Source organism: Rutidosis leptorrhynchoides, chromosome 1 (genome assembly GCF_046630445.1).
Source record: "Rutidosis leptorrhynchoides isolate AG116_Rl617_1_P2 chromosome 1, CSIRO_AGI_Rlap_v1, whole genome shotgun sequence".
In the NCBI taxonomy this organism is placed as follows: Eukaryota; Viridiplantae; Streptophyta; class Magnoliopsida; order Asterales; family Asteraceae; genus Rutidosis; species Rutidosis leptorrhynchoides.
This window is the reverse complement of record NC_092333.1, coordinates 659,225,416-659,297,504: the sequence shown is the minus strand read 5'-3', so window position 1 is coordinate 659,297,504 and position 72,089 is coordinate 659,225,416. Positions and strand designations below refer to the sequence as shown.

Below are 72,089 nucleotides of genomic sequence, written 5' to 3'. Positions count from 1 at the left end.
TCCTATACTTTCTTCCTCTATTCCTACTTCTAAAATATTATGGAAATGCCCCATCCAGTTCTGATTCTTGATATTTTCCTATCTATGTATCTGTCATCCTTCTTTTCAATCTTCCACCAGAAAATCTGTTTACTTCTACTATTGCCTTGGGGGGATACTATTCTTAATTATGCCGTGTCTTTATATTGCTATTCGTATTAATATCCTCGGTTTGTAACTTCTGTGTTGTTATTGGGTTTTATATATTCCTTTATATTTCAATGTCCCTGCTTCTGTCTCCTATAATTATTGACATCCACAGTTAATGCGCTCTCTTATTCGCTGCGATTTATACCCCTTTCTATTTCGGAGCTTCATGCTTTTGTTTACTTTTCGCAAGTAACGGTCCAGAATTCATAGGTATGGAGTTTCGAATTATCATAATATACAAGGTAGAAAGGAAAGGTAGTATCACGATTTGTTTTGTCAAATTACCTGAATCACTGAGAATAGAACTATCAAGAATATATTTTCTTGATATGTTCAGAAGTTAAGCAGAATGAAAGAGTTATGTAATATGGCACATGATGACGTTATAATCTGTGAATCATCCTATTCCATTTAGAAACTCGGCATGACTTACTGTAATATAATCACGTTGATCAAGTGTCATTATATTATACTAACTCATGCATCAGTTCCCAACATTACTTTAATAACATTCATATTTTAAGCTCGAAAGTTTACAGAATATAGAAACTAACAGTTTCTATATGATATAATACTGATAGCACGAAGAGATTAATGATTTCAGATAAGAATAGTTATATAAATATCTCCAGAATATGGAGGATATTTATAATGACAGATACGATAATATCTCGAAATATCTAAGATCAGAGGATGATAGAAACTATTGTCTGCAAAGGTTTAGAGTAAGGAGCAAGATATTCACTAAAGACTTTAGCAGACATTGAATCATCTGAATTCTTTGAAGTCAAACTTATTCTTTGTGATTTGTCCACGGCTTTCTTCATAGTTTCGCATAATCTGCTTTTCGGTACTAAATTTTCTATTGAATGTTTCCAATATAATGATACACAGGAAGCACGAAGAGGTATATAATTTCGAACGAGAATATTTATGAAAATATCCTCAGAAATATCGAAGATATTGATGATGATATTTTGGAATTTCTAAGTTCGATGGTTGATGAAGAAAAATTTTTCGCAAGATTTTAACATGACTTCGGAGCAAGATATTCTATAAAGATTTCAACGGATCCAGAGTTACCTGGATTCTTTGAATATAGGGTATGGTCCTTGTATTTGTTCTTGGTCTCCTTCATGGTTAGCTCAATCCGTTTTCCAGTTCCAACTTTTATGAGCTTTTCCAACATAATATTCTTTATCATCAAACTTCCGATGATTAAGGGCGTTTACGGTTGTCTACAGTTTCTGCTGCTTCATTAAGCTATTTCAACATTCAGAGTATTGATTCGTAAACTGGGTACCTTTTCAAAATTTCAGAATTAAAGATCGTAATTCTAGGAGATAATTGTTATATGTATACATATAACTATTGATGTAGAAATGCTACGAGGTTCGAGATATTGATTGCTGATTTCCCGGTAATTGGTATGGCAATTATTGTTACAGGGTATAGATGAATACAAGATGGGGTTTCAATGAATATAATGATTTTTCGAAAAGTCCAAATTCATTGAAGTTGCTGGTAATTTTACTGCTAATGTGGTGAAATATAAACGGTTCTCCGGTAACGATGACGACAAGCAAACTTATATATCGAGGTCATAATAAAGCTAATTCGAATGGAAGTTGAAATTGATTTGGTGAAGCTGTGATAAAATTGGCTAATTCGAAAAAGAGTTGCAATGTTATTTTCGGTAATAACAATGCCAAAGGAGCTAACACAGACACGTGTTAAACTTTTACTTAGGGTCCAGGAGTTTTCATGTGCATAACTATATGCGTCAATCTTTTCTTCCATAGATGAAGTGCGGTTGGTTTATCTTCTCAGTTGTTTCTTTAATTGAGAGGTTTCAAAAATCATGAAAGATTTGAACGCAGATTGTAATCGTCGAAATTCAAATGAAGTTTAAGATGAATTCAAGTGGCAAACTTGAAGAATTGTTTAGTTTCATATGTTATAATCAATATTTTAATTTATTTTAATTGTCCGATGTCGTTAGTCCATAGTCGATAGTCTACAGTTAACAATATATAATATTCGAATTAATTAATATGTGTCATGACCCGTGTACATGTCTCAGACTCGATCATAACTCAAAGTATATATATTATTGTAGAATCAACCTCAACCCTGTATAGAGAATTCGATCATTACTGCATATAGAGTGTCTATGGTGATTCTAAATAATATATATAGATGCGTCAATATGATATGTCAAAACCTTGTATACGTGTCCCGATACTTAAAGTGCGTAAAATAAATAACAGAATTTAAATAACGATAAATAATGTGCGTAAAGTAAATAACAGAAATTAAATGACGTTAAATAAAATTACGAGAATGTAAATTGCGATAATTAAATTACGATAAATAAATTGCGATAAATAAAATGTAATATGGAATTAACAGTTAGTTAGGAACAGTTAGCTAGGATTTTGTTAGCGTGGTTTCTTAACAAAATTTCATATTGTCAATTAGTCCGTTTCTAATCAATTTTTATTGTGTCCATTATTTCTTCATTATGCCACTTGTTGGATTCTGATAGGTCAAAATCCAAATATGAAATTGGATGAATATGGTTATTCTGTGGTGAACGGATTCGTATATCGGTGGTTGTAAATAGGATAGTAAACGACTATTGAATCAGCTTCGAAGAATGTACAGTGTAACTTATTAATGTGAAATCTGAATATTTCTCGGGTATTACCTACCCGTTAAAAATATTTTCACAATTAACACTTTTTACGAAAGAATTTTAATTACAATCTTTATGAAAACATACATACATATATATTTTCTTCAGATGTAATCATGGATTCATTGAGTTAATATGATATTAAACTCATTTGGTTTACCATTAGAACTAGAATACGTAATCTCTAAAACATTTAGAGATTACTTAATTGCCATGAAGAACACAGATAATTGATGTAGAACGATACGTAGAACGATGATTATACTCGAGGTACAGAATGAGATGTTGAGGCATGGATGGTTGATGATACTGGTGCTGTTACTGATGGTACTGTTGGTGCCGGTGATTTTGCTGAAGCTGGTAAATTTTGCACCATATTTTCCAATGCTACAACTTGGGCGCGAAGCTTGTTGACTTCTTCCATTATTCCGGGATGATTGTCGGTCGAAACGAGCGGATGAATAAGGTTTAGAATTGTGGATGAAATATAATCGTGACGAGCTACCCTGGAAATGAGGCTGAAAATGGTGTTTCAGATAGGTTAGTCGGTAAGTGCTTCAGGTTTTTCGCCAATCGGTGAATTCGGTTGGTGGAAGGGATCGCCTTCTGTGCGTCTCCATTGATTAAGTCGACTACGAACCCATCAGATGAATGAGGGATGGCTGGCTGGTTGTTCCATTCCGGTTACACTGCTTTCGAAGTTCAAGTGGAAATCCATATTGGAATAGCTGTCGGAATAACTATCGGAATAGCTATCGGAATCTGAGGGACTCGAACTGGTTGAGGAATTCATCTCGTACGATCAGATGAAATTTTTTTGATAAGAAATAGATTATAGGATGTATATTAGTACCCTGCAATATATAATTTACATATGCATATAAAATACTAAAATCCCATAAGTTACGGAGGAATCTACTGAAGCTGTTCAGGCAAAGGTAACAATAACAGATACGCTATGACATGAATTTATCTATACACTGTCTATGCAATAGAGGCAGTAAGACATGTCTAGACTAAGAATGATAAGCAGGTAATTTCCTAAGGATGATAAGCAGATGATTTCCGACACGAAATGATAAGCAAAACTTTTGACATGCAGACACGGTCGAAGTCCAGACTCACTAATGCATCCTAACAACTATCAGTTAGACATACTAATGCAAGACCTGGTTCGCTAAGACCACCACTCTGATACCAACTGAAAGGACCCGTTCATATACATTATAAATGATTCACAATAGTTGATTACATTGCGAGGTATTTGACCTCTATATGATACATTTTACAAACATTGCATTCGTTTTTAAAAGACAATCTTTCTTTACATCGAAAATTGACAGGCATGCATACCATTTCATAATATCCACTATCCAACTATAAATTGATTTAATAATAATCTTTGATGAACTCAATGACTCGAATGCAACGTTCTTCAAAATATGCTATGAAAGACTCCAAGTAATATCTTTAAAATGAGCAAATGCACAGCGGAAGATTTCTTTAACACCTGAGAATAAACATGCTTTAAAGTGTCAACCAAAAGGTTGGTGAGTTCATTAGTTTATCATAATCATTTATTTCCATCATTTTAATAGACCACAAGAATTTCATTTCCAGTTCTCATAAATATACGTCTCATGCATAGAGACAAAAATAATCATTCATATGGTGAACACCTGGTAACCGACATTCGCAATATACATATAAAAATATCCCCATCATTCCGGGATCCTCCTTCGGACATGATATAAATTTTGAAGTACTAAAGCATCCGGTACTTTGGATGGGGCTTGTTGAGCCTGATAGATCTATCTTTAGAGTTCGCGTCAATTAGGGTGTTTGTTCCCTAATTCTTAGATTACCAGACTATTTAAAAGGGGGCATATTCGGTTTAATAATCCAACCATAGAATGTAGTTTCGATCGCTTGTGTCTATTTCGTAAAGCATTTATAAAAACAGCGCATGTATTCTCAGCCCAAAAATATAAAGGGTAAAAAGGCAAATGAAACTCACCATAATGTATTTTGTAGTAAAAATACATATAACGACATTGAACAAAAGTAGGGTTGGCCTCGGATTCACGAACCTATAACATTCATATATGTATTAAAAACATATTCTTGTAACCGAATAACTTTATTTATTTTTATTATTGATATAATTGTTATTTTTAATAATTCATATGTTTCATTATTTATTTTTATATCTTTATTTTATATATAGTAATATTAATATAGTTAAGTTAAGTATAATAAATATACCTTTTATAAAAAGATAATTTGTTTATGAATTTGTTAATTTTGATAATACTACGGTTAGTAAAATAATGATATTATATAATTATATTGATAAAAGTGATAATAATAATAATGTTAATAGAATTAATGATATTAATAATGATATTAATACTAAATTGTATTATGATAACAATAGTTATAATAATTTTAACAATTCCTTTAAATCATAATCTTCATGTCAACTTTCTACGCTACTGCCTATAGTTTTGTAATACATTAATTTGTACTAAAATCATTATTTTTACGAGTATTCGTATACCTATAACTAATTCCTATAATTTCTATCTTATCATCTTTTAATATGTGTTTATGTTAATAATATGTTTGGTATCATAATGATAATATTAATACTTTTAATACTTTATGATATTACATAATATTAACTAAAATGATAATAATAATAATAATAATTTTATTAATCACATTAATACTATTTATAGTAATATTCATAATAATACTAATAACAAAGATATTAATAATTATATAATGATATTAACTCTATTAATAATAATTTGAGTTTATACTAATAATTATAACAATAGTCATAACAATAATAATAACTAGTAAAAATAATAACAATAATCATAATAAAAATAATAATAATAATAATAATAATAATAATAATAATAATAATAATAATAATGATAATGGAAAAGAAAATTAAAGTGTATACCATTTCAAAATGCTTTCCTAAAAAGAATGTCTCGAGCAGGGCTCGAACCTGAGACCCCTCGCTAACCCGTCACCTCTCTTAACCATTCCGCCATTTCAGACCTTCTGTTTTAATACACATCGAAATACATATAAACTGTATTATTGTGTTCTTATTTCTCCTTCATCTTCTTCGTAAATTTAACTCGACCAAGACAGTTTAAATCGACCCAACAGTGATTTCGATACTTTAAAACAATCATAAATAATCCAAATCAGGTGGTTGTATTAAAAGAAAATGAGGAAAAAAAATAATAATAATTGTTACAGCAGTCGCGACTTAAAAACCACAACAAAAATCTTGATTTTGAACTAGAAGTCATTTTAGATAATATTTTCAACATGAATTGCGTTTGAAAACGTTTATAGAAACTTATGAAATCATCAATTGGATTTAAATCACAACAGATAACATGAATTCATTCGAAGAACATTTGTTGACTTTTAAAAATCCCAACTTTGACTCTGAAATTCCTTCTTAATACTAAAAATTGGCCATTGAAACTTTCCTGATAGTTTGTATGAATGATTTCCAACTTAACTGCATTTTTAATTTTTAAAGTTTCGTATGAAATCATGCTTTTCATAAAATGGAGTAGTAACAGAGGTTAGCGAACAGAAAAATAAATAAATAATGGTTTTAATTCAGTAAGTATATTTGCTAGTACAATTATAATTGATGAAAGAGTGAATTGTCCTCAGTAATGTAGAATGATCGTTTGTTATATGAGATTAAAAGAATCTGCCATGATTTAATCAGACAAATGGAAGAAACAAAAAAATATATATAAAATTAAAAGCAGATAGTGAGGCTTAACTGGTTTTGGATTGATCCTGTACTTGGATTCGTTTTGATAATAGATTCAGAGACAAGGATAAATTTGATATATATATATATATATATATATATATATATATATATATATATATATATATATATATATATATATATATATATATATATATATATATATATATATATATATATATGATTTGATATAAATATTATAAATTAAATATTATAATTATATTAATAATAATCAATAATACTAATATTAATAGTAATACTATTAATAATATTAATAGGGATAATAATAATAACACAAATATGATGGTTTTAATAAATTTATTAGTAATTAATAATAATGATAATTAAAAAAAATGATAATAATATTATTAGTAATACTAATAATAATAATAATAATAATAATAATAATAATAATAATAATAATAATAATAATAATAGCTATAATAATATTAAGATGATTAGTTAATGATAATAATGAAAGTAGTGATAATAATATTAATATTAACAATTATATTCTTACTTGTAATTATATTTTAATATATTACAATTTATTAATTATTTCATATTTATCATATATTTAATATATTGAATCTTTAATATTTATTAATTATATAAATATATATATATATATATATATATATATATATATATATATATATATATATATATATATATATATATATATTTACCTTATATAGAGCTCATATATGTATTTTACTCATTTAACTCTACTAATTAATTTGTACTTTATTATTTCACATTGTTATATATACACATGTATATATAAATAATAATAATTATAATTTTACTACTAGTTAACAAACCAAATGTATTAATTTCATAACATAAATAGTTAATATTATTAATAGTACTGATATTAATAATAGTAGTGAATGTAATAATATAACAACTAAAATTAAACTTGTAACTATGTTTAATATATTAACCTTATATTTCATTAATTATGTAATACTCATTATATATATATATATATATATATATATATATATATATATATATTACATTTTCAATTCAATTGATTAAATTATATTTTATTAAATATAATTAATACATATACTCTTATGTTTATTTATTTTTTTTTATATCTAAATATGTATATATTTATTTACAGTATTTGTTCGTGAATCGTCAAGAGCAGTCGAAAGGTAATTGATTACATGAATATAGATTTCAAACCTTCGTGACTCAACATTACAGATTTTTCTTATCATGTCGAATTCATATAAAGATTAAGTTTAAATTTGGTCGGAAATTCCCGGGTCATCACAGTATTACACCTTTCCAAGGTGACACCTTTAGCATAACCATGTCACCGATCTAAAACTCTAATGGTTTCCTTCGGACATCGGCGTAGCTCTTTTGGCGACTACGGGCCGTCCTCAATCTCTCCTTGATTTGTACTATCTTCTCAGTCGTTTCGTGTATGATCTCGGGACCAGTTAATTGTCAATCTCCTACTTCATTCCAACAGATAGGAGATCTACACTTCCTTCCATACAGTGCTTCAAATGGTGTAGCTTTAATACTCGCATGATAACTATTATTATACGAGAATTCTGCTAATGGTAGATATTTATCCCATCCGTTTCCAAAATCGATCACACATGCCCTGAGCATGTCTTCAAGAGTCTGAATTGTTCTTTCACTCTGCCCGTCAGTTTGTGGATGATATGCGGTGCTCATATCCAAACGAGTTCCCAGCGCCTCCTGTAGTGATTGCCAAAACTTTGATGTAAATCTACTATCACGATCGGATATAATGGAAATAGGTATTCCATGCCTTGAAACAATTTCCTTTATGTATAATCGTAATAGTTTCTCCATTCCATCCGTTTCCTTTATAGGCAAGAAATGTGCAGATTTGGTAAGACGATCAACTATTACCCAAATGGTGTCATAACCCCAGGCAGTCTTAGGTAACTTCGTGATGAAATCCATGGTAATACCGTCCCATTTCCATTCTGGGATTTCTGGTTGTTGAAGTAACCCTGACGGCTTCTGATGTTCTGCTTTAACTTTGGAACAAGTTAAACATTCCCCAACATATGTTGCAACATCTGTCTTTAAATTAGGCCACCAATAATGCGTCTTAAGATCTTGATACATCTTTCTAACTCCAGGATGTATCGAGTATCTTGTCTTATGTGCCTCGTTCAATATCAACTTCCTTAATCCACCCCACTTTGTTACCCAAATACGGTTTGCAAAATATCGAATTCCGTCTTCCCGTATAACGAGTTGTTTCCCATACTTCTTCATTATTTCATTTCCTATGTTTTCTTTAGTAAGAGCTTCTCGTTGAGCCTCTTTGATTCGTGAGTTGAGATTCATGCGAATTTTTATGTTCATTGCTCGTACTCGAATTGGTTCTCATTCCTTTCTGCTTAGAGCGTTAGCCACCACGTTCGCTTTCCCGGGATGATAGCGAATTTCACAATCATAGTCATTTATCAGCTCGACCCACCTACGTTGCCTCATGTTCAGCTGTTTCTGATCAAAAATATGTTGAAGGCTTTTATGATCAGTAAACACAGTGCATTTAACCCCATATAAATAGTGTCTCCATATCTTCAATGCAAACACTACTGCTCCCAATTCTAAATCATGCGTCGTATAATTCCGCTCGTGAATCTTCAATTGTTGGGATGCGTATGCTATAACTTTCTTCTGTTGCATAAGGACGCAACCAAAACCTTGTCGCGAAGCATCACAATATATCTCAAAATCATCGTTCCCTTCAGGTAATGATAAAATAGGTGCTGTAGTCAACTTCTTCTTTAGTAATTGAAATGCACTCTCCTGCTCAGAAGTCCATTCGTACTTCTTACCTTTTTGAGTTAACGCTGTTAATGGTTTAGCTATTCGGGAAAAATCTTGAATAAACCTTCTATAATAACCGGCTAAACCCAAAAATTGGCGTATCTGCGTTGGTGTCTTAGGAGTCTCCCATTTTTCAATGGCCTCAATTTTAGCTGGATCAACCTGAATTTCTTTGCTACTAACAACGTGACCAAGAAATTGCACTTCTTTCAACCAAAATGCACACTTAGAAAATTTGGCGTATAACTGTTCCTTTCTTAACAATTCTAATACCAACCTTAAATGCTGCTCATGCTCTTGCTCATTTTTAGAATAGATGAGAATATCATCAATGAAAACGATAACAAACTTATCTAGATACGGACTACAAACTCGATTCATGAGGTCCATGAATATAGCTGGTGCATTCGTTAATCCAAACGGCATAACCAAAAATTCGTAATGACCGTAGCGTGTCCGGAAAGCAGTTTTCGGAATATCTTCTTCTTTGACACGTAGTTGATGATAACCCAATCTTAAGTCGATTTTTGAGTACACACATGATCCTTGCAGTTGATCAAATAAGTTGTCAATTCTCGGTAGTGGATACCGATTCTTGAGAGTTAACTTATTTAATTCACGATAATCTATACACATCCTAAAAGATCCATCCTTCTTTTTAACAAATAAAATTGGAGCTCCCCACGGTGAAGTACTTGGTTGTATGAATCCTCGGTCCAGTAATTCTTTTAACTGACTCTGAAGTTCTTTTAACTCGGACGGTGCAAGTCTATATGGAGCACGGGCAACCGGTGCAGCACCTGGTACAAGATCTATTTGAAATTCTACAGACCTGAAAGGAGGTAGTCCCGGTAATTCTTTCGGAAATACATCGGGAAAGTCTCTTACTACATTTACATCGTTAATATTTTTCTCCTTTTCTTCAACTTTCTTTACATGTGCTAGGATGGCATAACATCCCTTTTCTAAACACTTTCGAGCTTTCAAACAGCTAATGAGATTTAGGTTTGGGTTACCTTTATCTCCGTAAATCATTATCATTGATTTATCCTTTCGAGGAATACAAATTGCCTTTTCAGCACACACCACTTCGACTCCTACTTTGGATATCCAGTCCATGCCGATAATTACGTCAAAACTTCCTAATTCTATGGGTATCAAATAAATTTTAAATGTTTCTCCGGCTAAATTTATTTTACAATCACGGCAAATTTTATCGGCTTTAATTAGTTTACCATTAGCTAACTCAATCATGTACTTAGCATCTAGAGGTAATGATGAACAATTCAATTTAGCGTAAAAGTCTCTACACACGTAACTTCTATCGGCACAAGTATCAAGTATAATAGATGCTGATAAGTTATTAATGATAAAAGTACCCATAACAAGCTCCGGGTCTTCACACGCCTCTCTAGCATTAATAATAAATGCTCTTCCACGTGCAGATCCGTTATTCTTCTCTGGATTCGGGCACTGGCTCTTATAATGACCCTGTTTCCTACACCCATAACAAGTAACAGTGGCCGAGGCAGTTCTATTTGCATTGGTGGCAGGAGTCTTGGTGCCATTGGTATTTGTAACAGGAATCCTACAATCTTCAGCAAGATGACCCCTTCGATTACAATTATCGCACACCACATTACAATACCAGAGTGATGTTTGTGGCATCTGTTACATGATGTTTGTGGCATCTGTTACATAAAGGATTTCGTCCTTTGTAACCTGAGCTTGAACCACTACCCACACCTTGCGTGGTTTCTTGTTTCTTGTTGGATTGTTGATTACCTTCTCACTTTCTTTTGTTTTCCGATGTCTTGACATCAGTGTTCTTATCCAGAATAATCTGGTCCATCAACTCGTTTGCCATAGTGATGGCTTTATGAATAGTCTTGGGTTTCGATGCTGTAACATTTGCCTTGACATTTTTAGGCAAACCATCTTTGTACAGTTCTATCTTTCGTTCTTCGGTTGGTACCAATTCGGGACATAGCAAAGCTATGTAACACCCCAGCTTAACATGACCACAATATTGTCCGCTTTGCCCGCAGGCGCACGGCTTTTTCTTGGCGACCACACACGAGAAGCACTTTCCCAGGAGGTCACCCATCCTGGTAGTGCTCTCGTCCGAGCACGCTTAACTACAACGTACTCGCACACCCGCTCTACTTGTGATCCCAAAACGCATTGTGTCATTTAAGCGTGGGTATTACCTTATAATCCCATGATCACTCATGTTCGTGGGCGATGTGGGATTTGCCTAGGGTGTTACATTCACCCCCCCTTAGGGACTCATCGTCCTCGATGAGGTTTGCCCCACCACCCCCAACGGCACACGAGTGGCTCTGATACCATTCTGTAACACCCCAGCTTAACATGACCACAATATTGTCCGCTTTGCCCGCAGGCGCACGGCTTTTTCTTGGCGACCACACACGAGAAGCACTTTCCCAGGAGGTCACCCATCCTGGTAGTGCTCTCGTCCGAGCACGCTTAACTACAATGTACTCGCACACCCGCTTTACTTGTGATCCCAAAACGCCTTGTGTCATTTAAGCGTGGGTATTACCTTATAATCTCATGATCACTCATGTTCGTGGGCGATGTGGGATTTGCCTAGGGTGTTACATGCTAATTTCATGAATCGCTGATTGTAGTTGGTGAGTTCAGTACCAATAACTTTCAGGCTTCGTAATTCAGCTTCCAACTTCCTAACCTCGTTCCTTAGACAATACTCGTTGATTAGCATTGTTTTGAATTCTTCCCAGGGAGTATCATAAGCTACATCTCCTCCTACGGCCTTCACATAGTTTTTCCACCACGTGAGTGCACTATCTTGTAAGGTGCACGATGCATACTTGGTCATGTCCTTCTCAATACAACCACTGATTTTAAACACGGACTCAATCTTTTCGATCCACCGGGTTAAACCGACCGGTCCTTCTGTTCCACTGAATGATGAGGGCTTGCAACCTTGAAAAGTTTTGTAAGTACATCCCACACGAGAATTTGGGTTAACTGCAGCACCTCTCGCAGCCTCAACCCATAACATTCTGTCGTTCACTCGCTGATTGATGAGTTCCTCGATTTCTTGTTCCGTCATTCGGTTCAATCGCGCCATAATCTTCAATAAGAATGAAAAAAATAATTATTCACATGGAATATTATAGATGTAGTATGTATTTACAGTACATCGTAGCTTATTAATAATATGAACCAGTTACTATTATAAAAGCCTTTTCTTCTTATTAGCATTTTATAATTATATCTAGGGTAGTACCTACCCGTTAAAGTTCATACTTAATAGCTTAGTACAGAAATTAATTTCTACCATCCAAATAATACTCAACCATGGAAAATTATTGCATTTCACACTTCACTATTTTACATATGCTTATCTTACATCAAACATTAAACAAACCACACTAGTAATATTATACAAAACGTTATATGATCCCATGGTTTAAAACAACAGCGCATCATTTAACTCAAAACGTTTGTGTTCAAAGAAATCGCTTAAAGGTTATCTTGACTATCTCCCTGCGTTTTGGCTGAGGGGCTGAAGAACTGGATGCTGAGATAGAACTAATAGGAATAGCGGGAATAGGGGTGAAAGTGTCTGGTGGAGTTGGTGCCACAACATCCTCACTAAACTCGGGATTTGGATTTTCCAATTCAGTAGCCTTTCGTTTCTTTCCTCTTTCGAACTTGTCTTTCGTAATTTCCTGTATTTCTTCCTCCTCAGGATCACTTTCCGGTTCCTCTTCAATTGATTCATCTGAAAATTGTGAGTCTTCCCCAAAGGTGTCGTTTTCATCATCGGATAGGTTAATGACTGGAACACCATCTGAAGATTCTGGTTCGGAGTCACTGAATGTGATAACAAGTTCTAAGCCAAACATCTATCACATAACAACTAGCACATTAGTACCACATAATATTTACATATTAATTTTTAACCAACAAGGATAATCGATAGTTTTCTAAATCAAACACGGTCAAAGTCCAGACTCACTATTGCATCCTAACAAACTCGATAAGACACACTAATACAAATTTTCTGGTTCTCTAAGACCAACGCTCTGATACCACATGTCATAACCCGTCCTAAACCATAAAGACAAATATAATAACATATGATTTCATCGCGAGGTATTGACCTCTATATGCGACATTTTTCAAAGAAAACTGCATTCGTTTTTACAATACAAACCATAACTTTTATTAAAAATACAAAGTTTAAACAACATAATAATGATTATCGTTTAGCGATAATCTTAGCCTTACAAACTTTACACGTGATGATAACAACACGATTTCCAACGTATTTTACATTACAACTTCTCTGATATGTAGTTTTATTTTTGACACAAATATGCATACTCAAGATCTTGCTTAAATTCAACATGTTGCAGCGGAAGCTTTTAGTTATCACCTGGGAATAAACATGCTTAAAACGTCAACATAAAGTTGGTGAGATATAGGTTTAATGCCGGCATCGTTATAAATATAGACCACAAGATTTCATATATAAACGTTTTAATAAAAAAATTCTAAGTTGTTGAGCACTTGATAACCATACTTAACATTTAATCAACGTCGCATATTCCCTTTATTATGAAATCTTACTACACCGTACTAAGTGTAGTCACCAAAACGAAGTACTGTGCAACCGTTGAATACTGGTCGTCCAGTCCGGTTGGGGTTGTCAGGCCCGATAGATCTATCAACAGGATTCGCATTTACAATACCGCATGTAAATAGTAGTTACCAAGTTACAGGGAGGTATGCCAGTGGTACAACTCAATGTACAATATATATTTTTAATCACTTGTGTCCATAGCGTAAATCATAAAATGCATGTATTCTCATCCCGAAATATTTAGAGTTTAAAAGTGGGACTATATACTCACTTTTACCTTGAAGGTATTTAACTCAACTTGGTCTCCGATAGATATCACGAACCTAACCATATATATAATATATCAACATATTTTCTTTTCAAGTAATCGTTACATATATATATATATATATATATATATATATATACTTTTAATATTTTCTTAGTCCGTAGTTAGCAGTCCGATGTTAGTGGTCCACAATTAGTTGCTCAATAAAATAAATAAAGACCCCATCGTATTCGTATTGATCAGAATTAATCTCGACCCATGGTACCATGTTGTCAAATGCTGTGTTGCGTACATAAAGTACCGTGTTGTCAAATGACGTGTTGCGTACAATCATGAGGTCTTATGATTAATCTTCTCGTGTTGTTTACGGGTGGTCCTGAATTATATAAAATCAAATCATAAGTAATTATATATAAAATATCATATTAATTAGAAAAGATATGATTAATTTACTTTTTCTCCAAATATTTTCGTAGCTAAACTAGCTTCGGATACCCAATCTTGTTTTAGTCGTAGTTTCTTCATTACAACTCCGTTTTTGTTGGTTCAACTTGCCACTTCCTTGGATCGAGTCAAATTTTAAGAATATGAACTGTAAATACCTTGGTTTACATTCAGAATCACAGTTTATAGTTCAAACTTTGGTGAAACTTATGAAAGTGATTATTTTCCATCATAAAAACAACATTTAATGATCATTTTTTCTAAAAATACTTACACTTTGAGTTAAACCATGAAATTTTTATGTGTTAACATATTCATAAGAAATATCATTTTTCCCGAACATAAACTTCCAATTCAAAATTCAAGATGGTTTTTAATTATTCAACCCAAAACAGCCCCCGGTTGCACTCCGACGACGTAGATTCAGTTTTAAGGTGTTCTTTGTAAAAACAAGTTGTATCTTGTTAAGTTAGCATATTATTATGATATATTACAGGTCTTGAAGTGTTTTAAAAGTCAAGTTAGAAGGATCTATTTAGTTTGCGAACAAGTTTGAAATCATTCAAACTATGTTCTTGTTGTTAAAATTTTACAACACAAAATAAGATAGCTATATAAATATGAATCGAATAAGATTATGAACAAGGTTACTACCTCAAGTTACTTGGACAAAGTTACTGAAAAGATAGGAAATAATCTTAGAATCAAAAGAGTGGTGAAGTGGGATTGAAGATTGGAAGCAACTTAGGACATAAACTTAAAATGAAAGTAATATCTTGTAGTGTTCTTGTTTGATCTTGATATGGTGGTTATTAAGGTGATTCTTGAGAGGATTTTTGCTGGATTTCTTAGGGATGCATGAGGCTTACAAGTGTGTATTCCTAGCTAGAGAAATTATGTAGTAAAAATTGAAAATGGAAGGGGGTATAAATGGTGAAGGTGGCGTGATCATGGGGGAGACAAGAACAAAAATGTAGTTTGTTATTTTGTATATTTAGTCAAGCTAACTTCCAATTCTAATTATCTCTCCTTGAGGGCAGCAATAAGGGCTGATTAGGTGTTGATTAGGATGTTGATTTGATGTGTATATACCAATAGTAAATACGTATAGAAGCTGGGTATGATACGGGTACATATACCCTAGATGTACGTGTAGAAATCTTGAGGAAATGGAACGAGGATTCAAATATAACTATCTTTTGTAAATATACTTATATTGTTTTATGTATAAAAGCCCTTTAAAAGTGATTAAATACATATCTATACGATACTTGTATAAACATTATAAGTTATAAGTATTTATGTCAAAGAACGTTACATATAGTTATCGTTTTGAAAACTTAAGTTAATAGTTTCAAAGTATACTTTTATCTTATTGTTATTAGTACACAATGAGATGTTAAACCATCCTTAGACCATGTTTAATATATATAAATACATATATATACACAAACGTATAATTATCGTATGTTATATAGTTCGTGATATCATCGGTCAAATTGGACGGTCAAACGTTGTGTAAAACTCTTTTCAAAAACATAAGTCTCAACAATTTAGATTGCTTATCATGTTGGTAAGGTTTAATTTATGTAAATATTAATCTCATAAGTATAAAATGATCGGAAAAATCCGGGTCGTTACACTTCATGATTCTTGAAAACACCTCAATCGAGAGGATGAACCAACCGCACTTCATCTATGGAAGAAAAGATTTATGCATATAGTTATGCACTTGAAAAACTCTCGGAACCTGAGTAAACATTTAACATGTAGCTGTGCTAATTCCTTTAACGTTATTATTACCAAAAATAACTTTGCAACTCCTGTTCGAGATAGGCAGTTTTGTCACAGCTGTAATGACCCGGAAATTTCCGATCAAATTTAAACCTTAATCTTTATATGTTCCCGACACGATAAGCAAAATCTGTAATGTTGAGTCTAGAAAGTTTGAAATCTATATTCGGATAATCAGTTACCTTTTGACCAAGCCTGACGATTCACGAACATTTATATGTATATACAATATATACTTATTAATTGATAACGTTAACAAGGTATTAGATATGTAATATTTGGTTTTGATATAAGATTACTATAGTTATCGGTGAGAGTAAAAGATAATAGAATTTTATAAATATCTGAAACCACTTTTGTTAAATTATTAACGAGTCATTTCAATAAGAATAAAGATTTTTAACGCTATCTTAAAAGTTAGAATTTTTTTTGAAACCTTTTGACAAATTGTAAATGTTAATGGTCCGTGATTTTAATAAAAATAAATATTTAAATAAAACGTGTTCATTAAATATATATTTATGTATTTTACGAAATGACTAAATATAATATTTAACTAAATATAAAACGTTTTGAAATTAAATATACTTGGTTAATTAATGAGAGTGTGATTTATATAAGTAAATGACCACAACACTCAAAAGATTAAGTTACACTTTGAGTGGGTTAGTTTTTAATTAATTTAAGTCTTGTTATTGATAAAGGTACATGTCACAAAACGTTTAAATTAAAATAAAATATTTTGACACACATCGAGACTTTGATTTATAGAAGGAAATGACCACAACGCTCAATTTTATAGGTTACATTTTTCATAAAGTAAATCTTTGATAAATAAATCAAATTATTATTAAAGGTACACGTCACGTATCGTAAAAGGCTAGTTTTCTAAACGTACGAAAGTGCGCTCGAAAAACTGAAAGTGGTACATGAGTCGTGAGACCACGACCGTGTCATTTTTGTAAAAATTATATTTTTACCATAACCGTAAATATAATATAATATATAATTAATTGTATGGATTAAATAATAATTTATATATAATATATTAAATAAACATGGTGCCTAAGTGTAATACGTAAAATGAAGTGGCTAAGAATTTTTACACGTTTTATTTATTTATTTATTTATTTATTTCATATGGGATGTAAATGCCACAAATCACGGACACCTTACGTAGTTGGTGAGATAACTTTTCTATAAATATGGAACGTACCCGGTTTTTGATCTTTTCATCTATCTCGATCTCACTCTCTCTAAATATACATATACATACTTACTTATTATTTATTTTTTTTATTATTATTATCATTATTATTATCATTATTATCATTATTATTATTATTATTATTATTATTATTATTATTATTATTATTAGGAGCGATATTATTTGTAATATACATAAAATACTACGACGAGGTCATACGCGTGTTATTTTTCAAAACTGGTTTTCGAGTGAGTCAAGGCTAAGGAGGTTATGGGATATTGATTTGGAGGTTATGGGTATGATTCGAGGGTTTTGCTAGTGAGTCAATTTAGTGTTTATCATCTCCGTTGCGATCTACGTTCTTTCCTGCAATATTGAATCTCAATATTGATACGTGAGCACTCATAACTTAATTTTTATATATTAGTAGTGTATCCTTGACTAGTGCACGAGTATTTAAGATCATGCATGATTGTATATTTAATTTTGTCAAAATATATTTTAGGATAGATTCTGAATTAGATACTCATGCGGTTGAGATAAGGTATATGATATGCATGTTTTTGGAAAGGTGGTGAAAAACTATAAACTTTTCATTTAGATATCGAATGGATTTGACGGATGGATTAGAAGTTATAGTCAACTGAATTTTTGTATTAATTATTAAAAATGATTATTTTTACTATTAGGTTGTCGTTAAAATCATCGTTATTATTATTTGATTATTATTATTATTATTATTATTATTATTATTATTATTATTATTATTATTATTATTATTATGATTATTAACAATTAAAAATAATTAATATTTTTATCAAAAACTATCAAATTATTATTTTGATCGTTGTTATTATTAAAACTATCAATTTATTTTCATTAACATTAAAATTATCATTTTTATTAAAAGTATTATTTTAATGGAAATATTATTATTATTATAAAATATTAACTTATTATTTTAGTATATTTTTATATAAAGTTTTATTAATTAATAAATGAATTATATTTTACTCTAATAAATTTTGTAAAAATATTTAAAAATATAAAATAACGATATTTAAGCATGTGTAAATTTTGGAAATCATTTTGAGTCAAATTCATTTTTTTTAACTATTGCATATTAGTCTCGAGCATTAGGATTGAGGTACACTACGACTTGACCATAATTGTTAAACAGATATTAATCAATATATAAATATATATAATTAATTTAGGTTCGTGGATCCGAGACCAACCTTATACATGTTCAATGATGTTATATGTATTTTTACTACAAAATACAGTATGGTGAGTATATAGTCCCACTTTTAAACTCTAAATATTTCGGAATGAGAATACATGCATTTTATGATTTACGTTATGGACACAAGTGATTAAAAATATATATTCTACGTTGAGTTGTACCACTGGCATACTTCCCTGTAACTTGGTAACTAATATTTACATGAGGTATTGTAAACGCGAATCCTGTTGATAGATCTATCGGGCCTGACAACCCCAACCGGACTGGACGACCAGTATTCAACGGTTGCACAGTACTTCGTTTCGGTGACTACACTTGGTACGGTGTAGTAAGATTTCATAATAAAGGGAATATGCGACGTTGATTAAATGTTAAGTATGGTTATCAAGTGCTCAACAACTTAGAATATTTTTTTTTATTATTATCTTTATCTATATGAAATCTTGTGGTCCATAGTTATAACGCTGCTAGCATCAAACCTATATCTTACCAACTTTATGTTGATGTTTTAAAGCATGTTATTCTCAGGTACGAATTAAGTCTTCCGCTGTGCATTAGCTCATGTAAAGGACATTACTTGGAGTCGATCATCGCAATGGGACCAAATGTTGATGACTTCGTCCAGGAGGATTAGGACGGGTTGTTAAAGTTGGTATCAGAGCGGTGGTCTTAGCGAACCAGGTCTGCATTAGTGTGTCTAACTGATAAGTTGTTAGGATACATTAGCGAGTCTGGACTTCGACCGTGTCTGCATGTCAAAAGTTTTGCTTATCAATTCTAGTCGGAAATTATCTGCTTATCATCCTTAGGAAATTACCTGCTTATCATTCTTAAATCTAGACACGTCTTACTGCATTTAGTGCATCGATAGTGTAAAGACAAAATTCATATCTTAGCATATCTGTTATTGTTACCTTTGTCTGACATCTTTTCAAAGATCCTCCGTAATTTATGGGATTTTGGTATTATATATATACATATGTAAATTATGTATTGAAGAATACCAAATCTAACTCCTACAATCTATTCCATACTAAAAATTCATTTCCCCAACTATACAAGATGGATTTCGCATCCAGTTCGAATTCCTCAGACTCCGACAGCTACGCCAATATGGATTTTCAATCGAGCTCCGAAGGCAGCGTCACCGGAATGGATCAACCAATTTCCCATCATCTATTTTGGATGAATTGGGGATGAGTTCGTAATATACTAAATCACTGGAGACGAGAAGAAGGGGATCGATTCCATCCACCAAATTGTTCACTTGGTGATGAACCTGAAGCACTTACCGGCGAACCTGTTCGAGAATCCATTTTCTCTCTCATCTCTAGAGTATCTCGTCACGATTATATACTATCCCATATTTCGAATCTTATTTATCCGCTCGCTCCAACCGTCAATCATCCCGGTGTAATAACAGAAGTTAACGAACTTCGCGCTCGCGTGACGGCTTTGGAGAACATGGTGCGAAGGTTACAAACACCAGCATCAGCACCAGCAGCATAATCAGTACCACCATCATCAACCGTCGACAATACCCTTATCACCCCAATCACAACCGCGTCATAAACCTCAACATCACAAACTGTACCTCGGATATCAACATCACACGCCTCAATATCACCATCTGTACTTCGAGTATGATCTTCGTTCTACATATCATTCTACCTCATTTGTCTTTGCTCGAAATGACGATTATGTAATCTCTAATGTTTTAGAGACCATGTAATCAAGTACTAACGATAAATCAAATGAGTTTAATATCTTATTGACTCATTACATCCATGATTACATCTGAAGAAAATATATATGCAAGTATATTTTCATAAAGATTGTAATTAAAAATTCTTTCGTACAAACTATTAATGATGAAAATATTTTAACGGGTAGGTAGTACCCGAGGAATATTTAGATTTCACATTAATAAGTTACACTGTACATTCTTCGATTCTGATTCAACGGTCATTTACTATCCTACTTACAACTACCGATATACGTATCCGTTCACCATAAAATAACCATTTCCATTCAACTTTCATAATTGGATTTTGACCTATCAGAATCCAACAAGTGGCATAACGAAGAAAACATTGGAAAAAAAAGTGTTAGAAACAAAAAAATTAACTATGATGAATTTTGTTAAGATTCCACGCTAACTGTTCCTAGCTAACTGTTCCTAGCTAACTGGTTACATTTTATTTATCGCAATTTAATTATCGCAATTTTATTTATCGTCATTTAATTTCTGTTATTTACTTTTACGCACTTTAATCGGGATACATGTACACAATACGTCGGATTAGTTCTGAGATAATATGTTGTACACGGGTCATGATATATATTTATTTATTTTACGCACTTTAAATAACGGGACACGTATACAAGGTTTCGACCTATCATATCGACCCATCTATATATATATTTCGGAACAACCATAGACACTCTATATGTGAATGTTGGAGTTGGCTATAGAGGGTTGAGGTTGATTCCAAAATATATATATGGTTTGAGTTGTGATCAATACTAAGACCGGTACACGGGTCACGATACGTATTAATTAATTCAAATATTATATATTAAATTATATATGAAATTATTGGACTATTGGACAATTGGACTATTGGACTGCTAATTTTGGACAATTAAAATGAATTAAAATATTGATTATAACATATGAAACTAAACAATTCTTCAAGTTTGCCACTTGATTTCGTCTTAAACCTCATTTGAATCTCGACGATTACAATCCGCGTTCAAATCTTCATAATCCTTGAAAATACCTCAATCGAGAAGTTGAACTAACCGCACTTCATCTACTGAAGAAAAGATTTATGCACCTGCAAAACTCTTGAACCCAAAGTCATAGTTTAACCCATAACCGCGTCGGAATTCTTTAGCATTTATTAGCAAAAACAACCTTATGACTCTTATTCAAAGTAGCCAATTTTGTCACAGCTCCAGCAAGCCAACTTCGACTCTTCGTTCAAATCAACCTTATTATAACCTTGATATATACGTTGTCTTTTCGCCATCGTTACTGGAGAATCTTTTATATTCCACCATATTACCATCAGCGTTTAATCATCTAAAAACACAATTCTCCTGAAACTACCTCGGTTTGATAACCGATGACCCAGATCCGTTAACTTTGAAAATGCTGACGAAGCAGCATGTTGTAGATGGTCTTAATAGCCAAACGTTGATGACAAAGAAGGAAGTGTTAGGAACACTCAATAGAAAATTTAGCACTGAAAAGTGGATTATGTGAAACTATGAAGGAAACCGTGAACAAATCACAAAGAATAAGTTTGACTCCAAAGAATCCAAATGATTCAGTGTCTGTTGAAACCGTTAGTAAGAACCCTACTCCTTATTCTAAACCTTTCCAGATGATATTCTTCTTCATCATCTTATCTTAGATATTATAAGATAACATCGTATCTTTCATTATAAATATCCTCAATATTTCTGAAGATATTTTCACAACTATTCTTATCTGAGATCATGTATCTCTCCGTAATATCTGCGTTACAATATAAAAGAAACTGTGTTAGTTTCTAAAATCTGAAACCTCCGAGTTTAAAATACGAATGTTTTGAAGTAGTGTTGGGAACTGAAGCATGAATTAGTATAATATAATGACACTTGATCAACGTCATTATATTACAGTAAGTCATGTTGAGTTTCTAATGGAATGTGATGATTCACAGTACCATTATCATGTGCCATTTACAAGGCTCTTACATTCTATCTAAATTCTAAAAATATCAAGAAAATATTTCTTGATGATTCGGTCTTTTCCAGGGTATTCTGGTAATTTAACAAATCAAAATCGTGCCATTACCATTTCTTTCTTAGAACATTAGCTATGTTCATTTCGAATTTCATACCTACAAATTTTGGATCATTGCTCGCTTGACTCGAGGACGGGAAGAAGAAACGAAGGGACAAAGCCCCAAAATAGAAATTGGAGTATAAATCGCAGCAAATAGGAGAGAGCATTAACTGTGGATGACAATGATTATAGAAGACAGAAGCAGGGACATCGAAGTATAAGGGAAGATATAAAACCCAACAACCACCCAGAAATTACAAACCGTGTATATCAATACGTATTGCAACGTAAAGACACGGGAGAATTAAAAACATTATAATTCCAAGGAAATAACAGAAGTGAATAGATTCTTCTGGTGGCAGATGGAAGAGAAGAATGAAAGATATGAAAGTTAGAAGTATAACAAGAATCAGAACGGGATGAAGCATTAAGGTATGAATTAAAGGAGAAAGGATAGAAGATGTGAGTTATGGAAGTAAGGAAGGGAAGGAGGTGGATTTATAGTGAAATATCCGACAGAGGAATCAAAACAGATTGCCGCATTAAATCAAAGAAGATCCTGATCGCCGAAGAACCAAATCTTAGTACGTAAGATTTTCTTTAAATCCCTTAAATCCCAGAAATCAATAGTAACTATGTCATCGGTTGAAACGAATATATTTATTTACTCATTTCACTCTTTTGTGATAGCTTCACTCGTACGCTTTACATGATTGAATCGTTTTATCTATATCTCTCAATAATGATAAAACTCCATTACTACCCTATATTCGTCATGAAAACATTCCTAATGTTATCTATGACGACCTCTATCAAATTTCGGGGACGAAATTTCTTTAACGGGTAGGTACTGTAATGACCCGGAAATTTCCGATCAAATTTAAACCTTAATCTTTATATGTTCCCGACACGATAAGTAAAATCTGTAATGTTGAGTCTAGAAAGTTTGAAATCTATATTCGGATAATCAGTTACCCTTTGACTAAGCCTGACGATTCACGAACATGTATGTGTATATACAATATATACTTATTAATTGATAACGTTAACAAGGTATTAGATATGTAATATTTGGTTTTGATATAAGATTACTATAGTTATCGGTGAGAGTAAAAGATAATAGAATTTTATAAATATCTGAAACCACTTTTGTCAAATTATTAACGAGTCATTTCAATAAGAATAAAGATTTTTAACGCTATCTTAAAAGTTAGAATTTTTTTGAAACCTTTTGACAAATTGTAAATGTTAACGGTCCTTGATTTTAATAAAAATAAATATTTAAATAAAACGTGTTCATTAAATATATATTTATGTATTTTACGAAATGACTAAATATAATATTTAACTAAATATAAAACGTTTTGAAATTAAATATACTTGGTTAATTAATGAGAGTGTGATTTATATAAGTAAATGACCACAACACTCAAAAGATTAAGTTACACTTTGAGTGGGTTAGTTTTTAATTAATTTAAGTCTAGTTATTGATAAAGGTACATGTCACAAAACGTTTAAATTAAAATAAAATATTTTGACAAACATCGAGACTTTGATTTATAGAAGGAAATGACCACAACGCTCAATTTTATAGGTTACATTTTTCATAAAGTAAATCTTTGATAAATAAATCAAATTATTATTAAAGGTACACGTCACGTAACGTAAAAGGCTAGTTTTCTAAACGTACGAAAGTGCGCTCGAAAAACTGAAAGTGGTACATGAGTCGTGAGACCACGACCGTGTCATTTTTGTAAAAATTATATTTTTACCATAACCGTAAATATAATATAATATATAATTAATTGTATAGATAAAATAATAATTTATATATAATATATTAAATAAACATGGTGCCTAAGTGTAATACATAAAATGAAGTGGCTAAGAATTTTTACACGTTTTTTATTTATTTATTTATTTCATATGGGATGTAAATGCCACAAATCACGGACACCTTACGTAGTCGGTGAGATAACTTTTCTATAAATATGGAACGTACCCGGTTTTTGATCTTTTCATCTATCTCGATCTCACTCTATCTAAATATACATATACATACTTACTTATTATTTATTTTTTTTATTATTATTATTATCATTATTATTATTATTATTATCATTATCATTATTATTATTATTATTATTATTATTATTATTATTATTAGGAGCGATATTATTAGTAATATACATAAAATACTACGACGAGGTCATACGCGTGTTATTTTTCAAAACTGGTTTTCAAGTGAGTCAAGGCTAAGGAGGTTATGGGATATTGATTTGGAGGTTATGGGTATGATTCGAGGGTTTTGCTCGTGAGTCAATTTAGTGTTTATCATCTCCGTTGCGATCTACGTTCTTTCCTGCAATATTGAATCTCAATATTGATACGTGAGCACTCATAACTTAATTTTTATATATTAGTAGTGTATCCTTGACTAGTGTACGAGTATTTAGGATCATGCATGATTGTATATTTAATTTTGTCAAAATATATTTTAGGATAGATTCTGAATTAGATACTTATGCGGTTGAGATAAGGTATATGATATGCATGTTTTTGGAAAGGTGGCGAAAAACTATAAACTTTTCATTTAGATATCGAATGGATTTGACGGACGGATTAGAAGTTATAGTCAACTGAATTTTTGTATTAATTATTAAAAATGATTATTTTTACTATTACGTTGTCGTTAAAATCATCGTTATTATTATTTGATTATTATCATTATTATTATTATTATTATTATTATGATTATTAACAATTAAAAATAATTAATATTTTTATCAAAAAGTATCAAATTATTATTTTGATCGTTGTTATTATTAAAACTATCAATTTATTTTCATTAACATTAAAATTATCATTTTTATTAAAAGTATTATTTTAATGGAAATATTATTATTATTATAAAATATTAACTTATCATTTTAGTATATTTTTATATAAAGTTTTATTAATTAATAAATGAATTATATTTTACTCTAATAAATTTTGTAAAAATATTTAAAAATATAAAATAACGATATTTAAGCATGTGTAAATTTTGGAAATCATTTTGAGTCAAATTCATTTTTTTTAACTATTGCATATTAGTCTCGAGCATTAGGATTGAGGTACACTATGACTTGACCATAATTGTTAAACAAATATTAATCAATATATAAATATATATAATTAATTTAGGTTCGTGGATCCGAGACCAACCTTATACGTGTTCAATGATGTTATATGTATTTTTACTACAAAATACAGTATGGTGAGTATATAGTCCCACTTTTAAACTCTAAATATTTCGGAATGAGAATACATGCATTTTATGATTTACGTTATGGACACAAGTGATTAAAAATATATATTCTACGTCGAGTTGTACCACTGGCATACTTCCCTGTAACTTGGTAACTAATATTTACATGAGGTATTGTAAACGAGAATCCTGTTGATAGATCTATCAGGCCTGACAACCCCAACCGGACTGGACGACCAGTATTCAACGGTTGCACAGTACTTCGTTTCGGTGACTACACTTGGTACGGTGTAGTAAGATTTCATAATAAAGGGAATATGCGACGTTGATTAAATGTTAAGTATGGTTATCAAGTGCTCAACAACTTAGAATATTTTTTTTTTATTATTATCTTTATCTATATGAAATCTTGTGGTCCATAGTTATAACGCTGCTAGCATCAAACCTATATCTCACCAACTTTATGTTGATGTTTTAAAGCATGTTATTCTCAGGTACGAATTAAGTCTTCCGCTGTGCATTAGCTCATGTAAAGGACATTACTTGGAGTCGATCATCGCAATGGGACCAAATGTTGATGACTTCGTCCAGGAGGATTAGGACGGGTTGTTAAACAGCTCCAGCAAATCAACTTAAATTGTTCATTCGAATAAGCCTTATTATGACGATTACCCCTTCATCATTGTTACTAGGGAACCCTTTATATCTCTACACAGTAGCAGTAAACTTACCAACAAATTTCATTGATCTTTAAACCTCTCCGAAAAATCACTATACTTATTCATTGAAACCCTATCATGTACTCATCCGCATCTTGTAACGAGAATTGCCATACCAATTATCGAGAATCAACAATCAGTATTTCGAATCTCATAGTATGTCTACAACAACAGTTATATGTATACATATAACATTCACTTCCTAGAATTATGATCTTCAATTCTGAAATTCTGAACAGCACCCAGTTTACGAATCAGTTCTCTGAATGTTAGAAAGTGCTGATGAAGCAACAAAAACTGTAAACGACCTTAACAGCCAAAAGTTTGATGATAAAGAATTGTATGTTGGCAAAGCTCAGAAATGTTGAAACTGGAAAACGGATTGAGCAAATCATGAAGGAGGCTGTGGACAAATCACAAAGACTAAACCTGCCTTCGAAGAATCCAAATGATTTAGTATCTGCTGAGGTCATTAATGAATAACTTGCTCCTAACTCTAAATCTTTACGAACAAATCTTCTTCATCATCCTTCGATATTAGAAATTCTAAGATATTATCGTATCTTTCATTATAATATCCTCGATATTTCTGAAAATATTTTCATGACTATCCTTATATGAAATCATCTATCTTTTCGCTATATCAGTGTTATATCAGAAAGGAAACTGTTTTAGTTTCTAAACTCTGAAAATTCGAATTTAAAATATGAGTGTTTTTGAAGTAGTGTTGGGAACTGAAGCATGAGTTAGTATAATATAATGACACTTGATCAACGTGATTATATTACAGTAAGTCATGCTGAGTTCCTAATGGAACATGATGATTCACAGTTCATAACGTCAGCATGTGCCATGTTATACGACTCTTACATTCTACCGAATCTTCAAATATATCGAGAACATATCTTCCTGATAATTCTTTCTTTTCTCTTGAATTCTGGTAACTTAACCAATCAAGATCATGCTATTACAATCTCTCTTAGAGCATTAGTCATGTTCATTCAAAACTTCATACCTATGAATTCTGGACCATTATTCGGTTGACTTAAAGTCGGGAAGAGAACACAAAAGGATGGAACTCTAAAATATAAAGGAAATGAAGAGGGTGGATTTATAGTGAAATATCCGACAGAGCAATCAAAACAGATTATCGTATTTAACCAAAGAAGATCCTATTTCCTTAATTACCGAAGAATCAAATCTTATTACAAATATTTTCTCTAAATCCCTTGAACTCCGGAAATCAACCCTATCTACGTCAAAAGATATGACGAAATTTTATTTTCTCATTTCACTCTTTTGTGATAACTTCATTCATACTCTTCACATAATTAAATTTGTTTTATCCATATTACTCACTGATGATAAAACTCTAATTTTCAGCTCATATGGGTCATGAAAACATACTTATTGTCAGCCATGATGATCCCAATCAAATTTAGGGACGAAATTTCTTTAACGGGTAGGTACTGTGACGACCCGAAAATTTCTGATCAAATTTAAACTTAATCTTTATATGATTTCGACACGATAAGCAAAGTCTGTAATGTTGGGTTTCAAAATTTATGAACTATTTTAATATACTAAATTACCCTGTGACTATTCCCGACGATTCACGAACCTTAAATCATAAATAGAAATGTAAATATAAATAACTATACATATAAATAATTATGTATTAAAATTAGTTATATTAATGAAATATTATATGATTTGGTTATTATAAAAGAAAACTTAAAACATGTTATTTAAAACTGTTATTAAGAAAAATAGAGAAGTAAATTGAATGTATATAAATTGTCAATATTAACAAAGTATTAAACTGTAGTGACCCGAACTTTTCCATGTTTATATATATATGAAATGAAATTGTTATTTACATGATTAAGTGTTTCAAACATGTTAAGCAATCAAACTTGTTAAGACTTGATTAATTGAAATAGGTTTCATATAGACAATTGACCACCCAAGTTGACCGGTGATTCACGAACGTTAAAACTTGTAAAAACTATATGATGACATATATATGGATATATATATAGTTAACATGATATTATGATAAGTAAACATATCATTAAGTATATTAACAATGAACTACATATGTAAAAGCAAGACTACTAACTTAATGATTTTGAAACGAGACATATATGTAACGATTATCGTTGTAATGACATTTAATGTATATATATATATATATATATATATATATATATATATATATATATATATATATATATATATATATATATCATATTAAGAGATATTCATACATCATATTATCATGATAATATAATAATTTAAAATCTCATTTGATATTATAAACATTGGGTTAACAACATTTAACAAGATCGTTAACCTAAAGGTTTCAAAACAACACTTACATGTAATGACTAACGATGACTTAACGACTCAGTTAAAATGTATATACATGTAGTGTTTTAATATGTATTCATACACTTTTGAAAGACTTCAAGACACTTATCAAAATACTTCTACTTAACAAAAATACATACAATTACATCCTCGTTCAGTTTCATCAACAATTCTACTCGTATGCACCCGTATTCGTACTCGTACAATATACAGCTTTTAGATGTATGTACTATTGATATATACACTCCAATGATCAGCTCTTAGCAGCCCATGTGAGTCACCTAACACATGTGGGAACCATCATTTGGCAACTAGCAAGAAATATCTCATAAAATTACAAAAATATGAGTAATCATTCATGACTTATTTACATGAAAACAAAATTACATATCCTTTATATCTAATCCATACACCAACGAACAAAAACACCTAAAAACACTTTCATTCTTCAATTTTCTTCATCTAATTGATCTCTCTCAAGTTCTATCTTCAAGTTCTAAGTGTTCTTCATAAATTCTACAAGTTCTAGTTTCATAAAATCAAGAATACTTCCAAGTTTGCTAGCTTACTTCCAATCTTGTAGAGTGATCATCCAACCTCAAGAAATCTTTCTTATTTACAGTAAGATATCTTTCTAATATAAGGTAATACTCATATTCAAACTTTGATTCAATTTCTATAACTATAACAATCTTATTTCGAGTGGAAATCTTACTTGAACTTGTTTTCGTGTCATGATTCTACTTCAAGAACTTTCAAGCCATCCAAGAACCTTTGAAGCTAGATCCATTTGTCTCTTTTCAAGTAGGTTTATCCAAAACACTTGAGGTAGTAATGATGTTCATAACATCATTCGATTCATACATATAAAGCTATCTTATTCGAAGGTTTAAACTTGAAATCACTAGAACATAGTTTAGTTAATTCTAAACTTGTTCGCAAACAAAAGTTAATCCTTCTAACTTGACTTTTAAAATCAACTAAACACATGTTCTATATCTATATGATATGCTAACTTAATGATTTAAAACCTGGAAACACGAAAAACACCGTAAAACTGGACATACGCCGTCGTAGTAACACCGCGGGCTGTTTTGGGTTTGATAATTAAAAACTATGATAAACTTTGATTTAAAAGTTGTTCTTCTGGGAAAATGATTTTTCTTATGAACATGAAACTATATCCAAAAATCATGGTTAAACTCAAAGTGGAAGTATGTTTTTCAAAATGGTCATCAAGACGTCGTTCTTTCGACTGAAATGACTACCTCTTACAAAAATGACTTGTAACTTATATTTCCAACTATAAACCTATAATTTTTCTATTTAGATTCATAAAATTGAGTTCAATATGAAACCATAGCAATTTTATTCACTCAAAACGGATTTAAAATGAAGAAGTTATGGGTAAAACAAGATTGGATATTTTTTGATTTTTGTAGCTACGGGAAATATTAACAATTCTATACAAATCATATCCTAGCTAACTTATATCGTATTATACATGTATTCTAATATATTATGTAATCTTGGGATACCATAGACACGTATGCAAATGTTTTGACATATCATATCGACCCATGTATATATATTATTTGGAACAACCATAGACACTCTATATGCAGTAATGTTGGAGTTAGCTATACAGGGTTGAGGTTGATTCCAAAAATATATATACTTTGAGTTATGATCTAGCCTGAGACGTGTGTACACTGGGTCGTGGATTGATTCAAGATTATATATATCGATTTATTTCTGTACATCTAACTGTGGACAACTAGTTGTAGGTTACTAACGAGGACAGCTGACTTAATAAACTTAAAACAGTAAAACGTATCAAAAAAGTTGTAAATATATTTTGAACATACTTTGATATATATGTACATATTTGTTATAGGTTCGTGAATCGACCAGTGGCCAAGTCTTACTTCCCGACGAAGTAAAAATTTGTGAAAGTGAGTTATAGTCCCACTTTTAAAATCTAATATTTTGGGATGAGAATACATGCAGTTTTATAAATGTTTTACGAAATAGACACAAGTAAATGAAACTACATTATATGGGTGAATGATCGAAGCCGAATATGCCCCTTTTGCTTGGTAACCTAAGAATTAGTAAACCGATCTACTAATTGACGCGAATCCTAAAGATAGATCTATTGGGCCTAACGAACCCCATCCAAAGTACCGGATGCTTTAGTACTTCGAATTTGTTTTTATCATGTCCGAAGGATTTCCCGGAATGATAGGAGATATTCTTATATGCATCTTGTTAATGTCGGTTACCAGGTGTTCACCATATGAATGATTTTTATCTCTATGTATGGGATGTATATTGAAATATGAAATCTTGTGGTCTATTATTATGATTTGATAATATATAGGTTAAACCTATAACTCACCAACATTTTTTGTTGACGTTTTAAGCATGTTTATTCTCAGGTGATTATTAAGAGCTTCCGCTATCGCATACTTAAATAAGGACGAGATTTGGAGTCCATGCTTATATGATATTGTGTAAAAACTGCATTCAAGAAACTTATTTCTTTGTAACATATTTGTATTGTAAACCATTATGTAATGGTCGTATGTAAACAGGATATTTTAGATTATCATTATTTGATAATCTACGTAAAGCTTTTTAAACCTTTATTGATGAAATAAAGGTTATGGTTTGTTTTAAAATGAATGCAGTCTTTGAAAAACGTCTCATATAGAGGTCAAAACCTCGCAACGAAATCAATTAATATGGAACGTTTTTAATCAATAAGAACGGGACATTTCAGTTGGCATCCGAGCGTTGGTCTTAGAGAACCAGAATTTTGCATTAGTGTGTCTTATCGAGTTTGTTAGGATGCATTAGTGAGTCTGGACTTCGACCGTGTTTACTTGAAAAATGATTGCTTGACAAATTTTGTTGGAAACTATATATTTTTAACATGTGAATATTATGTGATATATTAATCTCTTAACGTGTTTGATATTATGTGATAGATGTCTACCTCTAGAACAAGTCCCATTGACTCACCTAATAATAATGAAGAGTCAAATATAAATTGGAATGATTCGTGGACTGATTCACAAGTTCCCGAAGAGGAACCGGAAGAAGAGTCGGAACCGGAAGAAGAATCGGAACCGGAAGAAGAATCGGAACCGGAAGAAGAAATAGAACCAGTGGGGGAAATAATAAAACGGTTAAGTAGAAGAAAATCCTCAACCAACCGACCAAATTTAATTATGGTCAATGGTGTTTCCGCCAAGGAAGCAAAGTATTGGGAGGATTACCAATTCTCCGATGAATCGGATCCCGACAAGGATTCCGATGATGTTATAGAAATTACCCCAACACAATTTAATAAGGCAAAAGAGAACAATAAGGGAAAGGGCATAAAAATAGAGAAATTTGATTCCAAACCCGATGAACTTTATATGTATCGTCAACACCCGTATTTCTTAAGTTGTGACAATAACCCGGGAACCTCTGAACCACCAGGTTTTTCTAAACCAATGTGAAAAACGACGGCTCGTATTAGGGGAACATCATATATCCCTAGAAACTTGGCAAAACAAACCAAAACCGAAGAAGAAGAAACGAGCGAGTCGGAATAAGATAGTTGTATTCATGTGGTGTAATATATGTAATATAGTGTGCTTATGCTTTATGAGATATGTAAAAATTGCTTGTATTAATAAGCATTTTTTTTATGAATCTAACTCTTGTCTATTTTACAGTATAAAAACACAAAATGGATAGACAACCCAATATTTTAAGAGACCTACTCGGAGACATGATTGATGAAATCTTGTCTAGAGTCGGTCAGAATTCCTTGGCACAACTATTTAAGGCGAGATCAGTTTGTAAGACATTCGAAGAACGTTCCAAGAATGCCTTGATTTATAAATGGCTTTCGTTCAAAAGATGGGGGATATCACATTGGGAAATCCATAAGTTACGATGTGTTTACTTTGACGCATATATTGCGGGGAACCCAAATGCTATTTTACGCAACGGGTTAAGAAATTATTTTGACTCAATATATCCGAATATAGGACTTCGTGATTTAGAAAAAGCGGCTAACATGCAATATAAAGAAGCATGTTATGCTTACGGGTTAGTAATGTTCGCTTCTCACCAAAGTGAGAACAAGAACATCGGGCTACAACTATTAAACAAAACGTTCCCACAAGTGACGGAGTCGGTAATTGGGGTAAGAAATGAGGTTTTTAGGTTATTACGAGACTGTTGGTCATTACGTAACCTTCATCCTTTTGACGAAGTTACAACACATTGTCTTACTATCGGTCACAACGGTTATGTTCCACAAAACCAAGGATGGGAAGTGGTATTACTAAAACCCGAATGCATGACTTGTTTCTGGATGTATAAATTACGTGTCTTTATTGCCTTTGCTGAACGCCTTATTTATTAACTAGAATTATCTTTGCAACTACTTTGTATCAAAGTTTTATGTGCTATATTTCATGCTATATGTAAACTAGCTGTATTGTAAGTTTGCAAGTTATTGTATAAAGGTTTGAATATGATATATTTTTTTTGTGATTAGTTTTTCATATAGAATTGTAATAGTTGAAATGGTATGTTAGCTACTAAGTATGAACTTAACGGGTAGGTACTACCCAAATTAAAGAGTATAAAACGCTAATATGAAGAAAGAGCTTTTATAAATAAGTTCATATTACGCTACGAAATACTATTGACTACTCTTGATATTCTATATGATTAACTCGTTTCTTTTGGCTATTTTTGAAGAAAATGGCACCAACTACTCGACATACCGTGAGTATGAACAAAGAAGAGTTTCGTACCTTTCTTGCTGCAAACATAGCAGCAGTACAGGCTGCGCTACATACCAACAATAACGATGAATCTAGCAATGCAACTAACGGCGCAAGAAATCGTGTAGGATGCACCTACAAAGAATTCACTGCCTGCAAACCTTTGGAATTTGATGGAACCGAAGGACCAATTGGATTGAAACGGTGGACCGAGAAAGTCGAATCGGTGTTTTCCATAAGTAAGTGTACTGAAGAGGACAAAGTTAAGTACGCTACGCATACCTTCACAGGTACTGCGTTAACGTGGTGGAACACCTATCTTGAACAGGTAGGACAAAATGCTGCTTACGCACTACCGTGGTCGGCATTCAAGCAATTGATGAACGAGCAGTACCGTCCTAGAAACGAAGTCAATAAACTCAAGGCAAAACTTAGGGAGTTACGAACACAAGGGTTCGACATTACCACATATGAACAATGATTCACAGTGTTGTGCCTATTGTGCCCGGGAGCATTCGAAGATGAAGAAGAGAAGATTGACGCGTTTGTAAAAGGGTTACCAGTAAGGATTCAAGAAGATGTAAGTTCACACGAGCCCGCTTCTATACAGAAGGCAAGTCGAATGGCTCATAAACTCATAAATCAGATTGAGGGAAGAATTAAAGAGCAGGCGGCCGAAGAAACCAACATGAAACAACTCAAGAGGAAGTGGGAGGAAAACGGTGACAAGAGTCACCAGTACAACAACAATAACAATTACAACCATAATCGCAACAACTATCCCAACAACCGCAACAACAATCGCAACAATAACCGCAATCCTAACAATAACTACAACAAACATCCCAACAACAACAACAACAACAACTACAACAACCGTTTCAACAACAATAACAATCCCAACAACAACCTCAATAACAACAACGGCAACAAAAACCAAAAACATCCATGTCATAGGTGTGAAGAAAATCACCAGTGGTTTTGCACGACATTTTGCAACAGGTGTAAAAGAAATGGTCATAGCGCGACAAAGTGTGAGGTCTACAGACCAAAGTTTAACAGAACTAAGGGAGCAAATAATGCCGGAACAAGTAATGTCGAAACGAATAGTGTCGGAGCAAGTAATACCAACGCTGTTTGTTATAAATGTGGAAAACCGGGCCACATTATTAGAAATTGCCCGAATCAGGGGAATACTAATGGGCAGGGCCGTGGAAGAGTTTTCAATATTAATGCGGCAGAAGCACAGGAAGACCCGGAGCTTGTTACAGCTACGTTTCTTATTGACGATAAATTTGCTTATGTTTTATTTGATTCGGGTGCAGATAGAAGCTATATGAGTAGAGAATTTTGTGCTAAATTAAGTTGCCCATTGACACCTTTGGATAATAAATTTTTACTCAAATTAGCAAATGGTAAATTAATTTCAGCAGATAATATATGTCGGAATCGAGAAATTAAAATGGTTAGCGTAACATTTAAGATTGACTTGATACCAGTAGAGTTAGGGAGTTTTGATGTGATAATCGGTATGGACTGGTTGAAAGAAGTGAAAGCAGAGATCGTTTGTTACAAAAAATGTGAATAGAGAAAAAGAAAAACCCTTAATGGTGTACGGAGAAAAGAGCAACGCAAAGTTAAATCTTATTAGTAACCTGAAGGCACAAAAACTAATAAGAAAAGTTTGCTATGATGTGCTAGCACACGTCGTGAAAGTCAATTCTGAAGAAAAGAACATCAATGATATTCCTGTCGCAAAAGAATTTCCCGATGTATTTTTGAAAGAATTACCGGGACTACCTCCACACCGATCCGTTGAATTTCAAATAGACCTTGTACCGGGAGCTACACCAATAGCTCGTGCTCCATACAGACTCGCACCTAGCAAAATGAAGGAACTTCAGAGCCAATTACAAGAACTTTTAGAGTGTGGTTTCATTCGACCAAGCACAGCACCGTGGGGAGCTCCGGTTTTGTTTGTCAAGAAGAAAGATGGTACATTCAGGTTGTGTATCGACTACCGAGAGTTGAACAAACTTACCATCAAGAACCGCTACCCACTACCGAGAATCGACGACTTATTTGATCAACTACAAGGCTCGTCTGTTTATTCAAAGATTGACTTACGTTCCGGGTATCATCAAATGCAGGTGAAAGAAGATGATATTCCAAAGGTTGCTTTCAGAACACGTTACGGTCATTACGAGTTTATGGTCATGCCGTTTGGTTTAACTAATGCACCAGCTGTGTTCATGGACCTTATGAACCGAGTGTGTGGACCATACCTTGACAAGTTTGTCATTGTTTTCATTGATGACATACTTATTTACTCAAAGAATGACCAAGAACACGGTGAACATTTGAGAAAGGTGTTAGAAGTATTGGGGAAGGAAGAATTATACGCTAAGTTTTCAAAGTGTGCATTTTGGTAGGAAGAAGTTCAATTCCTCGGTCACATAGTGAACAAAGAAGGTATTAAGGTGGATCCGGCAAAGATTGAAACTGTTGAAAAGTGGAAAACCCCGAAAACTCCAAAACACATACGCCAGTTTTTAGGACTAGCTGGTTACTACAGAAGGTTCATCCAAGACTTTTCCAGAATAGCAAAACCCTTGACTGCATTAACGCATAAAGGGAAGAAATTTGAATGGAAGGATAAACAAGAGAAAGCGTTTCAGTTATTGAAGAAAAAGTTAACTACGGCACCTATATTGTCATTACCTGAAGGGAATGATGATTTTGTGATATATTGTGACGCCTCAAAGCAAGGTCTCGGTTGTGTATTAATGCAATGAACGAAAGTAATTGCTTATGCGTCTAGACAATTGAAGATTCACGAAAAAAATTATACGACGCATGATTTGGAATTAGGCGCGGTTGTTTTTGCATTAAAGACTTGGAGGCACTACTTATATGGGTCAAAAGTATTATATATACCGACCACAAAAGTCTTCAACACATATTTAATCAGAAACAACTGAATATGAGGCAGCGTAGGTGGATTGAATTGTTGAATGATTACGACTTTGAGATTCGTTACCACCCGGGAAAGGCAAATGTGGCAGCCGACGCCTTGAGCAGGAAGGACAGAAAACCCATTCGAGTAAAATCTATGAATATAATGATTCATAATAACCTTACTACTCAAATAAAGAAGGCGCAACAAGGAGTTTTAAAATAGGGAAATTTAAAGGATGAAATACCCAAAGGATCGGAGAAGCATCTTAATATTCGGGAAGACGGAACCCGGTATAGGGCTGAAAGGATTTGGGTACCAAAATTTAGAGATATGAGAGAAATGGTACTTAGAGAAGCTCATAAAACCAGATACTCAATACATCCTGGAACGGCGAAGATGTACAAGGATCTCAAGAAACATTTTTGGTGGCCGGGTATGAAAGCCGATGTTGCTAAATACGTAGGAGAATGTTTGACGTGTTCTAAGGTCAAAGCTGAGCATCAGAAACCATCAGGTCTACTTCAACAACCCGAAATCCCGGAATGGAAATGGGAAAACATTAGCATGGATTTCATCACTAAATTGCCAAGGACTGCAAGTGGTTTTGATACTATTTGGGTAATAGTTGATCGTCTCACCAAATCAGCACACTTCCTGCCAATAAGAAAAGATGACAAGATGGAGAAGTTAGCACGACTGTATTTGAAGGAAGTCGTCTCCAGACATGGGATACCAATCTCTATTATCTCTGATAGGGATGGCAGATTTATTTCAAGATTCTGGCAGACATTACAGCAAGCATTAGGAACTCATCTAGACATGAGTACTGCCTATCATCCACAAACTGATGGGCAGAGTGAAAGGATGATACAAACGCTTGAGGACATGCTACGAGCATGTGTTATTGATTTCGGAAACAGTCGGGATCGACATCTACCGTTAGCAGAATTTTTCTACAACAACAGCTACCATTCAAGCATTGAGATGGTGCCGTTTGAAGCACTTTATGGTAGAAAGTGCAGGTCTCTGATTTGTTAGAGTGAAGTGGGGGATAGACAGATTATGGATCCGGAGATAATACAAGAAACTACCGAGAAGATCATCCAAATTCAACAACGGTTGAAAACCGCCCAAAGTCGACAAAAGAGCTACGCCGACATTAAAAGAAAAGATATAGAATTTGAAATTGGAGAGATGGTCATGCTTAAAGTTGCACCTTGGAAAGGCGTTGTTCAATTTGGTAAACGAGGGAAATTAAATCCAAGGTATATTGGACCATTCAAGATTATTGATCGTATCGGACCAGTAGCTTACCGACTTGAGTTACCTCAACAACTCGTGGCTGTACATAACACTTTCCACGTCTCGAATTTAAAGAAATATTTTGCTAAAGAAGATCTCACTATTCCGTTAGATAAAATCCAAATCAACGAAAAACTTCAATTCATCGAAGAACCCGTCGAAATAATGGATCGTGAGGTTAAAAGACTTAAGCAAAACAAGATACCAATTGTTAAGGTTCAATGGAATGCTCGTAGAGGACCCGAGTTCACCTGGGAACGAGAAGATCAGATGAAGAAGAAATACCCGCATTTATTTCCAGAAGATACGTCAACACCTCCAACTCCTTAAAATTTCGGGACGAAATTTATTTAACGGGTAGGTACTGTAGTGACCTGAACTTTTCCATGTTTATATATATATATTAAATGAAATTGTTATTTACATGATTAAGTGTTTCCAACATGTTAAGCAATCAAACTTGTTAAGACTTGATTAATTAAAATAGGTTTCATATAGACAATTGACCACCCAAGTTGACCGGTGATTCACGAATGTTAAAACTTATAAAAACTATATGATGACATATATATGGATATATATATATATAGTTAACATGATATTATGATAAGTAAACATATCATTAAGTATATTAACAATGATCTACATATGTAAAAGCAAGACTACTAACTTAATGATTTTGAAACGAGACATATATGTAACGATTATCGTTGTAACGACATTTAATGTATATATATCATATTAAGAGATATTCATACATCATATTATCATGATAATATAATAATTTAAAATCTCATTTGATATTATAAACATTGGGTTAACAACATTTAACAAGATCGTTAACCTAAAGGTTTCAAAACAACACTTACATGTAACGACTAACGATGACTTAACGACTCAGTTAAAATGTATATACATGTAGTATTTTAATATGTATTCATACACTTTTTAAAGACTTTAAGACACTTATCAAAATACTTCTACTTAACAAAAATGCATACAATTACATCCTCGTTCAGTTTCATCAACAATTCTACTCGTATGCACCCGTATTCGTACTCGTACAATACACAGCTTTTAGATGTATGTACTATTGATATATACACTCCAATGATCAGCTCTTAGCAGCCCATGTGAGTCACCTAACACATGTGGGAACCATCATTTGGCAACTAGCAAGAAATATCTCATAAAATTACAAAAATATGAGTAATCATTCATGACTTATTTACATGAAAACAAAATTACATATCCTTTATATCTAATCCATACACCAACGAACAAAAACACCTACAAACACTTTCATTCTTCAATTTTCTTCATCTAATTGATCTCTCTCAAGTTCTATCTTCAAGTTCTAAGTGTTCTTCATAAATTCTACAAGTTCTAGTTTCATAAAATCAAGAATACTTCCAAGTTTGCTAGCTTACTTCCAATCTTGTAGAGTGATCATCCAACCTCAAGAAATCTTTCTTATTTACAGTAAGATATCTTTCTAATATAAGGTAATACTCATATTCAAACTTTGATTCAATTTCTATAACTATAACAATCTTATTTCGAGTGGAAATCTTACTTGAACTTGTTTTCGTGTCATGATTCTACTTCAAGAACTTTCAAGCCATCCAAGATCCTTTAAAGCTAGATCCATTTATCTCTTTTCTAGTAGGTTTATCCACAAAACTTGAGGTAGTAATAATGTTCATAACATCATTCGATTCATACATATAAAGCTATCTTATTCGAAGGTTTAAACTTGAAATCACTAGAACATAGTTTAGTTAATTCTAAACTTGTTCGCAAACAAAAATTAATCCTTCTAACTTGACGTTTAAAATCAACTAAACACATGTTCTATATTTATATGATATGCTAACTTAATGATTTAAAACCTGGAAACACGAAAAACACCGTAAAACTGGACATACGCCGTCGTAATAACACCGCGGGCTGTTTTGGGTTTGATAATTAAAAACTATGATAAACTTTGATTTAAAAGTTGTTCTTCTGGGAAAATGATTTTTCTTATGAACATGAAACTATATCCAAAAATCATGGTTAAACTCAAAGTGGAAGTATGTTTTTCAAAATGGTCATCAAGACGTCGTTCTTTCGACTGAAATGACTACCTCTTACAAAAACAACTTATAACTTATATTTCCAACTATAAACCTATACTTTTTCTGTTTAAATTCATAAAATAGAGTTCAATATGAAACCATAGCAATTTGATTCACTCAAAACGGATTTAAAATGAAGAAGTTATGGGTAAAACAAGATTGGATATTTTTTGATTTTTGTAGCTACGGGAAATATTAACAATTCTATACAAATCATATCCTAGCTAACTTATATCGTATTATACACGTATTCTAATATATTATGTAATCTTGGGATACCATAGACACGTATGCAAATGTTTTGACATATCATATCGACCCACATATATATATTATTTGGAACAACCATTGACACTCTATATGCAGTAATGTTGAAGTTAGCTATACAGGGTTGAGGTTGATTCCAAAAATATATATACTTTGAGTTGTGATCTAGCCTGAGACATGTATACACTGGGTCGTGGATTGATTCAAGATAATATATATCGATTTATTTCTGTACATCTAACTGTGGACAACTAGTTGTAGGTTACTAACGAGGACAACTGACTTAATAAACTTAAAACAGTAAAACGTATTAAAAATATTGTAAATATATTTTGAACATACTTTGATATATATGTACATATTTGTTATAGGTTCGTGAATCGACCAGTGGCCAAGTCTTACTTCCCGACGAAGTAAAAATCTGTGAAAGTGAGTTATAGTCCCACTTTTAAAATCTAATATTTTGGGATGAGAATACATGCAGTTTTATAAATGTTTTACGAAATAGACACAAGTAAATGAAACTACATTATATGGGTGAATGATCGAAGCCGAATTTGCCCCTTTTGCTTGGTAACCTAAGAATTAGTAAACCGATCTACTAATTGAAGCGAATCCTAAAGATAGATCTATTGGGCCTAAGGAACCCCATCCAAAGTACCGGATGCTTTAGTACTTCGAATTCATTTTTATCATGTCCGAAGGATTTACCGGAATGATAGGGGATATTCTTATATGCATCTTGTTAATGTCGGTTACCAGGTGTTCACCATATGAATGGTTTTTATCTCTATGTATGGGATGTATATTGAAATATAAAATCTTGTGGTCTATTATTATGATTTGATAATATATAGGTTAAACCTATAACTCACCAACATTTTTTGTTGACGTTTTAAGCATGTTTATTCTCAGGTGATTATTAAGAGCTTCCGCTGTCGCATACTTAAATAAGGACGAGATTTGGAGTCCATGCTTGTATGATATTGTGTAAAAACTGCATTCAAGAAACTTATTTCGTTGTAACATATTTGTATTGTAAACCATTATGTAATGGTCGTATGTAAACAGGATATTTTAGATTATCATTATTTGATAATCTACGTAAAGCTTTTTAAACCTTTATTGATGAAATAAAGGTTATGGTTTGTTTTAAAATGAATGCAGTCTTTGAAAAACGTCTCATATAGAGGTCAAAACCTCGCAACGAAATCAATTAATATGGAACGTTTTTAATCAATAAGAACGGGACATTTCATAAATGTTATACTATGAGTTTATTTGATTCAATATAAGACTTGATATTTAAAACATTAGTATACTTAGTAGTTTCAATATATGTAACTATTACTATATGTAAAATGTATAAATATTAAGTATATATAATATATATTATATAATTAATAAAATGTAATATTAATATATGTAATTACAAAATATAGTTATTATGTTAATGTTGTTATTATTATCATTAAAATAAATATTAATAGTAATAATAATATCAGTATTATGAATGTTATTATTTTAATATAAAATATATAGGTATAGAAAAATATATTTGTTATAAATGCTTTTATTATTACTAATATCAATATCTGTATTACTAATATTAATATATAAAAATGGAAACATGTAACTTGTTATATCTTCATTATGACTAGATATTATTACTATTAAAATATATAATACTCATTATTATATAATATATTATATAGTTATAGTACATAATCTATAAAATTGTAATACTACTATATTAATTGTTATAAAAATATTGTTATTACTGTTAATAATAATATCGATACCAGTGTTATTAATATTATTATTTTAAAAATATAATAGATATTAAATTTGATATAAATAATTTATTATTACTAATAATAATATTAATATTAATATAACTAGTATTATTATTGTAATTATCATTAATAATATTATTAATATAAATTTCACTAAAATTCTTATTATTGAGACATATTATTATTATTACTCTTATTATTATTATTATTATTATTATATTAATTATTAATATTATTATTATTATTTGTATTTAGATTATTATTAATAATATTATAATTATTAATTATTAACAAATAATTATATAAATCGTACGTACCAATTAAAAATCTAAAATTCAGTTGCAGAGACCTATCAAAACTATATTTGATTTTTTTTTGAATCTCCTAAATTATTAAACATCATAATCGTTAGTACGAATTTGTTAGAAATCACCATCAAACTGTTTTTCGATTTTGTTTCTATCGGTAATCTATTACATGTCAATCTCATCAACATTATCAAACAAAATTCGTTCATTATATACCACTTGTGTAGTTGAATGAATTAAAATGGATTTTTTTTTATTTTTGCTCGACATCTCTGTTCCAGTTACTTAATTTAAAAGCTCGATTTCAAATGATATTTCAAAATTTAAAAATACAATTTTTTTAGGAATCCTAACGTCAAACTTTCTGCAAGATTTCAAATTATAATTCCTCATATCGATTACGAATTCGTGAGTCAAAGTTTTTATACAAAAAAGTCAACAATTGTTCTTGAATCAAATTCGCATACGTGTTTCTGTTTCTGATCAAATTAATGATTAAAAAAGTTTCGTGGAGTGATTTACAAACCTTTTCATGTTGAAACCCTGAGCTAAAACGTTCTTGAAACCCAAAACCAATATTTTTTTTTTGAAAAACTATGGCAGCAGCATAAGCACTCTGAAAGTTTCTTTTATTTTTTTATTTTATTTTTGTTGAGTTATTTCGATTGGAGGATCATTTCATTTAATTTACAAATCCTAAAACTGTATACGGAATTCATTATAAGTTATATTTGATCCTGGTTCGTTTTTGATTTTAAAGAAGAAGGAAGTGTAAACAGAAAACAAAAAACGAGTTATATATATTTTTGATACCAATAAATTCAGAAAAAGGAAACAGATCAGATGGTCTTGGGTGTTGTCGGGTTAGCTAGGGGTCTCGGGTTCGAGTCCCTGTTGGAGCAGTATTCTTTTTAAAGCCTTTTCTATTGAAGGTAGTTTAATTATTATTATTATTTATAATATCATTTTCATTATTATTATTATTATTATTATGATTATCATTATTATTGTTATTGTTATTACTGTTATTGCTATTACTATTACTATTAGTGTTAAAATTATTAATTTTATTATCAAATGTATAAGTATTATAATCATTATCATTATTATTATTATAAGTATTAATAAAATTATTATTTGTAGTAAACTTATCATTTTAGTATTATTATCATCATTATGATTAGGATTATCATTATCATTATTATTATTATGAAATTAATCAAAATATATTATTATTATTATCATTAATATTAGAATTTGTATCATTTTATAAATATTAGTATTATCAATATATTTATAATTATTAATATCATGTTTATCATTATTATTGTTATAAGTATTATCATTAATATGATCATCATTATTATTATTATGATTATCATTATTAGTACTATTACTATTAAAATTTATTACCATTACTATCAATTTTACTAAAGTTATTATTAAAACTATCAGTAATATTATTCTAATTTTTATCAATATTATTATTATTAAAATAATTTATGAATATAAAAATAAAGTTTTAATAACGTTGTTAAGATTATAGGTATAAAAAAAAGAAAAAAAATAAAGATTTTATATACAAAAATAATTTTAAATTACATAACTTAATTATATTAATATTTCTATATATATAAAATGAAAATATATAAATAAATAATGAAACTTATAAATTATTAATATAACAAATACATTACTAATAAGAAATAGTTTTATTCGATTTCGAGTATATGTTTTAATATATATACAAATGATATAGGTTCGTGAATCCTAGGCCAACCCCACATTTGTTCAATGTCATCATATATATTTTTACTACAAAATACAGTATTGTGAGTTTCATTTGCTCCCTTTTTAAACGCTTTTGCAATATATATTTTTGGGACTGAGAATACATGCGCTTTTATGAATGTTTTACGAAATAGACACAAGTAATCGAAACGACATTCTATGGTTGGATTATTGAATCGAATATGCCCCTTTTTAGATTGGTAGCCTAAGTGTGATGACCCAGAAATTTTCGACCAAATTTAAACTTAATCCTTAAATGATTTAATATTTCTGACACGACAAGCAAAGTTTGATAAGTTAAATCTTAAACATTTTGAACTGTGTTCATGTATTCATTTAACCTCGACCAAATTTCGACGAGTCAAGAACGATTGTAAGCATAAGATATGTATATATATGTATATATTATAACTTGAAAACATTAACAAAGTAATAAGTACTTTACATTAAACGTATTTGTCTCAATATATGTTTTATATGTTTATCGACGGAATTAAAGTATAATATCAAACGATCGAAGTAGAAGATATTTTGATAGCATCTAACAATCACATAGCTATTACGATTGTTACGAATCTCTGTTGTGAGGTCCACTTCGATTTAGAAAATCTTTTAATTTTGTTTATATTTGGAATTGGATATATAAAATAACTTGTAACGTGTTTATATTGTATATATATATATATATATATATATATATATATATATATATATATATATATATAGATATATATGGGTTCAAAAAATATATATATATTTTTTAAAGGTTTATAGCACTCGTTTATTGCTTCATAATTAAATAAATATTTCAAAATAATATATATTTTAATATATAATAGTAATTTAGATATAAAACGTTTTGATATTATTATTTATATTTTAATTGATAACGAGATCTTGATTTATAGAAGCAAATGACCACAACACTCATATGTAAAGATTATACTCTGAGTAATATAGTCTATCGATGATTGGGTCGAATTATTAATAAAGGTACACGTCGCATAACGTAATGTGTTAGTTTTCTAAGCGTACGAAAATGCGTTCGAGAAACCGGAACTGGGTCATAAGTCGAGTGACAACATACGAGTCATCGGAATGAAAACTTCTAGTCAACTATGCACGTGAATTTAATATAATATATAATTAATCATATAAATTAAATATATTATATATAATTAAATAATATGTCGACAAACTAGCAAACAAATGAATGTGGGCTGGCAACAAGAGCCATGCGATCGCATGGCTATGTGCCATGAGTCCCATGCGATCGCATGGGATGGCTGGACAATTCAAGTACTATAAAACGCGAAGCCTGGTGACCGAATTCATTTCATATTTCTTCAATCTATCTCTCTGCTCTCCATATATATATATATTTATATTATTATTATTATTATTATTATTATTATTATTATTATTATTATTATTATTATTATTATTATTATTATTATTATTATTAATAATCTTATGGGTAAGTGTGTTATTAGTAGTATTATACATAAAATATTACGACGAGGATAATGCCCAAATGGTTACAAAACGAGTTTTTGAGTGGGATAGAGCTAGGGAAATTATGAGTTATAACTATGGAGGTTACGTGTAATGTTCGTGGGTATTGTTCGCAAGTCAAACCTAGTGTTTATCATCTCCGTTGCGTCTACGTACTTTCCTGCAATATTGAATCTCAATATTGATACGTGAGCACTCATATCTTATCTTTTATATAATAATAGTGTATTCCTGACTAGTGCTCGAGTGTATAGAATTATGCATGCTTGTATGCTTACTTTCGTCGTTAAATAATTTATGATAGATCATGAGTTTATTACACATGCTACTGAGATAAGGTATATGATATGCATGTCATTGGAAAGTTGGCGAAAAATCAATAACTTTTCATTTAGATATTGAATAGTTTCGATGAACGGATTAAAAGATATGGTCAACTTAATTATGGTTGACGTTAATTGAAATTGTATTTGAAACTATAAATTAATAGTTAAACAACTTGTCTATGAGATTGAAAAATTGGATTTTCAAATATTACTAATCGATTAAATGAATTTCTATATAAAGCACGTCTCATTTTGTTGAACAATTGTCAAAGTTGACTGTCTTATCATGTTTTAAAGCTTTATAAACACTATAATCTGATTTTACAAGTATTGGAAAGCTATGTTGATAATGCTAAAAACGACCACATATTTCATAGCATTATCCTTCAAGAAAGACAAGATTTTAGCTGCAATTGTTCTATTTACAAGTGATATTCATTTAAATAATAAAAGGTGAAGACAAAAGACAGATTCGACGATTTGAAGACGCAAACGACCAAAACGCTAAAAAGTGCAAAGTACAATCCAAGTGGTTCAAATTATTGATGAGAAACGTCTAGAAATTACAAGAATACAAGCCGCAAAACGCAAAGTACAAGATATTAAATCGTACGAAAGGACGTTCGAAAATCCGGAACCAGGACATGAACCAACTTTCAACACGCGACGCAACGGAGCTGAAAGTACAAGTCAACTACGCACATGAATATAATATAATATATATATAATTATATAAAATTATATATATTATATTATATTATTAAATAAAAACGTCTGCAAACAAGAAAACAAAATTATGTGAGCTGTCCTAGGGGGCCATGCGATCGCATGGCCAGGAAGACCAAATTCCATGCGATCGCATGGCAGTAAAGTTGTGGCCAAGTGCTATAAATTGGAACGTTTTCTTCCGAATTCAGTACACCTTCATCAACTGATACTCACTCTCTCTCAATATATTTATATTTATATTTATATTTATATTTTATAATTATAATTTTAATATTAAGTTAATAATAATAAGGTTATAATAGCGAATGTTTTAAGTTTGTAAGTCGAAATTCTGTCCGTGTAACACTACGCGATTAATACTCATTGTAAGTTATGTTCAACCTTTTTAAATTAATGTCTCGTAGCTAAGTTATTATTATACTTATTTAAGCCGAAGTAATCATGATGTTGGACTAAATATTAAGACTGGGTTATTGGGCTTTGGACCATAATTGGGGTTTGGACAAAAGACCGACACTTGTGGAAATTGGACTATGGGCTATTAATGGGCTTTAAATTTATTTAACTGAATGATATTTAGTTAATTTAATATAGAGATTTACAATTTGACGTATCTATAAATAACCACATACACTCGATCGGATACGATGGGCGGGATATTTATAAGTACTAATAATCGTTCATTTAACCGGGCACGGGAATGGATTAATAGTCAATGGACTCATTAAAACAGGGGTGGATTACATATAAGGACACTTGGTGTAATTGTTAACAACATATTAAAACCTTGTAATAGTTTAAGTCCCCAGTTAGTTGGAATATTTGACTTCAGGTATAAGGGTAATTTGACGAGGACACTCGCACTTTATATTTATGACCGATGGACTATTATGGACAAAAACCAGATGGACATATCGAATAATCCAGGATAAAGGATAATTAACCCATAGTAATAAATTAAAATCAACACGTCAAACATCATGATTACGGAAGTTTAAATAAGCATAATTTCTTTAATTTATATCTCATCGTACTTTTATTTACCGTCATTTTATTTATCGTCATTTTATTTATCATACTTTAAATTACTGCACTTTTATTTATCGCACTTTTATTTATCGTCATTTACTTTACGCTTTAAATTAAGTTGTATTTATATTTAATATTTTACATTAGGTTTTAATTGTGACTTAAGACGTAAAATCGACAAACCAGTCATTAAACGGTAAAACCCCCCTTTTATAATAATAATACTACTTATATATATATATATATATATATATATATATATATATATATATATATATATCTATGTATGTGTGTGTGTGTGTGTGTGTATATATATATGTGTGTGTGTATATATATATATATATATATATATATATATATATATATATATATATACACACACAAATATAGTTAATAAAAATATAGCGTTAAATTCAGCTAGCTCCCTGTGGAACGAAACGGACTTACTAAAAACTACATTACTCTACGATTAGGTACACTGTCTATAAGTATTGTAGCAAGGTTTGGGTATATCCATTCAATAAATAAATAAATAACTTGTATAAAATTGTATCGTATTTAACATTATTTCGTAATAAAATTAATAGTATTATGTGTTACACCTCGCACACATCAAGTATTTTTGGCGCCGCTGCCGGGGACGCCATAGAACGATATAATAATAATAAAAAAATTTAAGCAATTTTTGTAAAAATATATTTACATAAGTTTTAAATATTAAAAACAAAAATATAAAAACAAGAAAAAGAAAAAATATATATCTATATTTTTAAAGTTTAGTTAAATTAAAAAAAGTTTATATTTTTATTGTTAAAAGTTATAAAAACTAATAAGTAATTTTTTTTAATTTATAAGTTTTATTTAAATTATTTTATTTTTATAAATTAAAAATCAGAAAAAAAAAATAAGTAAAACTGAATACGGGTCGTACTGTAGCAGCCCAAACTTCTGACCTGGAACCCGAAGCCATGCAATCGCATGGCTAGAATAAAGAAACCTCATGCGGTCGCATGAGGTGATTTGACAGGTCTGGTACCTTTGACCGACGAATTAGGGTTAGGGTTTATTAATAATTATTATTAATTAATTAGTAATTAGGGTTTTAATTAAATAATTATTAGTTTTAGTTTTAGTTTTATTTTTGTATTTTAAGTTTTAATTAGTTTTATTAATATATAAATTAATACTTTTATAAAATAATAATATAAAAATAATATTTTTATAAAAATAAGTAATTTTATCATTTTTGTATCTTTTTATTATTTAGTACGTAGTCTATATTTATCGTTCGTAATTAGTTTTAAAATTAGTTTTTGCCATAGTTATGTTTATTTCTAGATTTTTAAGCTTTGCTGTAAAATCCCTGAAGTACTTTTTCTTTAGAATAAGATTTAGATGCTTTAGAATTTTACAACATCGCTTATCGCTTTAATATTTAATAGATTTTAGTGCCTTTTAAGTTATTGTCATTTTGAATTTAGAATTCCTTTAAGCTTTAATACCTTTAGACGCAACTTTTAGTCTTAAGTTTTTAGAATTCTAAGTTTCGACGCTTTATTTTTTTATTTTTATTTTTCGACTGTTTGTTTTTCGACGTTTGTTTTTCGACTCTTATTTCTCGACGCGCTTTTTCTTTTTCATTTCTATGCTCTAGTTTTTAGGACATAGAATTTTCTTTAAATCTCGACGAAAAAATTATTTTGAGTGGTTAAATTGATAGACATCCAAAATTTTCTGGTTCGTAGTAATAGTTGGATTTGTTAGTGGCGAGTTGTGGGCTTCCGATTTAAAGGGTCCTGGCTACCTGCTGCATCTATTGGCTATTCGAAACGTGGACAAAATCAGAAAAGTCTATTAATTTGATAACTTATATAATTTTTATCTTTATAACTAATAGGATATTCAGTGAATGCACCGAGCAAAACGTTCACCACCTATAACTCGATCAAGATATCTTGCCAATATAATCGTCGTTGATTTTTCTTTAGAATCGTCATCTAATCGACCAAGTACTCCAATTCAAATTTCCGATAATCCATTTTTTGAACCCGATTTCACAATTGAGAACCCGGAGGATATTCAGGGACAATTCAGAGATCCTGAACCACTAATCATTCCTCCTGAACCACAAATCATTCAACCAGAGATTGTCGAAGAAATAACCGTTAAATCAGAATCCTCTAGTGATTCATATTCAACCAATTCAATCATGGAAAATCAGGAACCTCTAAGTATGAAGATCGAATGAGAGATACACGCATTGGCCAAGGTCATGCCATTACTCAACCAGACATTAATGCGCCAGATTATGAAATCAAAGGACAAATCTTACACATGGTAACTAATCAATGCCAATTTAGTGGTACGCCAAAAGAAGATCCAAACGAACATCTCCGAACCTTTAATAGGATCTGTACTCTATTTAAAATCAGAGAAGTTGAGGATGAGCAGATCTATCTCATGTTATTTCCCTGAACTTTAAAGGGAGAAGCCAAAGATTGGCTAGAATCGTTACATGAAGGAGCGATTGATACATCGGATGTTTTAGTTAAAAATTTTCTTAAAAGATTCTTTCCGGCATCTAAAGCCGTGAGACTTCAAGGAGAAATTGTTACGTTCACACAAAAGCCAAATGAAACTTTATATGAAGCATGGACAAGATTTGGAAAGTTGTTGAGAGGATGTCCTCAACATGGTTTAGACACTTATCAAATAGTACAAATATTCTACCAAGAATGAGACATTACTACACGAAAAGACATCGACATAGCAGCTAGTGGTTCCATTATGAAGAAAACCGCAACTGAAGCTTACAAAATTATTGATAACACAGCCTCCCACTCACATGAGTGGTATCAAGAAAAAGACATCGTTAGATCATCTAAAGCGGCTAGAGCCGATTCTAGCCATGACTTTGATTCTATTTCCGCAAAGCTAGATGCTTTCGAAAGACGAATGGAAAAGATGACTAAAGATATTCACGATGAATTAGTTGTGAGCAGTGTGGAGGACTACATTTGACAAAAGATTGTCTCAGTATTAAACAAACAATGGAACAAAGAGAGAATGTTTCATACATGAATCAAAGGCCTGAAAATAATTATCAGAATAATTATCAACCGCCAAGACCGAACTACAATCAAAATCAGAATTATAACCGAAATGTTCCATACAACAACCAACAAGGTCCTAGCAATCAACAAGTATCTAATAATACTTACAACCAGCAAAGACCTATTTTTTCAAATAAACCACCACAAACCGATGTAAAAAGCCAAATTTAGAAGACATGATGTCGAAGCTAGTTGAATCTCAAACTCAATTTTCACATCTCAGAAACAAACGAATGAACAAAATGCTCAAGCATTTAGAAATCAACAAGCTTCAATCCAAAATCTGGAACAAGAAGTAAGTAACCTAACAAGGTTGATAGGTGAAAGAAAATAGGAGAGTCTACCTAGCAATACAAATACTAACCCCCGGAATGAAACTGCTAAAGTCATTATCACGAGAAGTGGTATTACACTTAAACCACCTGAAATGCCTGTAATTTCTGATGACTCTATTCATACTACACAGGTACTACAGCCTGAGTAAGAGAAGGAATCAGAACAGGTAGTTGAAAAGGTTAATAAAGATAACACAGTTAAGGCAAAGCCTTATGTCAAACCATACCAACTACTTCTTCCTTACCCGAGTAAAATGAGAAAAGAAAGACTTGAAGCCGAGCAATCCAAATTCTTGGATATGTTTAAACAAATAAATGTCAACCTTCCTTTCATTGATGTGATTTCATTAATGCCAAGATATGCTAAATTCCTGAAAGATCTAATCACAAATAGAAAGAAAATGGAAGAACTCTCGGCTGTTACAATGAATGCTAATTGTTCTGCAGTACTGTTGAATAAACTACCAGAAAAATTATCAGATCCAGGAAGTTTCACAATTCCATGTTTTATGGGAAGTCTTAGTTCAATAGAAGCATTGGCAGACTTAGGTGCTAGTATAAATTTAATGCCGTATTAACTATACACTAAACTAGACCTCGGAGAATTGAAACCAACAAGGATAAGCATACAACTAGCCGATCAATCAGTAAAATATCCTAGAGGGATAATGGAAAACATGCTAGTTAAAGTTGGTACTTTAGTATTTTCAGTAGATTTTGTTATTCTGGACATGGAAGAAGATTCTCGAGTTCCTCTCATATTAGGAAGACCATTCTTAAACACGGTTAAAGCAATAATAGACGTGGTTGGTAAGAAACTGACCCTAAGTATAGAGGATGAGAGTGTTACCTTTTCTGTTGATAGAGCCATGCAACAACCACAATCTGCAGATGATACATGATATTATATTCAAACTATAGATTCACATGCAGAATTGTTAGAAGAATTTTCAGAATTACAAGGAACAGGAGAATGTTCTTTAAGAGAAGGAACTGAACCAATTGATGAAGTTGAAATATTAGCTACACTCATGGCTAATGAATATGAACCAACAATAGAAGAACTTCAAATGCTAAAAGAGGAAGACAGATATCGATACAAATCATCGATAGAAGAACCACCGATATTAAAGTTAAAGCCACTTCCAAACCATTTGGAATATGCTTATTTACATGGTGAATCTGAATTACCTGTAATAATATCATCTTCTCTTACTGAAAATGAAAAATCTTGACTCATTTCTGTGCTAAAATTTCATAAACCAGCTATTGCATGGAAGATTCATGACATTAAAGGTATAAGTCCTTCGTATTGCACACATAAAATCCTTAAGAAAGAAGGTTATAAAACATATGTGCAACACCAACGAAGACTAAATCCCAATATGCAAGATGTTGTTAAGAAATAAATAATTAAACTGCTCGATGCAGGTTTAATTTATCCAATCTCTGATAGTCCATGGGTAAGCCCAGTTCAATGTGTGCTTAAGAAGGGTGGCATGACTGTCATCACAAATGAAAAAGATGAGCTTATTCCTACTAGGACTGTAACAGGATGGCGTGTCTGTATTGATTATAGAAAATTAAATGACGCCGCCAGAAAAGATCACTTTCCCTTACCTTTCATTGATCAAATGTTGGAAAGGTTAGCCGGGAATAGTTACTATTGTTTTCTTGACGGTTTCTCCGGATACTTTCAAATTCCAATCGCACCCGAGGATCAAGAGAAAACCACATTCACGTGCCCTTATGGTACTTTTGCTTACAAACGCATGCCATTTGGACTTTGCAACGCCCCTGCAACCTTTCAAAGATGCATGATGGCGATTTTTCACGACATAATAGAAGAATGCATGGAAGTTTTAATGGACGACTTTTCAGTCTTCGGTGATACTTTTGAAACATGTCTAGTTAATCTTGAACGAGTGCTTATTAGATGCGAACAATCAAATCTAGTACTTAATTGGGAGAAATGCCATTTCATGGTTAAAGAAGGCATCGTTCTTGGTCATAAAATTTCAAAGGAAGGAATTGAAGTGGATAGAGCTAAAGTAGATGTAATTTCTAAGCTTCCACATCCCACCAATGTTAGAGGAGTTAGGAGTTTTCTAGGGCATGCCGGTTTTTACCGACGTTTCATAAAAGATTTTTCTAAAATTGCCACTCCTATGAATAAACTCCTAGAAAAAGATGCTCCATTCATTTTTTTCAGATGAATGCATCAAATCTTTTAATATTTTTAAAGAAAAACTCACTAATGCGCTGATCATGATAACTCCAAATTGGAATCTACCATTTGAACTCATGTGCGATGCAAGTGATTTTGCAATGGAAGCCGTTTAAAGACAAAGGATTGAAAAACGATTTCAACCTATTTATTACGCTAGTAAGACGTTGCAAGGAGCACAAACGAATTACACAACTACTGAAAAAGAACTCCTTGCTATTGTCTTTGCTTTTGACAAATTTCGTTCATATCTCGTTCTAGCAAAAACGGTGGTCTATACCGACCATTCTGCTCTTAGATACCTATTTCAAAACAAGATGCCAAACCACGATTAATCCGTTGGAACTTACTCTTACAAGAGTTCGATATTGAGATCCGAGACAAAAAGGGAGCAGAAAATCTCACCGCTGATCGTCTTTCTCGCCTTGAAAATCCTAAATTAGAAGTTCTAAATGAATCGACCATACAAGATAACTTTCCTGATGAATATCTTTTGAAAATCGTTTATAATGAAATTTCATAGTTTGCAGACTATGCAAACTACTTAGTATGTGGATTCCTTGAATAAGGGTTGTCGTACCAAAAACGAAAGAGATTCTTTAGTGATATAAAACACTATTTTTGGGAAGATCCACATTTATTCAAAAGTTGTCCCGATGGAATAATACGCCGATGCGTATTCGGAGATGAAGCTAGTCAAATCTTAAACCATTGTCACACAGGACCAACAGGAGGACATTATGGGCCTCAACTCACAGCAAGAAAAGTCTACGACGCTGGATTTTATTGGCCTACAATTTTCAAAGACGCACACCTTCTTTGTAAATCCTGTGATGCTTGTCACAGGGCGAAAAATAAGTCAACGTGATGAAATGCCACAAAATGTCATTCAAGTATGTGAAGTATTTGATGTTTGGGGTATTGACTTTATGGGTCCATTTCCAAAATCTCATAATAATCTCTACATTCTCGTTGCCATTGATTATGTATCTAAATGGGCGGAAGCACAAGCTCTCCCAACTAACGATGCACGAGTTGTCGTCAACTTCTTAAAACGTCTTTTTGCTAGGTTCGGAACACCGAAAGCTTTAATAGGTGATCGGGGTACTCATTTTTGTAATAATCAACTTGAGAAAGTTCTCAAATGATATGGAGTAACTCATAAAATCTCAACCGCTTATCATCTACAAACAAGTGGACAAGTTGAAAATACCAACCGATCTTTAAAATGTATTATAGAAAAAACTGTAGGATCAAATCCGAAGGAATGGTCCATGAAATTGGAGGATGCACTATGGGCTTTTAGAACAGCCTACAAAACTCCAATTGGCACCACACCTTTTAAACTCGTTTACGGAAAAGCATGTCACCTTCCAGTAGAAATTGAGCATAAAGCATTTTGGGCTTTGAAGACATGTAATCTTGATTTGCATGAAGCTGTACGTCTACGATTATGTCAATTAAACGAATTCGAAGAATTAAGACATGAGGCATATGAAAATTCGTTAATCTATAAGGAAAGAACGAAGAAATGGCATGATAAAAGAATCAGAAGTTCAAAAGAATTTATGGAAGGAGACAGAGTTCTTCTTTTCAATTCACGATTCAAGCTATTTCCTGGAAAATTGAAATCAAGATGGTTTGGACCATTCATAGTCAAAAGAGTTTTCCCGTACGGAACAATAGAGTTAATAAATTCAAATGGGATTGAATTTAAGGTTAATGGTCACAGAGTTAAACATTACATAGATAATCCAATGGAAGTTGAAGATGAAGTTAATCACAATTTCGACACCATAGCTAACTAAGTGTGGGAAGATTCGAATCTTTTAAGGGTAATATGAATTTCTGTTAGAGTTAGATGTTCTGTTTTCTTGTAGTTCTCGAGAATGGAATCCCAATGGTCTTTCCCTAGCAGACCCTAAAGAATTAGTCTTCTCCCCCATTCTGAATTTTTGTGTTTTTAGGTTTTACGAGATGAAGAATTCCTTTGATCTGAACCATGGTCTACTACTACACGCTATGATTACTAAACGTAATAATAACACTTTTCCGAGTGAACCGGTATCATTCATAAGAAGCAAAATGAACGAAGTGAGGAAAGAAATCAGGAAAGATCATAATAAGATACATTTTGGTAAAGGAAAATCAAAATCCGCAATAAAAAGAAGAGCACGACACCTTGAAAGATGTCATAAATGCGGAAAATGGTCACACGAAGGTAAATGTTCAAACAATCAGACACATTCCAATACCGAGTTCGTTACTTTATGCAGAGAAGAACCGTTCATATGTTTAGAAGAAAAGTTATTGAAAATTCTTGGTTACGCTTACGTAGCTATGGAAAACCAAATCGAACGACTCTTCTATGAGTCGACTAAAGCAGGTCTCTGAGAATTCTTTCTCATAGGTAAGTATGTACAGTTTTTAGTTTTATTTTATTTTATTTATTGCTTTTTACCTTTTGATTATAAACGCTGAATCGTTCGCTATAAAGTATTAAATTGATATTCAATAAAATTAGGTTTAATAAACCGAAATTATTGATATCATACAAAAATTTAATGCATCACTACGAAATTTATCGTTTATTCATAAGGTATAAATATCTTTAATCAATCAATTTAAAATATTTCAGAAATTCGTCAAGAGTAAAACTAGGTAATATAGCCGAAATTACTTTACCCAAAAGAGGGACGTATATTTTTGTTAATATTTGATTGATTAAAGTGGGATAAAAGACCAAAAAGATTTTTATTTTTATTTTTACCTTGTTTTTAAAATTAATATATAACTATATTATTTTAAATATAAATTTGTAAAACCAATGTATAAATATCATTAATATTTATATGAAATTTTAATATGCATTTTAAATTTAAGTTTGATGTGAATTTAAAAACAAAAATGTACTTTATTTTATTAAGTTAAAAATTTGATATTTAAAATTCGTCGTAAGTTGAAGACTAGGTTATGGAACCGAAATTGCTTTACCCGAGGACGGGACGAGAAATTTTGTTGTCATTATTTTTAATCTTATTGATTTAAAGTATGCCAAAAAATTAAAAAACCCAAAAATCTTTACTTTTAAAACAAACGCTTTAAAATGACAAATTTTAAAATTTTATCGAGGGACGAACTAGGTCAACGTACCGAAACGACCTCAATTTAAAAAGAAACAAAATTTTAAAAATAAATTAATTAATTGTTTTACAAGATAAAGGTTTTTATATAAAAAAAAATACAATATTACACCCCATGCGATCGCATGGGGCTTGCCTTGGAAAACCATGCGATCGCATGGTGACCCAAAACTGATCAGAAACAAAAGGACACGAGCAGCTGCTCTCTGTCCACTTTCACACACACAAATACACGAACACACCCACAAAACACTCTCAAATTTCATCATTTTTCAACCAAAATCAACTAAATTTCGTGCTATAATCCGTTTCAATCATGCCTTTTTTCAGATGGGGAGCAAAAAGGTAAAATTTTTACCCCTAAACTCATAAATTTTCTAATTTTTATGATAATTATAATTAATTGTCTTAATTTAATTTTGATGATTTCTAGCGTAATTAGAGTTAAATTATTAGTATATTATGCTTGTATAACCTAGATTGATGCTATTTGTCATGATTTGAAGCCTTAAACTTCAATTTTTTTAGAAATCTAGGGTTTGTGTTCTTGAGCAATTTGGGACTTTTTGATATAAACAGGTTATGGCCTATTTTTGTTATGAATTATTGCTAAATTAAGTAGTGTAACATGTTTAGGTTGCTAAATGATCCAAACCTTGATCCTTACATGATTTTTGAGCATCAAAGTGCACTTTTTAAGTCTAAAATTCATGAACTTGATTATTTTGATATAAATGCCATTTGATACTTGTTTAATTGCTAGTAATGGTTATTTTAACATATTATTTGAGTTGAATGCTTATGAACTTTGTATACCTTTTCATATATGCTTATTTGAAAAATTGTAGAATTGATAAAAATATGAAAATGAGTATAAGTTTAATATGGATTAAACATGTTATTGTAATTGTTTTAATTTATTATTTTGCTAACACTAATGCATATTTGGATGCAAAAATTTTGTGTTTAATGTATTTTGTAGAGAAATACAGATACAGACGGTGCATCATCGTCTAGACAACCTGAACAAGAACCTGATCAAGCACCACAACCGGAACTACAACCTGAACAACAACATTATAATCAACACATGCTATATCATGAGCCAGAACCACTATTTTACACTCATTATCGTCAATTTCAGCCTCACCCGAGGATTATACACCCACTTATCGATGACTAATAGTTACATCCCAACCTAAGATTCAATCGTTGTTGGACAGAATACCCTAAATTTCAAAAGAATATGCACATTCTTTACCACAAAAATATTGAAATGCCTCGGGTAATCGATTGGGAGCCTTTGGAAGCAGTTAACCTAGTCGAACCGATTAGGGATTTACTAGTTCAGAGGTATGGTAACTCTACATTTAACGATTGGATCCGCTTATTTACTACGCGTAGAATTATATATAGAGAATGGTGTGTGGAATTGCTTAGCACTATAGAGTTAAATAATCAGGTTACTATGTTAGGAGATAAAAGTTTTATTAGATTTCTTTTAGGAGGTACAATGTACAGAATGTCCATGTTGGACATGGCTAGAGCTTTACTGATCTACACCCCCGCTGAGATTATTACACCTGATTGTAATAGTTTAATTGCTGAAGGTGAAAGAGTAGATAAGAATTTTGACACTAACGCCATACGGAGGCGTATGTCAAGATTTAGGGAGTTTACGCGAGGTGGAAGACACTCCTATTTAGATATTGACAGGGCAGAACTCCGGGTAATACATAGATTTTTAGCGAACTCGATTACACAACGGGGTAGAAACAAGGAAAAAATGACCTTAAACGATTTATTTTACCTTAAGTATATTCGAGACCCGAGGAGCTTCGTTAACATTCCTTATTGCGTAGGCCACTATTTGTCTAAAGTTATTGAGGGTATGCAAGCAGGAAGTATTATAGGAGGAGGTATTTTTGTTACTCTCATTGGAGAGTACTTAGGTGTAGATAAAGAGCATGGGGGTCTGATGGTAGAGATTGAGGAACAAACCGATACTGTAGGTTTGCAGGTATATCAAGGTGCAAAGGTATTAAAACGGAGACACAATATGCCAATACCATATCAGGTCACCCATCCACAGGTAGAGAGGGGTTCGGATGAGGAGATGGTAGAAGCAGATGACATTAGGGATGTCATTAGGGATAGTTATACTGATGTCTTCCAGCATGTAGATGAGGTGGAAATGAATAACCAGGCTAGGCATCATCAGTATGAGCAGTGGAGAGCCGCGGATGAGTATGAGCAATCTAGGTGACGCCAAAACGATAGCTGGCAAGTTCATTAGCACCAAATCATGAGCCAGCTATCATATCAGGTACCACATAACTACATCCCGACTCGGCCTGCTTTTTATCCAGCACATCAGCCCGACATGCGACCACCCTTTGACCTGTACGACCTCAACCAAGCCTATCAGGACACCTACAACCAACCATGGAACCTGAGCAATGATATGAACTGGAATCCCTATCCAAATCAATAGTGTTCCATTGGTGATTCCTTATCTTTTATTATTTTTATCTATTTATGTTAAACATTTAACATTTTGATGCTTTTATGTAATGTTTAACATTTTTTATTATTTTGTACTAATATTTCATTTTTGTAATTTGAAAGTGGGATATTAAGTCCCATTTCAAAATACCATGCATGTTTATATTTGTATTGTATGTATTTTATCTCATGTACACAACAGGGTAAAACAGCGCATTTTCAAAGACTGACATTAAGTTCAGCAAAAGCAACTAATTTTGACGACAAGATGTAAAATATATGTGAAATAACAACTGCAGGAATGAAAAAATGATGTGTACCATTTATCATTCAAATAAACAACAATATGTTTGGAAACTTTGGTAAAATTTAATCATTTTTCTACGCTAATCAACCTCAATAATTTAACACATTACTGATTTCTTGTAAATGAGGGCATTGCAAGATCTTAAGTGTGGCAAGGGATTAAATTCTTTCGGTTTTAAAATTTTGACTTATACACTTGGTTTAATAGCCACCGTTAAACTTTACTAGTAAAGCAGTAGTTGTATTAGAATCTAGTGCTCTCTGATAATAAAGAACAGCCCTAGTCTTATATACTGACTACCCACTTCTAGTAAAATTTTTAAAAATTTTCAACTAAATGAACTCAAAATCATGTTTATACGTATTTATGAACGATAAAACTAGGTGTTAACACCGAAATTATTGTTACCTCGAAAAGGACATAAATTGAAAAACAACCCAAAATGCTTGAATTCATTTAAAATGGAATAGAAGAGAATAAAAAGGCAAAGAAAGAAAAATAAAAGCCAAGTGTAGGAAATATTTACCAAGTTATTTAGAACATATATCACATATTTTTGTACAAATAATTGAAGATACTTTTGTTTTGGACGATATTAATCAGTTTTACCAAGTTTATTGTAATATAAATGGAATTTAAAAGGAAGTAAAGTCTTCTGAGAAAAAGACACGCGCTTCTTGATTTAGGTCAGGAAGTTGTCATCCAGACCAGTTGTAGAGTCTACGAAAAACCTTGAAAAGTTTTCTCGAAAATCAGCTGGAAATTCACAGACCTCAGCATCAAACAGGGTCGCCAAGTGGTCAGACTTATCCTAACCATGAGAGGATCTGTCTCGTACAATGGGGGGCACCGTGAAAATTAGCTTATAAGACGAATGAATCAGACCCCCAGAAAGGATAATCTCCTTAAAAGATTAAAAATCAGCTTTTAATCCTGATATTACTCAATCCTTGAGATTGACCTTAAAGATTGAGAATTCAAACTCATGGAATTCGATGATATCTAAACTCGAGCTTGAACGAGAAAATATTTTGATCAAATTACAGACCGATTTGTTTTCTGAAAAACCCATTTTCAATGCGTTCATTACCATCGAACGTAAAATCCTAAGAATTCACCGGAATTCATTAGGTCACCTGAACCAAATCGGGTGTCAACCGTAAGAACGGTGGTTGCATAGCATGGTCGAATACAGGACCTTGTGCCAGACCGAAAAACTATAGGGTGATCTTTACTATTGCTCCTACAAAGGATAGTAATTGCATCCGACACGTTATGGACCATGAACATCTGCATGTCATTAGACATTGCCTTAACAGTTGCTTGGTCAACGCTTTCCTTTACAACCGGACGGTAGTTTACCGAAAGGTAATATACAGAGCAAGTATACTGGACGTGTTGCTTTCTTAAAACAAGGTTAGCAAGTGGGTGACACAAAATCGTAAGTTTTGAGCTAAAATTTTCAAATCTGAAACCCACAAAAACATTTTGCAAACACCGGTGAAGGGTTATTCCGGAAAACTTATCTAGGGTAAAAGCTAGATTGAATTTTCAAAAGATCAAATATTTTCATAAAGATCCAATTTCCTTAAAGGATCTAAATTTTTATAGTCATGTGGGACTGTAAACCACAACGTTACTATCATTGTTCATACCGCCGTATCAAAATCACTGATGTACAAAGTGTGAAGAATAAAGAAGTGATTCTAGTAAAGTTATATTCAAGTTCTATATTGCTTGAGGACTAGCAACGCTCAAGTTGGGAATACTTGATAATGCTAAAAATGAATACATATTTCATAGCATTATCCTTCAAGAAAGACAAGCTTTTAGTTGCAATTGTTCTATTTACAAGTGATATTCGTTTAAATAATAAAAGGTGAAGACAAAAGACAGATTCGACGATTTGAAGACGCAAACGACCAAAACGCTAAAAAGTACAAAGTACAATCCAAGTGGTTCAAATTATTGATGAGAAACGTCTAGAAATTACAAGAATACAAGCCGCAAAATGCAAAGTACAAGATATTAAATCGTACGAAAGGACGTTCAAAAATCCGGAACCAGGACATGAACCAACTTTCAACGCGCGACGCAACGGAGCTGAAAGTACAAGTCAACTACGCACATGAATATAATATAATATATATATATAATTATATAAAATTATATATATTATATTATATTATTAAATAAAAACATCGGTAAATAAGAAAACAAAAGTATGTGAGCTGTCCCAGGGGGCCATGCGAAGACCAAATTCCATGCGATCACATGGCAGTAAAGTTGTGGCCAAGTGCTATAAATTGGAACGTTTTCTGCCGAATTCAGTACACCTTCATCAACTGATACTCACTCTTTCTCAATATATTTATATTTTATAATTATAATTTTATAATTAAGTTAATAATAATAAGGTTATAATAGCGAATGTTTTAAGTTTGTAATTCGAAATTCTGTCCGTGTAACACTACGCGATTAATACTCATTGTAAGTTATGTTCAACCTTTTTAAATTAATGTCTCGTAGCTAAGTTATTATTATGCTTATTTAAGCCGAAGTAATCGTGATGTTGGACTAATTATAAGACTGGGTTATTGGGCTTTGGACCATAATTGGGGTTTGGACAAAAGATCGACACTTGTGGAAATTGGACTATGGGCTATTAATGGGCTTTATATTTGTTTAACTGAATGATATTTAGTTAATTTAATATAGAGATTTACAATTTGACGTATCTATAAATAACCACATACACTCGATCGGATACGATGGGCGGGATATTTATAAGTACTAATAATCGTTCATTTAACCGGACACGGGAATGGATTAATAGTCAATGGACTCATTAAAACAGGGGTGGATTACATACAAGGACACTTGGTGTAATTGTTAACAACGTATTAAAACCTTGTTACAGTTTAAGTCCCCAATTAGTTGAAATATTTGACTTCGGATATAAGGGTAATTTGACGAGGACACTCGCACTTTGTTTTATGACCGATGGACTATTATGGACAAAAATCCAGGACAAAGGACAATTAACCCATGGTAATAAATTAAAATCAACACGTCAAACATCATGATTACGGAAGTTTAAATAAGCATAATTTCTTTAATTTATATCTCATCGTACTTTTATTTACCGTCATTTTATTTATCGTCATTTTATTTATCATACTTTAAATTACTGCACTTTTATTTATCGCACTTTTATTTATCGTCATTTACTTTACACTTTAAATTAAGTTGTATTTATATTTAATATTTTACATTAGGTTTTAATTGTGACTTAAGATGTAAAATCGACAAACCGGTCATTAAACGATAAAACCCCATTTTTATAATAATAATAATACTACTTATATATATATATATATATATATATATATATATATATATATATATATATATATATATATATATATATATATATATATATATATATATATATATATATATATACAAATATAGTTAATAAAAATATAGCGTTAAATTCAGCTAGCTCCCTGTGGAACGAACCGGACTTACTAAAAACTACACTACTCTACGATTAGGTACACTGCCTATAAGTGTTGTAGCAAGGTTTAAGTATATCCATTCAATAAATAAATAAATAACTTGTATAAAATTGTATCGTATTTAATAGTATTTCGTAATAAAATTAATAGTATCACGTACTACACCTCGCACACATCATATGTGAAATAATAAAATATTTTCGATTGCCATGATAATTCAAATATAATATAGCTCCTGAAATAAATAATATTTTGAGTTTGATAAAATATAAATACGTTTAATTATCAAGACTTATACTATGATAATAAACATGTATAGACTTAAAGATCATATTGGGTCAGGTTGACTGTTGAGATGACTTTTGTTAACTTTTGTTTATCGATCTCAAGCATTAGGATTGTGATACATTATGACCTGACCTAGTTTGATAGACATTTATTGATCAACATATGTTCTCTAGGTTGATATCTACGATTATTTGGTATTTCGAGTTTCGATCACATTTCGGTGAACGACTTTATGTGATGCTAAGGTGAGTTTCATTTGCTCCCTTTTTAATTGCTTTTGCAATATATATTTTTGGGCTGAGAATACATGCACTTTATTTTAAACGCAATGGATAAAAGTACATACTAAATTCTACACCGAGTTTGAACCGAAAATCCCTTAGCTTTGGTAACTAGTAACTGTCGGTTATAAGAACTGGTGGGCGCGAGTAGTTATATATGGATCCATACGGCTTGACATCCCCGTCTAATCCAGGTATAGAAACCCTAGCCTGAACTATAAAACAGACGTATGCTATTTGAGGTTAGTACACGTTAGTTTGCGTGTATTGTACATGTTGGTTGCATGTATGTTAAAACAGGGGTACTTATTATAACGTTAAAGTTTAGTTACCAGGGTGCTCAATTTCGTAGAATATTTTGATAAACGTTTCTGGATGAAACAACTGAAATCTTGTGATCCACCTTTATATACAGATTATGCGAAACATTAAAACTATGAACTCACCAACCTTTGTGTTGACACTTGTAAGCATGTTTATTCTCAGGTTCCTAGAAGTCTTCCGCTGTTTGCTTATATGTGATACAAGCTATGTGCATGGAGTCATACATGCTTTATTCAAGAAAACATTGCATTCACAAAATCATCATCATGTATCTTATTTTGACTGCATTATCAATGGATGTAGTATTGTAAACTATTAATTACGGTGATTGTCTATATGTAGATATTATTAAACATCAAAAACCTTGGAATTTGATATTCAATTATGGTGTGCCTTTTTCAAAAGAATGCAATGTTTACAAAACGTATCATGTAGAGGTCAGTACCTCACTGTGAAATCGATGAATGATGTGTTCGTTCAAAGGGATTTGGAAAGATCATCACAGTTGGTATCAGAGCTTGAGGTCATAAGGAACCAGAATTTGCATTAGTGTGTTTAACTGGTAATTGTTAGGATGCATTAGTGAGTCTGGACTATGACCGTATCTATTTTTACTGAGTTTTGCTTATCATTTCTTGTCAGAAATTACATGCTTATCATTCTTAACTCTAGAAACATTTGCCTGCAGTTATTACATGAATAGTGTATAGACAAAATTCATATCTTAGTGTTTCTGCTAATTCATATCTTTGCGTATCTGTTACTGTAAACTTTTCCTGACATCTTCCAAAAATTCTTCCGTGATTTATGGAATTTTGGTATTATATATACATATGTAAATTATGTATTGAAGAGTACCAATCTAAATTCTATAATCTATTTCATATCAAAAATCATTTCCTTAATTATACAAGATGGTTCCCGTATCTAGTTCAAAAATTCCTTAAACTCCGACAGCTATTCCGATATGGATATTCACCTGAACTACAAAGACAGTGTAACCGGAATTGATAATCAGCCATCACCTATTCTGGATGAATTGGGGATGGGTTCGTAGCCTGCTTAGTCATGGGAGACAAGAAGAAGGTGATCCCTTCCATCCACCACATTTCCCTCTTGGCGAAGAACCTGAAGCACTTACCGGCGAACCTGTTCGAGACACCATTTTCTCTCTCATTTACAGAGTATCTCATCATGATAATATACTATCTCAAATTCTGAATCTTATTCATCCGCTCGTCCAAACCAACAATCATCCCTGTGTAATAGAAGAAGTCAACGAGCTTCACGCTCGGGTAGTGGCTTTGAAGAATATGGTGCAAAGGTTACAAGCACCAGCAGCATCACCGACATCAACAGTACCACCAATAACAATCGCATCGAAAACCTCAACTTCACAATCTATTCCACGAGCATCAACATCATACGCACCGTTGTTATCAAGAAATACCAGCAACAATAACCGATGAAGTATTAACTCATTTCCCCTGAAGAAATTATATGTATATTTAATATATATGAATTTTGAAATCAAAATAAATCTTTTCGTACTAAGCTATTACGTGTGAATCTTAACTGGTAGGTACTACTCGGTTAGTTCATATTACTAATATGCAATGATGTACATCCTACATTAACGACATAACCATCGTTAACTACAGTCTCTGTTTCAAATTAAATGAATTCCTTTTCATAATAAACTAAGTGTATTATTCACACGTTTGATTTTACACTTTCATTTTTGATGTACTCGAAACTTTCTAGAAAACATCATTCGTACCTTGCGAAGTTAGCAAGAGTTCCATGAACACCAACATGATTCACTAAGGAAATATCAATAAAACTAAATAATGAAGTATTGATTACATTAGTGAAATACTCAGCGAAGATTATGAAATCTTTAATGTTTTAAAGATTATTCATTTCTAATCCAGCCGAAAAACAAATGAGCTTAATATGATATTAACTCATTACATCCGTATTACATCCGAAGAAAATATACATATATATTTTCATAAAGACTGTAGTAAAATTCTTCTGTACCAAATATTACTTGTGAAATTTTTAACGGGTAGGTAATACCCGGGAAATACATAAGTTCACAATTAATATGTTACACTGTACATTCTTCAATTTTGATTCAAGAATCATTAACTATACTCACTACATTCACAGCGATATACATTCTTCCATAAGAATCATAACAATCATTTTCATACAAATTCGATTATACATTCTGATTTTTGACAGATTAGAATCCGAGTCAAGATTTAATAGAAGATATCAATATTAAATTTTCACATCTTACAAAACCATACTTTGAATTCAAAACTGTGCTAGATCCTTTGACATTATTATTACCGAAAATAACTTTGCAATTCCTTTTCAAAGTAGCCAGTTTTGTCACACCTCCAGCAAATCAACTTCGATTTTTCATTCGAATAAGCCTCATTATAACCTTGATATATAAGTTTGCCCTTCGTCATAGTTACCAGGGAACCGTTTATATTTCATCATATTAGCAGTAAACTTACCAGCAACATCATTGATCTTTAACTTTCCGAAAAATCACTATATTTATTCATTGAAACCCTATCATGTACTCATCTGCATCTTGTAATGATAGTTGTCATACCAAAAAGTTTGAATCATTATTCTCGAATTTCGCAGCAATTCTACGCCAATAGTTATATATATACATATAACATCTATCTCCAATACTTACATACTTTGAATGTGAAGTTTCTGAAAAACACACTAAACCGCGAATTAGTTCTCGAAGTTTTGAAAACACTGATGAAACAGAAAAAACTGTAAACGACTTTAACAGCCAAAAAGTTTGATGATAAAGAATAGTGTGTTGGCAAAGCTCAGAAAAAGAGAAGGTTTGGAACTGGAAAACAGATTGAGCAAACCATGAAGGAGGCTGTGGACAAATCACAAAGACTAAACCTGCCTTCAAAGAATCCAAATGATTCAGTATCTGCTGAAGTCATTAACAAATATCTTACTCCTAACTCTAAACATTTACGGACAAATCTTCTCTATCATCTTTAGATATTAGAAATTCTAAGATATCATCGTATCTTTCATTATAAATATCCTCGATATTTCTGAAAATATTTTCATAACTATTCTTATCTAAAATAGTTCATCTTAGTGCGCTATCTGCATTACATCATAAAAGAAACTGTTTTAGTTTCTAAATTCTGAAAATTCAAATTTAAAATATGAATGTTTTTGAAGTAGTGCGGGGAACTGAAGCATGAATTACTATAATATAATGACACTTGATCAACGTGATTATATTACAGTAAGTCATGCTGAGTTTCTAAATGGAACGTGATGATTCACAGATCATAACGTCATCATGTGCCATGTTACACGACTCTTGTATTCTATTTAACCTCTAAAAATATCAAGAAAATATTTTCTTGATGATTCGGTCCTTTCCGGATATTCTGGTAATTTGAAAAATCAAGATCGTGCTATTACAATTTCCTTCTTAGAACATTAACTATGTTCATTCCGAAATTCATATCTTCGAATTCTGGACCATTACATACGGTGCTTAATGGATAGAAGAGAAGACATAGCATGAAGCTCTGAAATAGTAATGGGGGTATAAATCGCAGCAAAAAGAAGAGAGCATTAACTGTGGATGTCGATGATGATAGAAAGACAGAAGCAGGGACTCTGAAAAATAAGAAAAAAATATAAAGCCCGACGACAACACATAAATTACAAACCGTGTATATCAGTAAGTATTGCAACGTAAAGAAACGGGAGAACTAAAACACTATAAAGCCAAAAGTATAGTAAAAGTGAATAGATTCTTCCGGTGGCAGATGAAAAAGATGAATGATAGATATGAAAGTTAGGAGTATATCAAGAATTAGAACTGGATGAAGCATATTGACGAATACTTTACAGTATGAGTTGAGGGAGGAAGAATAGAAGGTGAGCTGTGGAAATAAAGAAACGAAGGGAGTGGATTTATAGCAAAAAATCTGATAGAGCAATCGTGACAGGTTATCGCATTTAATCAAAGAAGATCCTAATTTCCTTAATTACCGAAGAATCAAATCTTATTACGAAGATTTTCTCTAAATTGCTTCAACTCCGGAAATCAATCCTATCTACGTCAAAAGATATGACGAATCTACATTTATTCATTTCACTCTTTTGTGATAACTTCACTCGTACTCTTCACAAAATCGAATTGTTTTATCTATATTACTCAATGATGATAAAACTCTATTTTTTAGATTGTATGCGTCATGAAAACATACTTATTGTCAGCCATGACCATTCCAATCAAATTTCAGGATGAAATTTCTTTAACGGGTAGGTACTGTGATGACCCGGAAATTTTCGACCAAATTTAAACTTAATCCTTAAATAATTTAATGTTTCCGACACGACAAGCAAAGTTTGATAAGTTAAATCTCAAACATTTTGAACTGTGTTCATGTATTCATTTAACCTCGACCAAATTTCGACGAGTCACGAACGATTGTAAACATAAGATATGTATATATATATATATATATATATATATATATATATATATATATATATATATATATATATATATATATATATATATATATATATATTATAACTTGAAAATGTTAACAAAGTATTAAGTGTATAATACTTTACATTAAACGTATTTGTCTCAATATATGTTTTATATGTTTATCGGCGGAATTAAAGGATAATATCAAACGATCGAAGTAGAAGATATTTTGATATCATCTAACAATCACATAGCTATTACGATTGTTACGAATCTCTGTTGTGAGGTCCACTTCGATTTAGAAAATCTTTTCCTTTTGTTTATATTTGGAATTAGATATATAAAATAACTTGCAACGTGTTTATATTGTATATATATATATATATATATATATATATATATGGGTTCAAAATATATATATATTTTTTTAAAGGTTTATAGCACTCGTTTATTGTTTCATATTTAAATAAATATTTCAAAATAATATATATTTTACGATGTAATAATATATAATAGTAATTTAGATATAAAACGTTTTGATATTATTATTTATATTTTAATTGATAACGAGATCTTGATTTATAGAAGCAAATGACCACAACACTCATATGTAAAGATTATACTCTGAGTAATATAGTCTATCGATGATTGGGTCGAATTATTAATAAAGGTACACGTCCCATAACGTAATGTGTTAGTTTTATAAGCGTACGAAAATGCGTTCGAGAAATCGAAACTGGGTCATAAGTCGAGTGACAACATACGAGTCATCAGAATGAAAACTTCTAGTCATCTATGCACGTAAATTTAATATAATATATAATTAATTATATAAATTAAATATATTATATATAATTAAATAATATGTCGACAAACTAGCAAACAAAAGAATGTGGGCTGGCGACAAGAGCCACGCGATCGCATGGCTATGTGCCATGAGTCCCATGCGATTGCATGGGATGGCTGGACAATTCAAGTACTATAAAACGTGAAGCCTGGTGACCGAATTCATTTCATATTTCTTCAATCTATCTCTCTGCTCTCCATATATATATTTATTTTATTATTATTATTATTATTATTATTATTATTATTATTATTATTATTATTATTATTATTATTATTATTATTAAGATTAATATTATTATTAATCTTATGGGTAAGTGTGTTATTAGTAGTATTATACATAAAATATTACGACGAGGATAATGCCCAAATGGTTACAAAACGAGTTTTTGAGTGGGATAGAGCTAGGGAAATTATGGGTTATAGCTATGGAGGTTACGGGTAATGTTCGTGGGTATTGTTCGCAAGTCAAACCTAGTGTTTATCATCTCCGTTGCGTCTACGTACTTTCCTGCAATATTGAATCTCAATATTGATACGTGAGCACTCATATCTTATCTTTTATATAATAATAGTGTATTCCTGATTAGTGCTCGAGTGTATAGAATTATGCATGCTTGTATGCTTACTTTCGTCGTTAAATAATTTATGATAGATCATGAGTTTAATACACATGCTACTGAGATAAGGTATATGATATGCATGTCATTGGAAAGCTGGCAAAAAATCAATAACTTTTCATTTAGATATCGAATAGTTTCGATGAACGGATTAAAAGATATGGTCAACTTAATTATGGTTGACATTAATTGAAATTGTATTTGAAACTGTAAATTAATAGTTAAACAACTTGTCTATGAGATTGATAAATTGGATTTTCAAATATTACTAATCGAGTAAATGAATTTCTATATAAAGCACGTCTCGTTTTGTTGAACAATTGTCAAAGTTGACTGTCTTATCAAGTTTTAAAGCTTTATAAACAATATAATCTGATTTTACAAGTATTGGAAAGCTATGTGAAATAATAAAATATTTTTGATTGCCATGATAATTCAAATATAATATAGCTCCTGAAATAAATAATATTTTGAGTTTGATAAACTATAAATTCGTTCAATTATCAAGACTTATACTATGATAATAAACATGTATAGACTTAAAGATCATTTTGGGTCAGGTTGACTGTTGAGATGACTTTTGTTAACTTTTGTTTGTCGATCTCGAGCATTAGGATTGTGATACACTATGACCTGACCTAGTTTGATAGACATTTATTGATCAACATATGTTCTCTAGGTTGAGATTTACGGTTATTTGGTATTCTGAGTTTCGGTCACATTTCGGTGAACGACTTTATGTGCTGCTAAGGTGAGTTTCATTTGCTCCATTTTTAATTACTTTTGCAATATATATTTTTGGGCTGAGAATACATGCACTTTATTTTAAATGCAATGGATACAAGTACATACTAAATTCTATACCGCGTTTGAACCGAAAATCCCTTAGCTTTGGTAACTAGTAACTGCCGGTTATAAGAACTGGTGGGCGCGAGTAGCTATATATGGATCCATAGGGCTTGACATCCCCGTCTGTTCCAGGTATAGAAACCCTAGCATGAACTATAAAACAGACGTATGCTATTTGAGGTTAGTACACGTTGGTTTGCGTGTATTGTACATGTTGGTTGCATGTATGTTAAAACAGGTGTACTTATTATAACGTTAAAGTTTAGTTAACAGGGTGCTCAATTTCGTAGAATATTTTGATAAACGTTTCTGGATGAAACAACTGAAATCTTGTGATCCACCTTTATATACAGATTATGCGAAACATTAAAACTATGAACTCACCAACCTTTGTATTGACACTTGTAAGCATGTTTATTCTCAGGTTCCTAGAAGTCTTCCGCTGTTTGCTTATATGTGATACAAGCTATGTCATGGAGTCATACATGCTTTATTCAAGAAAATATTGCATTCACAAAATCATCACCATGTATCTTATTTTGACTGCATTATCAACGGATGTAGTATTGTAAACTATTAATTATGGTGATTGTCTATATGTAGAAATCATTAAACATCAAAAACCTTGGAATTTGATATTTAATTATGGTGTGCCTTTTTCAAAAGAATGCAATGTTTACAAAACGTATCATGTAGAGGTCAGTACCTCACTGTGAAATAGATGAATGATGTTTTCGTTCAAAGGGATTTGGACGGATCATCACACTAAGAATTGGTTTTTATGATAATTGCCACCAATTGACGCGAATCCTAAAGATAGATCTATTTGGCCCAACAAGCCTCATCCGAGTTACGGATGCTTTAGTACTTCCATTTATCATGTCCGATGAGAGTCCCGGAATGATGGGGATATTCTATATGCATCCTGTTAAGGTCAGTTACCA

General features: G+C 31.6%; 1 non-coding gene across 1 annotated transcript; it reads right to left on the bottom strand.

The window, feature by feature from the left end:
• Nucleotides 1–50,856: 50,856 nt before the first annotated feature.
• On the bottom strand, nt 50,857–50,963 carry LOC139886815 (small nucleolar RNA R71). The gene has a single exon (XR_011772678.1). It is a non-coding gene; the product is annotated as a small nucleolar RNA R71 (small nucleolar RNA).
• Nucleotides 50,964–72,089: the final 21,126 nt, after the last annotated feature.